At 43.5% G+C, this 71,732-nt stretch overlaps 3 protein-coding genes and 1 pseudogene across 4 annotated transcripts; all 4 read right to left on the bottom strand.

Moving 5' to 3' along the window:
- Window positions 1–11,958: 11,958 nt before the first annotated feature.
- LOC107385857 (red-sensitive opsin-like) lies at window positions 11,959–14,486 on the bottom strand. The gene is made up of 6 exons (XM_015960001.3): window positions 14,294–14,486; window positions 13,863–14,159; window positions 13,575–13,743; window positions 12,617–12,782; window positions 12,294–12,533; window positions 11,959–12,204 (listed from the first exon to the last, which is right to left on the bottom strand). The coding sequence occupies exons 1-6, from the start codon at window positions 14,394–14,396 to the stop codon at window positions 12,106–12,108; spliced, it is 1,074 nt and encodes a 357-aa protein (XP_015815487.3). The 5' UTR covers window positions 14,397–14,486; the 3' UTR covers window positions 11,959–12,105.
- A 20,313-nt stretch (window positions 14,487–34,799) lies between these two features.
- On the bottom strand, window positions 34,800–36,931 carry opn1lw1 (opsin 1 (cone pigments), long-wave-sensitive, 1). The gene is made up of 6 exons (XM_015960000.3): window positions 36,565–36,931; window positions 36,068–36,364; window positions 35,800–35,968; window positions 35,508–35,673; window positions 35,183–35,422; window positions 34,800–35,093 (listed from the first exon to the last, which is right to left on the bottom strand). Exons 1-6 carry the CDS (start codon window positions 36,665–36,667, stop codon window positions 34,995–34,997), a joined length of 1,074 nt encoding a protein of 357 aa, XP_015815486.1. The 5' UTR covers window positions 36,668–36,931; the 3' UTR covers window positions 34,800–34,994.
- Window positions 36,932–63,270: 26,339 nt separating this feature from the next.
- Window positions 63,271–65,822, bottom strand: opn1sw2 (opsin 1 (cone pigments), short-wave-sensitive 2). Of its 2 annotated transcripts, XM_015960002.3 has the most exons (5): window positions 65,284–65,822; window positions 64,957–65,125; window positions 64,705–64,870; window positions 64,375–64,614; window positions 63,274–63,842 (listed from the first exon to the last, which is right to left on the bottom strand). In XM_015960002.3, exons 1-5 carry the CDS (start codon window positions 65,660–65,662, stop codon window positions 63,735–63,737), a joined length of 1,062 nt encoding a protein of 353 aa, XP_015815488.1. In that variant the 5' UTR covers window positions 65,663–65,822; the 3' UTR covers window positions 63,274–63,734. The 2 variants fall into 2 exon arrangements, with proteins under 2 accessions (XP_070405937.1, XP_015815488.1); XM_070549836.1 differs by having other exon boundaries at window positions 63,271–63,842; window positions 64,375–64,870.
- A 2,814-nt stretch (window positions 65,823–68,636) lies between these two features.
- LOC107385860 (blue-sensitive opsin-like) lies at window positions 68,637–70,078 on the bottom strand (annotated as a pseudogene).
- Between the last annotated feature and the right edge of the window lie 1,654 nt (window positions 70,079–71,732).

Below are 71,732 nucleotides of genomic sequence, written 5' to 3'. Positions count from 1 at the left end.
CCTTTGAACTGTAGTTCTAAAAGATCTACCGACCGCAAAAACAGCGGAGTGCTCGCTGCTTGGCGGCCACATCAGTTATCGGTGTGTCACCGGAGGACAAGGTGATGCGCCCCGCTCCACAGCAGCGAAACGCATCAGGCACAAATAAAATACAGAAAACATTAAAGGAAATGAGCCGACATGAACAATCGCGTGTTAAATTAGTTTTTGAGTGGCGACACCCAGTGGCGGCTGGTGAAAAATATTTTTGGTGGGGCTGTGCTATTTTTTTTTAAACAAACTTGTGCTTTCTGAGCTTTGTGCACAACTTCACTATTTCCTGAATTAAGCACAGCTCTTTTATTTCCTGTCTTACATCATTGGACAAACTGATTAATCCAGGTGTGTCTGACTATTGGCACGCTGCCTTGCGGACCAAGGTTGAAAAATACTGCATTAAATTGCACATAAAATAACATGACCATAAATGGTAAATAGGCAATGCAAGAGGCAAGTAACAAAAACATTTAGTTTAATTTCAACATTTGAGTGAACACGAAAAATTATGAGCAGGTCACGGTTACAGTAATGGTAGTAAACACCACTTAGACAAAATGCCAGAAATTTACACTGTTAGGACTTATGGAAAGTGGAAACACTTTCATAGGAAATAATGTCATCAGTATCCTCTTACAAATGTCATATTTCCCACTTTTTGGGACAATAAAACATTTCTGGTTTTCAATTAGATGTTTTTACTTCAAATGTAAAAACATCTCATTGAGAATCAGAAATGTTTTATTGTCCCAAAATCTGGGAAATTTGTTTGCTGCAGCAGAAGTGTAACAAGTAAAATGGAATCAGATTGATGTATGTACAAATTTACTTGAAATACACATTTACATGATTAAATATGTATAATAGGTATGTGTGTTGAAATGAGTTTTTACAGTTATTGCACATTAAACAATGTACATGTTATTAAACAAATGTCCCGGTTTGTGGGACAACCAAGGATTTCTGATTCTGATTGTCTTGTTCACAGAAATGTAATGTAGAGCTTACCTCTGCACCCAGCTGCTGTTCTCCCTGTCCAAACGTCCTCCGTTTCTTTGTTGGCTGCTGCACTGCTGCGCTGCATTCCTCAGTCAGAGAATGAATGGAGTCCCTAATGAGACACAAGTTCCACATCCACCTTCTATGGATCCCAGCCGTTTTGAATAACAAACACGGAAAGCAAAATAACGCATTAGCGTGATTGCATCTAGCTAGCCAAGCCTTCCTGGTGTACCAATTTCGGGAGAAGCCTCGTGTGTACAGTTTACCCTTCTCCTTGTCCTGCTGGCTTATCTTTGCGTCGGGCTGATCTGGTCCAAGCTCTTTGACATTAAGTTTTTCCACCATAGCTCTCCTCTCGAACGGATACTGGAGAAGAGACCGAACTGAATTCAGTGGCTGCTGAGATCCGGTATCCTGGTTGTAGGCTCTGCGTCACGACCAAAAACGTGCTGGAGTAGTCGAGACTCTCCGAGTTCTACCGAACTCCAACGAAAGCCTTTGGCGGTAGCTCTATCGCCCATCATGCTTCTGAAACAACGTCGACGCTGATTGGATACATTCCCATTCCTACCCTTTGATTTTCTTGTCAGCAATTGGTCGGCTGGTGCCGTCCTGTTTGGGCGATTGAAACACAGCCCACAGCCTTTCTGTCGCCTCCACAGCTCGGCAGAGACCAATATATATATATATATATATATATATATGTGTGTATGATTTGTTTTTGTTACAAAACACACAATTAACTTAGAATATGTGATTATTGTTAATTTTATTTATTTATTTTTTAAAATAAAAATTAAAAACACTGGGGAAAACTGGGAGGGCGGTGCCCTATCGCCCTCTACTGGCCAGCCGCCACTGGCGAACCTGATTTGACACTGTTACTGTGGCCGTGCTCAGGACGCAGATGTCTGGAGCGCGTCAACAATCAGAGCTTTGCTTGCGCAAGCTGGTAAAAGGTTAGGATGGGGGTGAGGGGAAGGTTAAATTGCAAGAGGGAAAAGGTCACAATTTGGTTAAATGTCCGTTTTATGGCGGGTGTCAGTACCGACGCTCTGGCACAGCTCGTTGCCTCCCGACGCGCAGGAGCTTGTCACCTGCTGACAGCAGGTTGCTATCTTTTCCGAGGGCTGCATCTTGCCGGTCATTATCACGTGACAGCGACTAGTCGATGACAGGCATAAAAAGTCACTATAGTGAAGTCGACTAGTTCATACAACCCCTATTGCTCCCCAGTGTTCTGCAGCATAATCAGCACGTTCTCTTTGAACTTGATATCAAATTTTCGCCTCCTCTTCATCTCCGCACCTGCCAAATCGCGGTCTGTCACTGGCAAATCAAAAGTGAGACGGATGACACAACCCCCCAAACCCCCCCCCACCCCCCCACCCCCCGTGGTTCTTGCTTGTTACCACATTCCACTCGGCCACAATAAAATACCGGCCATTATTCACCTCCGCCGACTCCGACACCGGCCAAAATATGATACCCAGCCGTTAATTGAATACAGGCCAATATTAGAGGATTTACGGTAAATACAAAAAATATATATATTCTTATTTAGAGGATTTAGAGATTCCTCTTTGGTCCTTAAAGGGGAATATGTCATGGTCCGTGGTGAGCTGCCTGCCTGTAACCCTGTTTTCTCCTCTGAGCATTGTTTCACAGGTGGGCGTGTCTGAGAGCTTCCAGCTGCAGCTGATTTCATCATCAAGGCCCAGGGGATTTAAGGAGCAGTGTGACACTTCACCACGCCGGATGATTACTCAGTTTGGGTAGCTCTGGCCTCCAACCTGATTTTGATATTTGTATCCTGTTCTTATTAACCTGCCGCCTGAAATTCCTGAATGCCCTTCCATGCTCTCCTCCAGGTTCCTCTTCACCTCTCACCTCCTCCAGAACAAACCCGGATCTCAACATTCCTGACCACACTTCTTCATCCCCTGGCCGTCCGCTCTCAGCCGCTCACCTGCCATCATCCATTCCTGCTCCTATGCCTCTGGATAAACCAATTCCCTTACCATCTGGAACCCCTCAGCTCACCCGGACCTGACCTAACCCTCCCTGTACATTTTACCACTACCAAGAAACCGTAAGCCCAGCCACCAGATAAGTTCCCATTATTTCCACCTTATATTCACTCTGTCTCCCTCCTCAGAATCTCCTGGAATCCTGCTGCCAGTCCTGCACTTCGTCGGTTCCCGTCTCTCCCTTTGCTCGTCATTAAATAATAAAAACCTTTTTTACTTACTTTCCGGTTCCCCTGGTTGTGAGTCTGCAAGAAACTGCCACCCACCATGACAGAATAGGGAGAAGCTCAAGGCTTTTCATTGCCCTGTCCCTCAACATCTTTCCATTTCCAAAATCCAAATAAACATCTACACATACATAATAAACAAAATCAATGGGCAAAAAAAATGTTCACATTAGCAAGAAATCATATAAACACTTTTGCATCTTAAATAAAATCCCAAATCAAAATTCTAAATTAGACCTTATTGACTTTGCTTTACCAAGTCCTTAATGTCTATCATAATTCATTAGTAAATTAGTAATTTTCCAAAAGTTATCTTCTACATAATTTTTTGAATTGTACAACAGTTTTACATTTTTCTATGTTTTCCTCTACGCTTTTCCACCAAACCACTCCTCGGACTGAAATGGCCATACTTTTTTGTGTGGTACGTACACATGATTGTCTCGTGTTATTTTGGCCTCTGAGCATATAATCTCCTTCTCTCTCCCTAAAATGTTTTTAAGTTCAGTGGAAGAAGTTGATTTTTTGCTTCATACATTATTTGCACTGAGTTATATTTAACAATATCGTTGACCTTAAGCAGATTAGATTTTAAAAATAGATTACTGGTATGCTCATAGAATCCTACATTATGTATTATTCTTATTGCTTTTTTTTTTTTTTTTTGAAGATTAAATAACGGCTGTAAGGTGGTTTTATAAGTATTTCCCCATACCTCTATACAATAACTGAGGTATGGCAGAATAAGTGAACAGTACCATGTAAGCAACACTTTGCTTTTTAGGAGATATTTAACTTTAGACAGTATTCCTATACTTCTTAATTTTGCAGTAACCTGATAGATTTGTGGTTTCCAACATAGTTTGTGGTCAAGTATGACACCTAAAAATGTACATTCCCAAACTCTATCAATCATTGTATTATTAATCATTTTTGCACATGTTTTGATGCTTCGATTTCCATATATTATATATTTAGTTTTTTCTAAATGAATTGATAGTTTATTTTTGTCAAACCATTGCTTCAGTTTTGTCAGTTCCACCCTGACAACATTAGCAATTTTTCTATATTATCTCCTACACATAATATAGTAGTATCATCTGCAAAAATAAACATTTTCAATATGTTTGAGACCTTACTTATATCATTAATATATAAAATAAATCACTTTGGACCCAGAATTGACCCTTGTGGGACTCCACAAATTAAGTTGCTTATACTTGAACTGAATTCATTGATCTGCACAAACTGTTCACGTTTAGTCATATAACTTTTCACCCAGTCTAATGCAATACCTCGAACCCCATATTGTTCCAATTTCTGAAATAAAATATCGTGATCTATAGTGTCAAATGCTTTCCTTAAATCTAGAAATACTCCTACACCATCTTGTTTTCTGCCAATAGCACTAGTTATTTCTTCTACTAAGTCCAGTAAAGCTAAAGATGGGGATCTGCAATTTCTGGAGCATAGTTTATTTAGAGTTTCTTTTTTACATTAATGGTATATTTTTTTACAGCAAGATGCCCAAATTTTTATTTGAGACTCGCCGAACGGCATTGAATTCACAGATAAAAAAGATGTGGCTTCAACTTTCATTTTGGAACAATTTTTCAAGCAAGGGAAGGGAATGATCTGAGCATGCAGGAGGACTGACCCATCATAAACCTTTGTCGGCTGTTCTGAAGAGAAAGGTACAGAACCAAATTATTTAATCAGTTAGCTGCGCGTTCTCCAGTCCTCTGTCCTCCGGGCCACACACACACACACACACACACACACACACACACACACACACACACACACACACACACACACACACACACACACACACACACAGACACACACGGGACTGTCTCAGCTGTTATTTTCGTTAAGGAGTGTGCACGTACAGCATGCGTGCCTCGTGCATGAGCCTACTATTGAAGCTGCCGTTACGCTTTTGGCCTGAGGGGGCAATCGCGAGCATAAAAATTCAAAATTCCGTTAAGTCTCTTTAATGTTATTTTTACCTTTTTGTAGTATCTCGTCATAAAAGTTCTTTTTACAGCTTCTAAAAAAATTTGTCAGCATATTTTTATATTTTTTATACCTTGTTTCAGCTTCCACAGTTCTCTGACTCAAGAACTTTCTATATAAAGTATTTTTTTCCTGCAAGCATATAAAAGCCCCTTTGTCATCCAAGGCTTATCTTTTTTTAGTTTTGTTTTGTATTCCACTATTGGACAGTTTTTATCATATAAGTCCTTAAATATGCTAAGAAAATTATCATAAGCTGAGTTAACATTTTTATTATCAAGAACTATTTTCCAAACTTGTTCATCTAGTTCCTTTTTTAGTGCATTCAGGGCATCACTTGTCACAATGTCTTTTGTCTTCTTGCCACCATCAAAAATTGCAAAAATAGGAAGATGATCACTGATTTCATTTAATAGTAATCCATTGGTAATTTGTTTTTCCATGCAATTTGTAAATATATTATCAATTAATGGAGTGCAATACGTTGTTATTCTGCTAGGCTTTGTTATCAATGGGTAGCGACTCATATACTGAAACAAGAAATTCATCTGTCTTCTTATGCTCTCTGGGATTCAGCAAGTCGACATTAAAACTGCCACAAATAAAAATATTTTTTTTGCACACTTGCAAATAGTTCCTCCATAATATCTTTAAACTTGTGAATGTTAGAATTTGGTGCTCTGCATATGCAGCTCACTATTATATTCTTCATACTTTCCCTAATAATTTCAATAGTAACACATTCTATTACCGTATTTTCCGGACTACAAGCTGCTACTTTTTTCCCACGCTTTGACCCATGCAGCTTATAATGAGGTGTGGCTTTACTGAAGATTTTCCTTCACCTGCAGGGGGCGCTTTAGCAGAAAGTGAAACAGGTGGAAGTCAAAAGTGGATATTGAAGAAAGTGCTGATTTTTATTTAGCACATGCAAGCGGCCGGCATGATGAAGAATGTTTTTCAAGTCCATACCTCCTCATCATGGTAACTACACGTATGAGTTCATATGATGCAGCATGGAGGGAAACAGTGCTGCCGCACGTAAGCTTGGCATGAATGAATCCATGGTTCGGCGCTGGAGACGGCAGCGGGAAGAACTCATTCAAGTCAGCTTCACCCAGGGATGATGAGAGCAACACGGACAGCGACACCGACATCGCCACAGAAACGGTATGTGACGAAGCTCTTCTGAGGCTGTTCAACTCCGACACTGAAGAAGAGAACTTTAATGGCTTTAGTGCGCAAGAGAAAGATGAGAGCGAATGACTTCTTCTGGTAGGCAAGTGTGTTTTATTTACTAACCAGGCATGTTTTGTGTGCAGTTTTTATTTTCTAATCATCCAGGGCTTATTAATGCTGCGTCAGCGCTGTTCTTTTCTTCTAAACATGCAAATTACTGGTAAGAACGTGTCAGTTCTGTTTTTATTTTATAACCATCCAGAAATATGAATGATATCAGTGCTGCTTTCTTTTCTAAACTTGCAGGCACGTTCACCTGGGGATCGGTCGGTTGGTTCGCTGTTTTTGACAATTAAAATTGCGCCCATATTTTCAAAGTTAAACACATCTCTTTTAACAACGGTAGTTTCTGCATTTATACCGCTCTGCTTCAGCTCTCTCCCCCCTCCCCCTGCGCAGCGCGCCTGCAGCCTCTCAGAGTTCCTGCTGCTCTGAACATTAAAATAATTATTTCATTTTCTGTTCCTCACTTCTGATTACCTTCAATGGTGTCTGTTTGTTGCAACCACCAGGTACAAAAACTAGCTTGTTTTTATTTGACTATTTTTCTGTCCTGCCTGTTCATCATCTTCCTGCATCTCCTCTCAATCCTAAAGAGAAACTGCTACCTGGGTTCATATATATTCACCTTATGAGTTACCTTTGAACTGCAGTTCTAATTGATCTACCGACCGCTAAAACAGCGGAGTGCGCGCCGGCCGCATCAGTTATCGGTGCATCACCGGAGAACAAAACAGGCGATGCACCCCGCTCCACAGCAGCGAAAAGCATCAGGCACAAATAAAAGACAGAAAACATGAAAGGAAATGTGGCGACATGAATGATCGCATGTTAAATTTGTTTTTGAGGTGGCGACACCTAATTTGATAATGTTACTGTGGCCGTGCTCAGGACGCAGATGTCTGGAGCGCGTCAACGATCAGAGCTTTGCATGGGCAAGCTGGTTAAGGTTAGGATGGGGGTGAGGGGAAGGTTAAATTGCAAGAGGGTAAACGTCACAAGTTGGTTAAATGTCCGTTTTACCGCGGGTGTCAGTACCGACGCTCTGGCACAGCGCGTCACCTCCGCCTCCCGAAGCGCAGGAGCTCCTCACCTGCTGTCTTTTCCGAGGACTGCATTTTGTTGCTCATTATCACGTGACAGCGACTAGTTGATGACAGGCATAAAAAGTCACTACAGAGCAGTGAAGTCGACTAGTTCATACAACCCCTAGCCGGTACCAGCATTAGGCCAAAGCGTTTCCTGGACAAATTTTTCTCAGTTGCTAATATCATAGAGGCAATCTTTTAAATTTAGGATTCTCTTCAGTCAACTCGATTGAGATTAACACAGTTCGTCAACACGTTGATGAGCTTAACAGAGAATATCCGGCTCTGCGTAAGCAGGTACTGCAGCAGTGGCGAGCCCTGAGACAGCTGGGCACATCTGAAGAACAGACTATGGTGGTACTCAACACTCATAGCGACATTTTGCGTAAAACAACTTCCGCTGTGAATGAGTTGCGTTCCTTTGTGAATGTTGATTATGCTCATACACAGATGCTGACCACTTGCCTGTCCGACTATGGTCGGGACGTGAGCGCCTCGATCGATACCCTCTTCATGGGGAGGATCCCTCCATACCTTGTGTCCCTGGCCGTGGTCTGGTCTGCGATTGCTCGTGTGATCTCGAAGGACCCAGTGGCTCTTCAGACTCACTTGGCTTTCTCACTGGGCAGTGCCATCCCGTTAAGTGTCAATCCAGATGCTAGAGAGCTAGCCTTCATCATCAACTTACCTATTGTGTCTCCCAATGACATCTATGGATTAAGAGATGTGGTGAATGTAGGTAACTGGGTTGACGACACTCATGTCAGGTTACATACGCCTCCGGTCGTCGTGTACCATGAGGACACGCCACACGTCAGGTTAGTCCCGGACCTGCGCATGTGTTCTCTCACACGTGGCCTACACTTCTTGTGTCCAGGCACACCTTTTCTGCGTGGCAGAGCCAGTGGTGTGTGTGGCATTGATGAGTTGTCAGGTGATTCAAAATGTCTTATGACTGTGACTCCACGTTCACATGTTGAATTTCTAAATCAGTACATTTTGTGTCAAAGGGCCATGCAGCAATTATTCCTGTTAACAGAATATATGAAATGCATATATACACATGTAAATATGCCTAAAAATTACACATCAGCAGCTTTTCACTGTAAAGAAGCAATAAAAAATCATAAATAGTAACATAAATATTAACTACTCACTCGTATGAACTTAGACCCACTGTTAGTGCCTGTAATAACAAATGGTTGAAAGTTAAATGTTGCTGTAGGAGGCGTGCTCCCAAAAATGGAGGCTAGTGGGCTTAAGGGGTTAATTAAAATGATTACCACTAATTACTTTTTCAGATATTGTGCCTATTGTCCGGCAACTGGTTATTTGTTGGTGGTATCTGTGTTTTATAATCTCACTGGGGATGGCCATAAAGTGTGTATGCAAGAAAAAAAAATCCATACATTCATATTTAAACCTGGAGTCTTGTCTGTTTAATTACATTATTACTATTTCTGTATAAACGTATTCTTTCAATTGTGTTGTTCGCTGGGAGGGCCGCCGTTATTGAGCTCGGGGGTAGCTCAACAGGGGGGCGTGTTTGGAGAGGGTCCGCAGCTAGGTATTATTGCATTTTTGGGGAAGGAAAGACAGGAAATCGGACGCGGAAACGGAGTGAAGCTCCTGAGATTTTCAGAATAAAGAAACGTACTGCCTTCCAGTTGCTTTACTTTAAAAAAAGTTACCAACTGTGTGGTCCCGTGAGAAGTTATCACCTAGCTAGCGGTCTCCTTTGTTTTTCAGGTCCGTATTGGCGATTATAAAACGGACAGAACATAAAACACAAACCTTTTGGAGCCATGTTGTAGTTTTCTCCTGCTTGTTGTTGTGTTTACTGACGAAGTCACTCGTGTGACTTCGTGCTCGGTCGGTGACAGCTGCTCCCCTGCTGCTTCGTGTCTCGTGGGAAGGGCCAAGCAGCAGTTTACGCGAGCAAGACGTGCTGCTGCAGTAACGTGCTGCTGACGGCTCCGGTGGAAAGAAGGGGTAATGGAGCACACACTCTATTCTATACAATATTTAAATAGAAAAAAAGTTTGTTTAATTAATTCATTATTAGAGTTATCAGACCTCCAACGCAGTGCCTTTAAATGTTTAGTTTGGCAAAGTCCACCTACTTAAATCCAGTACTAATTTTCCATAAACTAACAGTGTTGTGAGTTTTCAGGAGCCCTCTGAATTTATTTAAAGAACAACTCACCCCCAAATCAACCTTTTTTTTGCTGAAAAACTATATAAATTAGTGTCTAATTGTGCTGTTGACATATGTAGTCAATAATTTGGCACTTTAGTGCATCTTAGTTAAAATTTAAATGTTCTGCCTTAAATTGTCAGTGTTGCGCCCCCTTCAGGTAAAAAAAACTCTGCACCACATTTGATTTTAAATCTGCCATTGCTATTGGCTAAAAGGTACCCTATGACATTTGATGGTACCATATGATGTCACAATGTGTGCCTGTGTGTGTATTTGTATGCCAGCCAACAGCATCAGCATTGTTACTTTTAGTTTTTGTGAGACAGAGACAGACAGAAACGTGAATTTTGAGCATAGTTTTTGTCTCATCTTGTCGAAAAACCTGCACGTATGTTATGCTTTTGTCCAAAAAGCTATTTTTAACCCATAAGCATCTCGTTTTGTCGTGAGAAAAAAGGGTGTCAACAAAATCTATTTGTCATAGTTATTGTTAACAAAAACAACACTGCCCGGAACTCTGTTAGCATGTGGCTAGTCAACATGCTAGAGCTAGAGTAGAGCCCTGCACTGAAGCCCTAGGTCCTAGGGTCGGCCCGGCCCAAGGGCCGGGCTTCGGGCCAACGACTGTGCAATTACCTCGGACACGGGCCGGGCGCCTTTATTTTTAATCGAAATCATTAAAAAAATTGAAACACTTAAACGCAGCAGTAGAGCCCTGCGCGGGACTGTTTTCTTCATCCCGCTCCTGCCCGCTCCCGCTGAATTTCTGACCATTACCGCCTGCAACTGCAACGTGTGTGTTACACTCCCGCCCGCACCTGCAGCGTACATGTCTCCTCCCGCCCGCAACCGCAAAACTCGGAGAAATTATTACCTCACAATAAAAGAGATGTATTGAGTTTGCGTCCTCAACATGTCATTTTATAGGTTATCCGCTTTCACCGCAGCGCTGCGCTCCGTTTCAGTCAGGCTGTACAGCAGGATTTCCCCTCGTAGCGATATTTTCTCTAACTCTGATTGCTTCGTGTTATAGATCGTTGGACAGCTGCTTTTATGTACTTTTAGGAACCGTTGGAATTATTTTAATCTGATCAGCCATTCAAAAGTTATAAAACGGAGCATTTTGGATGACAAACTCTGCACGTCTCTGAATCTGTGTTGCGATTCGTTGCGCTCAAGACAGGGAATCCCGAAGGATGCCGTAATGTATTGTATATGCACGGAAAGCCCCATTTTTAATCTTTTCAGCACTTTTGGAATTTTAATGATATCTTGAACTAGAGCAGGGATCGGCAACCCGCGGCTCTTCCATCCATCTGATGCGGCTCTCTGTGCTTGTAAAATAATGAATGGATATTAAAATAAAATGCTTTATATTTTACTGAATTGATTTTATATCTGTAAGTCAATTCTATGTGAAGATTGTCTGCGTAAACCTGAACAGTTCCAACCCAGTCTTACTGTGAGACCGTGTTGGGTCACGCTTGTGCGTAATCATATGCGCTCATGAGCTGAAGAGGATGTGAGATTCTGGGCTTCTCCTCAGACGGCTCCTGGATGTGTCGCACATTGGAGACAGGAACAAGCGCTATTCAGCCAAAGTTTCATAATCAGGGAACATTTTCTAAGTGACAAGTCTCTCTGAGAGACAGGGTTTGGAAAACACTCGCTTCAGTGGGAGGAACCTTCCCGCATGCGCTCTGGTTCTGCGTCGCTCGGATCCTGCACGTCTTTTAACACATTGGTCAGGATTGACGCACTTTGTTTTCATTTAGTTGGTTAAAAAAAAGTCGGGCTTGGGCTCGGGCTGGGCCAGAGAATCCTGAAAACCTTTTCGAGCCGGGTCGGGCTGGGGCTCCACCCCCTCGGGCCGGGCCGGACACGGGCTCAGATTTTAGGCCCGTGCAGGGCTCTAAGCTAGAGTGTGCTTCTAGATTGTTTCTGTATTCAACTAACCAAAGAAACTAGTTTGAGCCTACACCCCTCTCTTCCTTGATCTGCATCAACTTCATTTGTGAAATTGTAACATTACCATCGTTTAAAAACAAGCCCAAAAAATATCACACCAAATGTGTAGAATGCGTTATAATTTATATCAATTCAAAAACAACCAAAGATACATTCATAAATAATACATTCACTTAACGAACTTTTTTTTTCTTTTTTCCATTTGCCAGAAAACTATGTTCATCAAAAGAAGACAAATATATTATGGTTTCTGTACAGATCAGAGGACTGTTTTCCAAAAAGGAAAACATGAATGTTTATGCAGGAGCCACAGAGGAGACCTCTGTCTTTGATGTGGATACTTCAGAACCATCGTCCACCTGTTTGCCAAAGAGTTGCATGATGCATGTTCGAAACTGAAAGAATGAAAATGTGGTTAAAATATGAACAAAACACATTTGATAAGAGTAGCTGATACATTTAACAATGAGTCTGTTGTGCCCACCTGCCGATTCATGAAGACATAAATGATTGGGTTATAGATGGTGGCGCTCTTGGCAAAGTACGCAGGCATGGCAGCGGCCAGGGGATGGAAGGCATATCCAGGGTTGGCCGCAGCAAAGCAGGCAAAAAAGGTGTAAGGACCCCAGCACACACAATAAGCTACGATCATGACGACAACCATCCTGGAGACTTCCTTCTCAGCTTTCTGGGTGGACTCGGATTCCTTCTGCTGCATGGCAACCTGAGGTCCACACACCAAGACAGTCAGGTTGACCTTTGATAGTTTCCTAAGATTCATGTTACGTTAGACTGACCACAACTTACAGAATGGATGGCCAGCCACACAAAGAAGTAGCAGATGATGATGACTGCCAGAGGAAGGAAACAACATGTGATCATCAGAACAATCATGTAGGACAGGACTCCTGGGTCTTCACTTCCACTGAACACATCAGGTCCACAAGAGGTTTTCAGTCCATGGGGCCAAAACCTGAGACAAGAAAATATTTCCATATTGGTAAATGCACTCAGACTTTAGTATCTACTCAGTCCACACATTGGGGTGTAAAATTGGGGCAGCAGATGGTGGAATGGTAGAGGTAGGTTTTCCAGTAATCGAATGGCTGTAGGATCAATCTTGGCTCCTGGCAGAGAATGCTGCAGTTGTGTCCTTGGGCAAGACACCTTTTCCTCCTTGTCTGTTGGTGGTGATGGGAGAGACTGGTGGTGCCTGTGCTCAGCAGCCTCGCCACTGTCACTGTGCCCCAGGGCAGCTGTTGCTACACTGAAGCTCATCACCACTAGTGTTTGAATGTGTGTGTGAATGGATAAATGACACACTCTAGTGTAAAGCACTTTGGAGTCCTCTGACTACTAAAGGTACTGTACGAGTGCAGATCATACATTTAAATGGCACAGGAGTTGGGGCGACGGTGACACAGGGGTTAAGTGCTCGCCACGTAATCGGAAGGTTGCAGGTTCAAGCCCCGCTCAGACTGTTGCTGTCTTTGTGTCCTTGGGCAAGACACTTAACCCACGTTGCCTGCTGGTGGTAGTCGGAGGGACCGGTGGCGCCAGTGCTCGGCAGCCTCGCCTCTGTCAGTGCGCCCCAGGGCAGCTGTGGCTACATTGTAGCTCATCCCCACTAGTGTGCGAATGGGTGAATGACTGATTGTGTTGTAAAGCGCCTTGAAGGGTTCCAGGACTCTAGAAGGCGCTAAATCAAATAAAGGCCATTTACCATTTAAAAGGCTAAAAAATCTAACAAAAATCAACAGATTACCTGCTCCATCCAAAGATTGGAGGAGCACACCATGCAGCAGACCAAACCCAGGAGAACACAATTCCACCTGTGGCCCATTTGGCATCAAACTTGACATTTCCAAAAGGTTTGCACACGACTATCCATCTCTCCCAGGAGATGATGGTAAGGGACCAAAGAGCAGCAATACCTGTGGCAACAAACAAGATGCTCAGTTCATTAATCAGTCACACTTTCAAACTATCCAACCAAAAGATCTTGTTTAAAAACAAATACGCCTACACTTAAAATACGTTTGTGGCCACTTACCACAAGTGGACACGGTGAAGCCCTCAAAGACGCACATAGGGTGTCCTAGAATGAAATACCCAAAGAACTGGTTGCACACACTGATGGTGCTGGCAAAGACTGTTTCTCCAAGATCAGCAATTGCAAGATTGACCAAGATCCAGTTTAGAGGATGACGGAGCTTCTTGAACTTTGCTGTGGCCACCAAGACAAGACCATTGGTGAAGACTGATGCAACCACCACAAAACACATCCAGATGGTTGAAAGGTTGTAAACCCATCGAGGAGCGATGTGGTAGTTGGGTCCTTCAAATGGATCTGAAAGTTAAAACCGTAGATATCAAATTAGTCACAAATTAAAATTGGTAGCATTCAAATTTACAATTTTAACATGAACTAAATGCATCACATTTTTATGAAACTTTTTCAAAGATATAGCAATAGTACTGTACCTCGGGTGTTATTGCTGTTTGTGTAAGCAAAGGCAGACTCTCTTGTTGTATCTTCATAATTCCTCCTGGCTGCAAACACTGGTTTTCCCCATTCCTCTGCCATTCTGATCTCAGATAGAGGTTCTTAGATGTCTGATGTCCCTGTGACTTGTAACCTCCTGGGGTGGCAACTGCTTTACATCAGACTTCAGCTTTTATACCGAAGATTCAGTTACCTCTGATAGGATTACTGTACAGTAATGTTACGACTGTGGTGTGCCAGTTGGCAGTAATGCACAAAGTAAATACACCTGTTATGACCTGTAAATAATAGCAACACCCAAAGTGGATTTCCGTGGACTCACCTAGTATGAGGATTAGCTATGAGATCCTTGAATAACACGTTCACGGATATTTTAACTAATTATTTTTGAGCCCTTGTTGTTGTTCAGTTACTCGTTCTAACTTCACCAAGTCTACCGCAGTTAGGAACTGAACACCCAACATTGCTGCATTACCATCTTCATAGTTTTCAAGGTTTGAAGGGCATCGGATTCTTTCATTTCCTTTGAGTGCAAGAAGTCATCATTAAATATCCTGACATGTAAAACACACAAGGCAGGAAACATGTCTATGTTTTGCCTTTGTGTATTGACTTGTTTTATTTTTTCATATTCTCTAAGTGTATGTCCTGCCTTAACGAGTGAATTTCCTCACTGTGGAATTAATAAAGTCTGTTCTATTTTCAGTCTGTATACTACTGTGAATAGGTAAAAGTGTGGACTGGTCAGGACCAAAGGACAGGCTGGTCTTAAAACAGATTTAAAGGATAAGAGGAGATCCGCACTTCAATAGAAGCCATTACACTTTTTCACATGTTTGGTAACTAAGACATCATTAATCCCTCCGAAAGAAGATTTAACCCAGAGCAAAGGAGTTTTGATCCCCCTTAAAGACTGAGGCTAACGTCACTGTCCTTATGGCATAGATAAAGTGGAAGGGCCGCATCATGACCTTTGTCCGACCTTTTTCCAAATGGATTTGAGAAAAACTGGTATATGTAGAGACTGCACAGGGGATCCACCTGATATCTATCTCTATGCAGTTTGGGACTGCCCACCGATTAAAAAAGTTTTGTGAGAACCACAATGACTGGACTGTACCATCCCTGTCTCCCCTCACTCTGACTGCTTGGTGTCATCACAAATATTACCTTTAAAGCAAAGACATCTCACCTACTTCTCTCGGAAAACTGGAAACAAAGGAATAGCTAAAGTGTCAGACAGTTCAAAGAGCATCTGTTGGATCATGTCTCAGTGGAGAGAATGTCTGTCGACAGAACAAATTTCAAGTTAGAACACATTGCAGTCTGGGACCCCATGTGTCTTGGGTAAGTAAGTAAGTAAATTTTGTTTATGTAGTACTCATCACAGAAAGAGAATCACAAAGCGCTTCACATAGATCAAAAACAAAACAAATCATAAGGTCACCTTAACCCTAACCACAACCCTAAAATCAAAATGATCTGAAGTTAGTATGAGGATTGCTGTAAAGACTCTGACACTAGTCAGTGACTTGATGCAACCTGCTGGGTTCCTTATATAGGAAACTTTTTACTGATTGGCTTAATGAACTGACCTGGATTGGAATGTTTACTGTGTGAAGTGCCTTGAGACGACTTGTCGTTATTTGGCGCCTTACAAATAAACTTGAATTGAATTAATTAAAGTCAGGCAAACAAGTAATGAAATTATTAAATGATCATAAATATCATAAAACAAACTAAAGATTATTATAAATTTGAGTTAAAAAAGAAAAAAAGAAAAAGATTTAGGTAAAAGCATTCCTAAATAATAAAATGAGTTTCGGACCAGCGTTTTTGAGTGGTCTTCAAAAGGCATTGACTGGTCAAAAACAACAATCAAGTTTCTCAAGTTTGACTTGACAGCAGAAGCAAATTGACCAAGTTGTTGACTAATCAGAGGAACCATCGCTGATGTTGTTAGATCTACTTTAGGGGGACTTCAGGAAAAGGGAGAAGAGGCCTCTGGACTCCATGTGATGGTCCTAGAGGTTAGGTTATGAGAGGCTACCAGAGACAATGTTCTAAATCACCTCTCATGCACACTTGTGGAAATAGAGCTGTCTGGTTTGAAAGTAGGAGAGATTTATTAGGCGATTGTGGTCAAAACTTTATTCATTTGGAACATAGAAAACAAACCAGTGCATTCTTCAGAGCACCATGAGGTCTGATCAGATCTTTTCTCTGCTGTTCAGATGCTGATGACCATCCTGGAGGATGAAGGAATGACGAGGCTTTGAACTGAGCTCATTAAGCCAGGGACATCTGTTTTCGAGCCTTTCATCATCATTGTTGTTGTTTTTTCTACTTTTAGGTGTTTAGTGAAATAAAGTTTATTGCAAAAGTGACTCTTGTTAAGTTCCTAATGTTGCTAGTATGATGATGTCATGAATAAAAGTTTAACCCCAAATGGTAATATCAGAGTTGTAGCAGGGCTTGTTTTTTAAAGTGAACCAATAATAATTGATGCACAGATAACGACATGTCCCCGAGGCTGATGGCTACTGGCTGGAAGGATCTGCTGAAACTTTCTGCAGACCCAACAAAGACTTTTATTTAACACTCTGCTCTGCTGTGAACCTCACTGTGTTCTGTAGAGAGCGTAACCATTATGCTCTACAGCTTTAATAGTGGGGTGGGCAGTGCTGATCCTCAAGGGCTGCTGTCCTGAATGTTTTAGTTTCCCTGTTACAACACACTTAATTAAACAGATCTTCAACAACAATTTTGCCATCTCCAAAAAGAGCTGCAGCCACGCCCTCGCCGAACACCTGAACCAGATGCCATGAACTATCCTGATTCTGAGGAGCTGGAATGAAGCAACTAAGAAAAGCTGGTTAAGGATCTAAGGACCATCAGCTCTCCAGATCAGTGTCTTTCCTTCTCAGAACCCAGATTGGAAAAATTAACAGACACTGGTTATACAAACATTTCCTTATCACTTTTGAAAGAATTGCAGCATCATGTCATTGGCTGAAGACTGACTAGGTTTTTCTACCACTGCTCACCAGTAAAGTCATGAGTGCCTATGTGCAGATGGACATTGAGGAGATATGTGACTGAGTCTGTAAAGGGGCTATCCTCCAAAAATATGAAATCAACCCAGAGACTTGTCGTAAGTTGAAGTGGGACAGACTCCCAAAGAGCTATATGTAAGACTAAGGCCCTGTCCACACGTAGCTGGGGATCTGCCAAAACGTAGATATTCTTCTACGTTTTGGCCTGTCATCCACACAAAAACAGAGTTTTTTCACACGAAAAAGGATCTTTTTAAAAACTCCGGCCAAAGTGAAGATCTGCGTTTTCTCCGTTTTGGGTGTTTGCGTGTGGACAGACAAAACCGGAGTTTTAAGGTCTGCAACGTCACTTTCTGCGACAAAAAAATGCTGACATCATGTGTGCAACCTGTGTTTATACTAGCCAACAGCATGGATGCCCTCAGAGCTGCGCTCGCTTTATCAATTGTCCAAGCGCTTTGTGCTTGTTTGTTTTTGCAAGCGGAATTACTGCTCCTTGTGGAAGACCACGTATTTATCCGGGTACGTGTGAACAGAGTTTTTTTTAAACGAGGTGGTGTGGATGCAAGTTTCTGGAGGGGCGGATATTCGTTTAAAAAAAAACGGCTACGTGTGGACTAGGCCTAAAATACCAATACAAATGGATCCAAACCCGTTGCCATGGCTGAAGGCTGTTTCTCACGAGCAGCCTTCTGACTCATCCTGCACTCATGCAATTAGTGTGACTGGTTCCACCTGCAATTTTCATGTCCATGAAAGTTATGCTCACTTCTTTTCTTCATATGAAAATTGTGTTATTGGTGTTGTAGATATTGTTCAGGTGTTCCGTTAGTGTCTCTGCTTGTTTTGTTTTTTTTTTGGAATAATTTCCAATATGTTGTCCACGTATTGTTTTAAAAATGTTATTTTGCAGTTTGGGGGTGGAGTTGGTATGGCTTTTTGCTCTAGGTCCTCCATGAAGAACGCACAAAAGGTAGCTGATAGTGGTTCTCCCATGGTACGGCCTTCCAGTGCCTTTTTGGACACCCAAAGTCACTTTACAGGATAAAACGCAATAAAACAGTTGAGAAAAAACATAAAACCATAAAACCAATCAAATCAGTCAGAAGTTATAGGCAGTTTTGAAAAGATGTGTCTTGAGGCTGGAATTGAAAAGGGTGAAGCTGTCAATGTTTCTGAAGTCTGGGGGAAGTCTGTTTAAATCCACAAGTAACAACAAAAAAGAAAATATGAAACAAGAACCAAAACCAGTAATAACCCTTCCATACATCAAAAGCAAAACAGAAAAAATTATCACAACGATGAAAAAACACGATATGAACACACCAACAAAACCATACAGGACAGTAACAAAACGACCAGTACACCCAAAAGACCCAAAATGTGGAGTCGGACACAAAATACATTGCAAACTCTGCAATAAAATGAATGCATGAATGCATTAGTAGATACTAAGCAGTGTTTAGCGTCCTCGTCTTGTTGAAAGTCCAGCCCCGGTGCAGCTTCAGCTTTGTCACTGATTCCTGGAAATTGGTCTCCAGAATCTGCTGATATTGATTGGAATCCTTGCATTCCTTAACTTTAACAAGGTTCCCAGTCCCTGCACTGGCCACACAGCCCACTGCATGATGGAACCACCACCATGTTTTACTGTAGGTAGCAGGTATTGCTGTGTTCTTTTTCCTCCATGCATAACGCCCCTTGTTATGCTCAAATAACTCAGTTTTAGATTCAGCAGTCCACAGCACCTCATTCTAGATATAAGCTGGCTTGTCCAGATGTGCTTTAGCAGACCTCAAGATGCTCTGCTTGTGCTGTGGGTGGAAAAAAGGCTTCCTGTGCATCACTCTCACATACAGCATCTCTTTGTGTAAAGTGCACCGAATAGTTGGACAATGCACAGTGACTCCATCTGCAGCAAGATGAAGTTGTAGGTCTTTGGTGCTGGTCTGTGGGTTTATTGTTCTCACCATTATTTTCTTCTGTTTATCTAAATTTTTCCTTGGTCTGCCACTTCAAGCCTTCATTTGAACAGTACCTGTGGTCTTCAATTTCCTCAATATGTTCCTAGCAGACAGCTGTTTACAGACGTTACTTCTTATCTTTTCATGTTATTTTGAAATTGTCAGTGTTTTAATTTTTAATTTATATATACTTATATAAAGCTCTTTTGTTTCTTGAATTTCATTGTTTATCTTTATTATTGTATATTTTTTTTACATTTATATTGGCCTCACTCAAGAGAAATGCTTTCTAGTCATATTTGTCAGGTTTCTTTGGGCTTGTACAGCTTCAGGGATGTCCTTCCCTTGAATGTAATGATACTTTGATCCAAGGTAATCTGAGGGACTGAAGGACTTGTAAAATGTCCTTTCGGTAAGTAACATTAAACTTTCATTTCGTAACTTGCAGAAAAAAATCTATGCACAAGTTTCAAAGCACAACTCTTAAAACCCACATCTCAGTTTACAGTTACAAAATGTGTTACAAAACAAGAGTTACATGTTACAAAACTTGAAATACATGCTACAAAACAAATGTTGAATGTTACAAAGCATGAATTACATGCTACAAAATGGAAGTTACAGTTACAAAACTTGGTACAAGTTGCATGTAATATTGTTCCCATCCTAGCTCCATACGAAGTCTCCAAAAACAACAAAGCTCACGCCGGCCTTTGTTTTTCTTATTAAGGAGGACACCAGTGACTTTTATGTGCATTTTTGCGCTGCCTGTGTGCTCACTGATTTCTGTGTTCCTGAGAAGTCCTTGAATACTATACACTGTTTGTTAACTAAAAAGGCCCAAATAAGACCGAACCAACACAATCCATCCCGATTGTACTGACTCAGATGTGTAAGCACTTGCTTCTCGCACCAGACCATCTGTCAGGAATCTTGATGTGACCTTTGACCCAACTCTTACCCTGGATTCCCATGTCAGTTATCTTGTTTACTCTTCCTTCTTCCATCCAATAACCATTGCTAAGCTGAGTACCATTTCGTCAATGTCTGAACTTGAGATTGTTATCGAAATCTTTATTTCCTCATGCTTGGACTATGGCAAATCACTTTTCATTGGTTCTGGTTTTTAGGGCCTTAAATTGATAAGCGCCATCATACATTGGGGATCTTTTCAGTCCTTACACCCCCAGCAGGTTCCTGAGGTCAAATGATCAAAACCTGCCGGTTGTGCAGCGCACCAGGCTGTCATGGTCTGAAGTAAGTGGCTACTAATTGTCTCCTGAGCTTCTTGTTTCAGGTGGGAGTTCCCGAGAAGCAGGTACATCTGTGGCCGATCGTCCAATCATCCTGGTCAGGGATTTAAGGAGCTGGGGGACAATTACACTTCACCAGATTATCATGAAGTTGATAGTTTGAGTAGGACCCAAATGTGGTGAGGCGGTGATCAAAAATGCAGCCTGGATGGTTTCAAACAGCATAGTGTTTATTTTAAGCTTAGATTGGGAGCAGGAACAGGGGGTAAATACATGAAAATACAAACACAAGGAACCAAAAACCCATTTCACGTTAGAAGTGCTCCCATTTGGAATGAGCTTGCGGGTAAATCGCCACTATTTTGTTACATGCCGCTTTTGCAGCTGTTGGAAAGAAGGGGTGTGGGGGTGAGTGGAGACAAAGTGAACAGGTGCGCTCATGACTGACTGTAATGATGGGCAGGTGTGTAATCTGAAGGATGGAAGGTAATTCAAAAACACAAGAGGACTAAATCTGAAGCAGATTAAACAATAAGATACACTGACTAAAATAGGATGATAGATATTAGACATAAAGCTTGAGATAATTAAATCAAACGAGGGGAAGCTAGATGAAGATAACAAAATCTAAAGAAACTAAATAAAACTAAAGAACAAAAAGGAAACTAAACGTTGTTGACAGGGTAGTAAATAGAAGTAATGTGCAGAAATGTAAAGACATAAGGCTAAGGTGAGGTGTGAACTGAACATGAGAGTCGATGATGACAAAGATAACACAAGAAAAAAAACTGCTGAGAGATACACAGGAGTAAAGGGTCATGGACACAACAGGAGGCTGAACAAACAGGGTCAGGGACCAGACAATACACAGGCAACACAAAGAGAGAGAGAGGGAAAACTAAAGAGAAAATAAAAACTGAAAAGGAAATTAAGAGTTAATGATTAGCTACTTATTTATTAAATGGTCAATACGATGTGATGTTCTATATAAAATATGACATATCAGTCTAATTGGTCTTTGAAGAAATTAGTTTCTTTGACTTATTCAGGGAACTTACACACTTTAAGAGACAAGCATGTTTGATTGTTGTAGTATATAAAAATGATTTTAATTCTCTTTTCCTAAACTTAATAAAAATACATGACAAGCAGGCCCGGATTAATGCACAGGCTTGATATGGCTTAAGCCTAGGGGCCCTGTGTGTTCTGGGGCCCCCACTGGCCAGCTAAAAATATATAATGTTATTTAAATTTACATGCAAGAATATTCTTCAGCTGTATTGGCCGATAAAATCATAAGTGACACTGACTGGGTAAACATTGTGGTGGTCTTGAGTTAAGTAAAGTGTCACGTGATACGTCATATTCATGTATCATAGGCTGCTACACTTAACGAGGGAAAATGAAAAAAATGTCAAAAAGAAAATATGACAGCGGCGCTCAGAAAAGAAAAACGGAGAGAATCAAAGAACAAAAGCACAAAAATCTTCTGCAGAAAATCCCAAAATTGACAGGATATTTTAAACCTGCTGCTGGACCTAACAGCAGGTTAGAAAAGCAAGACGTTCATGATGAAGGTGTAACGTGATGAAGGAGCTATTCCTCCGCAGGTTATTTAACCTCTCTCCACAGATGCCTCTGACACAGTACTAAGTGCATGAGACTGCCTCAAGGTCATGCACTTGCTTCTAAAACTGTTTTCTTTCCAGCTCAAGAGAAGATTGAAGATAAAGGACTCTTTCCTTTTAATACATCAAAGAACTCTATTTTTAATAAAAGCTAATCAAACAAAGTGTTAGTCAATAATGTAATGTTGACCAATCTGTGAAATGACAATGTTATGATTAGTATGCTTTAATAAGTAATATGACTTTAGTCTAGTGCACTAGACATGCTGACTACACAATAATGTAAAGGCATGGCACATTGCTGTTACTGATCCAATCAGAACCTTCCTTTCTGAAGTGTGACATAGTCTCTGTGGTGTTTATAAATCTGCCAACTTTGATTCGACCAGAAATCAAAACATCCAGATTAATTAACCAGTTCCAACGCCATCTTAGTTCAGTTTTCTGGAGCTCTCTGGAGTTCACCGCATGCTAAGCCAAGTGTCGGACCGGCCACCCGGACTTCCTTTTTAAGCCGAGAACCAACAAGCTGGATAAAATCTGTTGCATTTTACCAACCAAGCAACGGTTCCTTTCAGAATAAAAGCTGAACTCACTGACCCAAGGAGGTCCATCTGACGCTGTGAACCAACTGTCGCTTTTTACCTGGAGACAATCCAAAGACTAGTTTGTCGTACTGCTGACGCTGTTTCACTGGCTCCTGCACCGAAAGGGGGGTCCGAGGACCTGGCATTCTGGATCTGTACGGAGGTCTCATTCTAAGGGTATGTGTGGAGCGACAAAATGGCGTCTCATGTGTTTACGAAACTCCGATCAAACTCTGATCATAGCTAGAAGCAAAACATCACAACATCATTCAGACTTGCTTCTCCGGATACGAGAGTTCTGGTTAAACATCACTCACACATACACCATTCATCTCGAGTCTCATTACACCAGATCCATCCATCAGTTAGAGTTAGAGTTAGTCTTGTTTAAAATTGTTTAGAAATAAATCATCTTAGACGTTTTAAAGGACTCTCTCTTCTCTTGTCTCTCAGTTAATACAAAGTGTTACAAAATCCCTGCAATAAAAAGTTCCAATCTTCTGGTTAAATAACTCAGCGGTCCGTAAGATTGATTTCATATCCACTATGGAATCTTATGTCTCACGGGTCCTTAATTAAATGTAAATTAACTTCTTTCACAAAGGCAACAGAGCTATGCTAGCTAGAGCAGCAGCAGTTCATGATGCTAGCTTAAAAGAGGGAACGAGCGGTCACAGAGAAGCTGATATTGTCCACTTGGGGGCAGAGGCAGACCTGCTTCAAGTAGTTTCTGAAGGGAGCCCGGCAGAAGGTCCTAGCCAGGTGACGCTGATGGTGGATGCCAACTTAAATTCGGATCCTGGTTGCTGGAGTGAAATGGATGAAAATACCAGAAAATATTGGATTAAAATGGGGCCGGACGTTTGCTGCAATAAAGACGCTGATGTTGCTGCATCGGAGAGACAACACAAACATCAAAAATGGTACTTTTGTAAGTCTATGTTTATTAGAAAATTAGCCAACGGAGAAAGTGTGAAACATGAATGGCTGCTCTACTCTCCATCCAAAGGAACCGTCTTTTGTTTTGCGTGCAAGTCATTTGGAACTGGGAGTCATGTTTAACTAAACGCATTAGTCTCTGGATACAGCGACTGGAAAAATGCTGGTGTACATTTGTCAGAACATGAACGGTCAAAATGCCGCAGGAATGCAATGATGCGGTGTCCTGCTGATTCAATTCAATTCAAGTTTATTTATATAGCGCCAAATCACGACAAGAGTCGTCTCAAGGCACTTCACATAATAAACATTCCAATTCACAGTTCATTAAGCCAATCAGAAATAATGTTTCCTATATAAGGAACCCAGCAAATTGCATCAAGTCACTGACTAGTGTCAGTGACTATACAGCAATCCTCATACTAAGCAAGCATGCAGCGACAGTGGAGAGGAAAACTCCCTTTTAACAGGAAGAAACCTCCAGAGAATCCTGGCTCAGTATAAGCAGCCATCCTCCACGACTCACTGGGGATCGAGAAGACAGAGCAGGCAGACACACACACACACACACACACACACACACACACACACACACACACACACACACACACACACACACACACACACACACACACACACACACGCACACACGCACACACGCACACACACACACACACACACACACACACACACACACACACACACACACACACACACACACACACACACACACAGGTAATGTGTCTATAGTTATATTGTGATGTCTTAGTAAATATTGTATTTGGTGAAAGATAAACTTTATTGTATTTATCCTAGTGGATCTATAATTAAACGGGTAAACTAGTATTAGCACATCAAAAGTCAATGAAAACAAAAAGTTATTATCAGGAGAGAGAGAATGTATTAGTGGTTAGCAGCAGTGTGCTAGTTGATGGCCCCCTCCATGAGGCCACCACAGCTCAGCAGAACGTCATTGTAGCTTCTTCTGGGGAGAAAAACACTTACAGAGAAAATAAATTTAACAGCTGAAATTGCACAAAATAGTACAGTTAAAGAGCAGACTGTAGAAGAAAGCAGTAGAGTGTGAAAAGTGGTCAGTGTGTCCTCCAGCAGTCTAAGCCTATAGCAGCATAACTACAGAGTTAACTCTGGATAACCTATCCTATTTAGATGTAGGCATGTTGGAGGCAGGACAAGGGAGAGCCGTCTTTACCGACTGTACACTCCACCTCCCTGTAATCCCCCACTTGTCCAGATTTAGGCTAACATCAGATTTTAACTATAAGCCCTATCAAATAAAAATGTTTTAAGCCTATTCTTAAAAGTAGACAAAGTGTCTGCCTCACGGACTAAAGCTGGGAGCTGGTTCCACAGGAGAGGAGCCTGATAACTAAAAGATCTGCCTCCCATCCTAAGTTTAGATATTCTTGGAACCACCAGTAGACCTGCAGTCTGAGAGCGAAGTGCTCGGTTAGGAACATATGGAACAATCAGATTACTGATGTATGATGGACCTTGATTATTAAGAGCTTTATATGTGAGAAGAAGGATCTTAAAATCTATTCTGAATGTAACAGGTAGCCAATGTAGGGAAGCTAAGACAGGAGAGATATGATCTCTCTTTTTAATTCTCATCAGAACTCTAGCTGCAGCATTTTGGACAAGCTGAAGACTTTTAACTACATTCTGTGGACTTCCTGAGAGTAATGAATTACAGTAATCCAGTCTTGATGTAATAAATGCATGAACTAGTTTTTCAGCATCACTCCTGGAAAGTATGCTTCTAATCTTAGCAATATTCCGAAGGTGGAAAAAGGAAATCCGACAAACTTGTGAAACCTGGGATTTGAATGACATGTCCTGGTCAAAGATAACACCAAGGTTCCTTGCTTTGTTCTCGGAGATTAATGTAATGCCATTAAGGTCAGGCGATTGGCTAAGCAATTTCCTTTTCTGGATTTCTGGTCCAAAGATGAGAACTTCCGTCTTGTCTTGATTTAAAAGCAAGAAGTTAAGAGTCATCCAATTTTTTATGTCCTCAAGACAAGCCTGTAATCTACCCAACCGATTAGGTTCATCAGGGTTAATGGATAAATATAACTGAGTATCGTCAGCATAACAGTGGAAGTTTATCCCATGCTGTCTAATGATTTTACCAATTGGGAGCATATATACAGTAAAAAGAATTGGTCCAAGCACTGAACCCTGTGGTACTCCGCAAGTAACCCTGGAGTATGAAGAAGATTTGTCATGTACATTTACAAAATGAAATCTGTCAGACAGGTAGGATTTAAACCAGCCTAACGCTGTTCCTTTGATCCCTACAACATGTTCAAGTCTTTCTAAAAGAACATTGTGATCAACTGTGTCAAAGGCAGCACTGAGATCTAACAAGACTAGAACAGTCACAAGATTCTTATCTGAGGCCATAAGAATATCATTTGTAACTCTCACTAATGCAGTTTCAGTGCTGTGATACTCTCTAAAACCAGACTGAAATTCCTCAAACAGAGCATTAGTGTTTAAATGCTGACATACTTGGATGGCCACTATTTTCTCCAGGACTTTGGATAAAAATGGAAGGTTAGATATTGGTCTGTGATTCATTGGGTCATCTGGATCCAGAGAAGGCTTCTTAAGTGAAGGTTTGATTACAGCAACCTTAAAATCTTGTGGTACATACCCATTTACTAAGGATAGATTGATTATATCTAGAATGGGGGCAGTAACCAAAGGAAATGCATCTTTAAATAATTTGGTTGGGATTGGATCCAAAATGCAAGTTGAAGGTTTAGATGAAGCTAATATTTTAGATAACTCTGAAAGCTCAACTGGATCAAAACGGTTCAAGCACAGATGAGGTTCTGGAGTCACCTCTGAAGCTGCCTCACTCACTGAGGAAGAAGAAATCGCATTAGGGAGGATGCTAAAGATTTGTTTCTAATAGAATTAATTTTACTTGTAAAAAATCCCATGAAGTCATTGCTGCTGAGGGCTAAGGGAATAGATGGTTCAGAGCTATGATTCTGTGTAAGTTTAGCAACTGTACTGAAAAGAAATTTAGGATTATGCTTATTCTCCTCAATTAATGCTGAAAAATAAGCAGTTCTAGTTTGTTGAAGCTTATTTTTATAAAGCACAAGACTATTTTTCCAGGACAGGTAGGCCTCCTCATGGTGCGTAGAGCACCATGTTCTCTCCAATTTCCTAGAGTTTTGTTTTAAGGCTCGTAGATGAGAGTTAAACCAGGGAGCCAAATTCCTGTCCCTAATTACCTTCTTTTTTAAAGGGGCAACATCATCTAATGCCACACATAAAGAGGAATTCACATGATGAACTAAGGCATCAATTTGTGAGGGGCTAGAACTGAAAATATTGCCCTCTGCTACATGCCTCTGAGATGCTGAGGACAGTAAAGATGGAACAGTTGATTTAAAAGACGCAACAGCGTTGTCAGATAGAGACCGACTATAATGAAATTTACTTTCATGTCTCGAGAACTCAGTTATAAAAAACTCAAAGGTTATCAGAAAGTGGTCCGAGAGGACTGGATTATGTGGAAAGATTGTTATTTCCTCACACTCAATGCCATAAGTCAGAACAAGGTCCAATGTATGATGGCAGGAGTGGGTGGAGCTATGTATTCTTTGAGTAAAACCAATTGAGTCTAAGATATTACTAAAGGCTACATTGAGGCAATCATTTTCGATGTCCACATGAATGTTGAAATCCCCCACTATAATGACCTTATCAGTATTTAACACCAAATCAGATAAAAAATCAGAGATCTGATCCAAAAACTCAGAGTAAGGGCCTGGTGGACGATATAAAACTACAAGCAAGAGTGGTTTTACAGTTTTGCAATCTGGATTAGGAAAACTAAGAATAAGATGTTCAAACGAACTGTAGCTATTAATCTGTAAGGGACTGATTAATAAGTTCGAATGAAAAATGGGTGCTGGGTGTATCGATCAGGCACTCAAACAACAGTTTGACAGCAAGCGTGCTTATTGGAGAGAGGTGCTGCAGAGAGTGATTGCTGTGGTGAGACACCTGTCAGAACAAGGTTTAGCATTCAGAGGTAATACAGAACTTGTACTTTTTCCAGTCATATTTCATTAATCATGATTTAATCATGGTTAATTCACAAATACCCTATGATTGATTAGATTAACATTTTTAGTTGTTTACAGCCCTAATTAAAATAAGTATCTGTAGATACTTATGAATATTTCGCTTGGACCAAGCATTTTTGGTCCCGAACAAGTGTAGCCCATGGGTATGAATGAAATGATGATTATACAGATAATAGATGATGAATGAAGTGATGGATCGGAAGCTAGATGTTTTGGCCATTGATTGATGCAAAGATTATTCAAACACTTTGGATTCTAAACATCTTGTATGAACAACACATTTGATTATATCAACCTATAAAGTTGTAAAGTCATTTATGAATCAAGGGAGTTGAACTTTATTCAGAATGAAAGTGCAGAAAATCTGGCTTCCACATGACTTTTGTTCACGACAAGATAAGCGAGCAAGGAATTATTATGGCTCCTTTATCCGGTGACAAGGACTTGTGCAGTGCTTTTCTTGTTTGGAGGCCAAGCAGATGGGATGTTTGTGTCTGCAAATTAAAGTTAATTTCTGTTCATTTTGATGAAAATACTTGACCTTTGGGTATGCTACAGTGGAAAGATCTGAACACAAAACTAGAGAGTAAGAATTGAAATTGAGACGTAACCAGAATCTAAAGCAACATAAGGACACCTGGGAGGAGGGAGAAAACATGGAATGGACAAAGACAAGGGGCAGAGAACACGACACGGATGATAACTCACGTTGGGAAGCTCTAGCCAAGTCTTCTGTGAACTTTGATTTCTCTACTGTTTCTGTCACACCCTGTCCTGTCTCCCTGTTTGGTTCTGCCTTGTGTCTCCGTTAATCACTCCCACCTGCCTCTCGTTTCCGAATCACCTTAGCTCCCGGCCCTCGTGTATTTAAACCCCTTCTGTTCTATGTCTTGTGTCGGATCATTGTTTCTTTGTCCAGTGAGTCTCACAATAAATAAGTGTCAGAATTCCTACCTGTCTGCCTGTTTCCTCCCCGCGTCTGGATCCTCGCCTCACCTCGGCTTCATTCACCGGCACGTGTGACAGAATGATCCGACCCGAACCCGTTAAGGGATCCAGCGGTGAGATTCTACCCTGGGAGTGCCTGCTCCGGTTCGTCTCCTCCGATCACTGGCCGGCCTCTCTTCCTCCAGCTTCGCCTCGCCAAAGACGCTGTCGCCGAACTTCGGCTGTGGCGTTCCTCCCGCCCTCACGGAGCCGGAGGCGAGTTTGGACCGGGATCCGCTTCCAGATCGCTCCAGTTTCGTGGGCACGAGCCTGGCTGTCTGTTCCCCCGGAGTTGGTCCACTGCGTGGGGAAGAACGCCGAGCTCCACCGCAGCCCTGTGTTCCGGGATGGAGCTGCAGACTCGCTGCTGCCCCTGCCTGATGCAGCAGCGTGGACCCGCCCCCGGCCAGACCAGCAGTCCCGTCTCCGGCCCGATCTGCGCCTCCGTCATCTGCAGGCGGAGGAGCAATGCCTGCAGCCCAGCTGACTGAGCTTGTCAGTCTCCAGGCGGAACTTGGCCGGATCCGCCAGCTCGTCAGCCACCAGGAGTCCCACCTGGACACTGTCATCCTCGAACCGCCAGGAGAGGGCCTCGGTCCAGCCGGCAGCTCCCTCATCTCAGAGCCAGAGGAGCGAGCCGTAGGTCCACCCAGCGGAGCTCGACGGTCTCCGGGCTGAGCTGTCCCAGCTCCATCGGACCCTCACCCTCCAGGAGCTTCAGCTAGATGGTCTGTCCTCCCTGTTCTCCCGGTTTCCAGCTCCACCAGTTCAGATCCAGCCTGTCCAGGCAGCCCCTCCTGCTGCGGCTCCGTCTCCACTCCAGAAGCAGAAGGTTCGGGCCCAGAAGCAGATGGTTCCGGTTCCGGCCCAGAAACAGACGGTTCTGGCCCAGAAGCAGACGGTTCCGGCCCAGAAGCAGAAGGTTCCGGCCCAGAAGCAGACAGTTCTGGTCCAGAAGCAGACGATTCAGAAGTCAACGCCCCCGGACCAGAAGTTGACGCCCCCGGACCAGAAGTCGACACCCCCGGACCAGAAGTTGACGGTCCAGAAGTCGACGGTCCAGAAGTCGAGGGTCCAGAAGTCGACGGTCCAGAAGTCGACGGTCCAGAAGTCGAGGGTCCAGAAGACGACGGACCAGAAGTCGACGCCTCCGGACCAGGAATCGACGCCCCCGGACCAGAAGTTGACGGTCCAGAAGTCGACGGTCCAGAAGTCGAGGGTCCAGAAGTCGACGGACCAGAAGTCGACGCCTCCGGACCAGGAATCGACACCCCCCGGACCAGAAGTTGACGGTCCAGAAGTCGACGGTCCAGAAGTCGAGGGTCCAGAAGTCGAGGGTCCAGAAGTCGAGGGTCCAGAAGTCGACGGACCAGAAGTCGACGCCTTCGGACCAGGAATCGACGCCCCCTGACCAGAAGTCGATGGAGGTCGACGCCTCTTTGTGTCCTGAGGTCGACGCCTCTTCGTGTCCTGAAGTCGACGCCTCTTCGTGTCCTGAAGTCGATGCCTCTTTGTGTTCTGAAGTCGACGCCTCTCGTGTTCTGAAGTCGACGCCTCTTCGTGTTCTGAAGTCAACGCCTCTTCGTGTTCTGAAGTCGACACCTCTTCCAGTCCAAGGATCGACACCTCTTCCAGTCCAAGGGTCGACGCCTCTTCCAGTCCAAGGGTCGACGCCTTTTCCAGTCCAAGGGTCGACGCCTCTTCCAGTCCAAGGGTCGATGCCTCTTCCAGTCCAAGGTTCAACGCCTCTTCCAGTCCAACGGTCGACGCCTCTTCCAGTCCAAGGTTCAACACCTCATCTGAAGTCGACGCCTCATCTGAAGTCGGCGCTCTTTCCACTCCAGAGGTCGACGCTCTTTCCGCTCCAGAGGTCGACGCTCTTTCCACTCCAGAAGTCGACGTCCCCTCCACTCCAGAGGTCGACGTCCCCTCCACTCCAGAGGTCGACGTCCCCTCCACTCCAGAGGTCGACGTCCCTTCTCGTCCGGCGTCTCAGCCGTCTCCAGTTCCAGTTGTGGTTCCGGAGGTTGCACCATATCCAGTCCAGCCCTTCCACGAGACTCTGGTCCAGCGTGTCCAAGAGGCTTTGTCCCAGGTCCAGCCTGCAGAGACTTTGTCCCTGGCCCAGCCTGCAGAGACTTTGTCCCCGGTCCAGCCTGCAGAGACTTTGTCCCCGGTCCAGCCTGCAGAGCTCCTCTGCCGTAAACGCCGGCCCCCTAGAGCCCGTCGCCTCCTCCACTGCCGCAGACGCAGGCCTCAAAGAGCCCGTCGCCTCCTCCTCTGCCGCAGACGCAGGCCTCCAAGAGCCCATCGCCTCCTCCTCTGCCGCAGATGCAGGCCTCCAAGAGCCCGTCGCCTCCTCCTCTGCTGCAGACGCAGGCCTCCAAGGGCCTGTCGCCTCCTCCTCTGCCGCAGACGCAGGCCTCCAAGGGCCTGTCGCCTCCTCCTCTGCCGCAGACGCAGGCCTCCAAGAGCCCGTCGTCTCCTCCTCCTCTGCCCCAGGCGCAGGCCCCCGGACTCTGCTGGTCCCTGCCTCCTCTCCGTTTGGTCCCTCGGTTCCTCTTGGCCCTGCCTCCAGGTTCCCTTCCTCCCGCCCTGCTCCTTGTTCCTGTGGGCGTCTGGGATCCGCCCTTTGACGGGGGGGGGGGGGGGGGGGGTACTGTCACACCCTGTCCTGTCTCCCCGTTTGGTCCTGCCTTGTGTCTCCGTTAATCGCTCCCACCTGGCTCTCGTTTCCCAATCACCTTAGCTCCCGGCCCTCGTGTATTTAAACCCCTTCTGTTCTGTGTCTTGTGTCGGATCATTGTTTCTTTGTCCAGCGTGTCTCACAATAAATGTCAGAATTCTTACCCGTCTGCCTGTTTCCTCCCCGCGTCTGGATCCTCGCCTCACCTCGGCTTCATTCACCGGCATGTGTTTCTTGTGACTTATCCTGAATTAACTTCTTTTGTACAACTTTTCAGGTTCTCTCGTCATCACATCCTGTGCCTTACCATGTCCCACCTCAAGCTCCTCCTAGCTGCCCGCTCTCTGCCGCTCACCTGAGTTCCCCACCTCATTGGGTTCCCTTGCTCTCTGCCACTCACCCAGACCTGACCACCCTTCCCTTCTAGATACAGCCATCTCCTGGAACAGTAAGCCTCCCTAAACATTCCTGTATTCTCAATTCTCCCAAACAACCATTAATTTCCCTCTGCTACCAGACCATTCTCTGTAGATTCTGACCAGCTCCTCTTCGTTTGAAGAGATGACGGTGGTTACCAGTCTGGGGGGGATGCTGGATGTGGAGATCCGATTGGACAACCAGGTCAATGGAACTGTCGGATCTTGCTACTTCCATCTCAGGAGAAAGGCCAGGATTAAGTCGTTTCTCTCCCACAAACATCTGGAAATGCCATTCACACCTTCATCACCACCAGGCTGGACTATTGTCTCACTGTATGTGGGCATTATGCAGGCCTCCACTGAGAAACTTCTGATGGTCCAGAATGCAGCAACCAGGTCTCTGACTGGTACCAGTAGGACTGAGCACATCACGCCCATCTTCCCCTCACTGACTCCTGATTTCTTTTAGGATTTCCTTTAAGGTCTTGTATTTTTTTTAATGTTTGAATGGTTCGGCTCTGCGTTATTTGTCAGATTTGATTTACCCTTATGGGCCATTCCCATCTGTACCGGGTCGGCCCGGGCCGGGTAGCATAGGTTGTTTACATATCTGGGTGGCCTGGTATTTTTCCAGGCCAACCAAGGCTCATTCTCAGCCCTCTTCTCGAGGGGGTCTGCTTCAGGCCGACCAGGGCCAACACACCCACTGCTGACAGCAAATTCACACCTTCCATTAGAGCAAGCCTCTGATTGGTGGGTAGAATCAGCCCACATGGGCTTAAGGCAAGGATGTGTGGAATCAACCGGGCCAGGCTGAGGCCGACTGGGGCTACCCGGTGTTTGGTAGTGCCCAGGGAGTCATGCCTTTTCAGTACTGGGGCCAAAGCTCTGGAATGAGCTGCCTGCAACTGTGAAGCAGGCTCCCTTGCTCAGCAGCTTGCTTTTAAGAGCAGTCTAAAAACATTATTTTATTCACTAGCTTTACTCAAAAAGAGCAGCGGTAAGGGTCGGTTGCTTACCTAAATTCTAGGGTTTTGCTTGTTCTCTTTTAAATGTTCTGTTTGTTTTATTTCAATGTTTTTTACATCAGATTTTTCTAATTTGTGGTTTTCAGTGCCTTGGGTTAAGTGAAAATGCTTGATAAATAAACTTGAACTTTGTTTACACCTGCTCTTATCATTTAATAAATCATTGTTTTTTGTTTTCTTACCTTTTGTGTGGTAAGTCTGATTCAGCATGCTGTGGGTCAGAAAACTGTCACCCACCATGACACAGGCTAAAGACCAAAGGTTTGCTGCTGTGGCCCCCAGACTCTGGAACTCTCTCCCCCTCAGCCTGAGATCAGTGGACTTAGTGGTCTCCTTTAAAAAGCAGCTGAAAACTCACCTGTTCAAGCTGGCTTTGGTGTGACCTTCTGTTGATTCTTCCTCTCTACCTTCTCTTCATGCTGCAGTTTCTGTCATTTCTGTCTTTCTCAGGATCCCCTGATTACTTTTTTCTTCATTTTTTCTGCTTTTTCACATTTTTTATCTAGATTAGATCATTAATAATTAATCGTAATAATAAGATAGTTAGGGGCTGTACAGTGGTGCAGCGGTTAGAGCTGTTGCCTTGCAGCGAGAAGGTCCTGGGTTCGATTCCCGGCCTGGGATCTTTCTGCATGGAGTTAGCATGTTCTCCCTGTGCATGCGTGGGTTCTCTCCGGGTACTCCGGCTTCCTCCCGCAGTCCAAAAACATGACTGTTAGGTTAATTGGTCCATCTAAATTGTCCTTAGGTGTGTGTGTGTGTGTGTGTGTGAGAGAGAGAGGTTGCTTGTCCTGTGTGTCTCTGTGTTGCCCTGCGATGGACTGGCTCTCTATCCAGGGTGTACCCCGCCTGATTGCCCATTTACCGCTGGAGATAGGCACCAGCCCCCCGCGACCCTACATGGACAAAGCAGGTTCAGACAATGGATGGATGGAATAAGATAATTAAAGATTAATCAAGATTTCTCCCCATTTTGATTATGATTTGTATTTTAATATTTTTTATTTGTATTTTTTGTTCTTAGGAAGTGCCTCATTTTTATTTCAAGAGGCGCTATAAAAATGATCTATAAAAATATTTATAAATAAATAAAACATTGTTTCATCTTCTTCCACCCTTCAGTGCAGTTGCTGCAGTGTCCTGGGATGGTGAATCTACTGTCAAGCAAATTCAGGTAAAGATAATCATCTATTCTCTCTGAGGTACTGCTGAAGGGACTGTTGTCATGTGCCATCCTGCCTGCTCCGATTGTGCCACCTAAACCCAGCTCCTGATTCCCACTTTTTCCCATTTCAGCACCTCCTTGGTCATGAGTGCTTCCATAGCTTGAAACAGGCCTGAACAGAGTTTATGCATGTGACTGCCGTGATGTAAGCCCTAGGAGACTATCTGCAACCAAAAAACCAGTTTGTCTACACTCCACTATACCTGGATCTACCCCCGCCTCTATAAACTAAACTTTCGACCTTCTAATTATTTTTGCTGCTTGGAGTCATCTGCTAACTCCATTACATTGTGAGTTTTCTCCGCTTTTTAGTTAAAATTTCCTATTTTTTGCAAGTAAGTCCAATTTCCTGTGTCTCACACCTCTAGCTATTATCCTCCAGGCTGTGCTACGATTTTTATAGAAAAAGCAGATGATGATGTTTGACTTTGAGGACATTCACTCTGTTCTAAAATGTACCTATAATGTGTTTTACATTGACCTTGATAAGATACCAAATATAATTTTTTTGTTGGCGAATGTGAAATAACATTGTTCAAATAAAACAAACAAAAAAAAAACAAAGAAGAAAACAAATGTATAGAATGCGTTATAATTTATATTCAGTTCAAAAAACACCAAAGATACATTTATAAATAATACATTGACTTAACGAACTTTTTTTTTCTTTTTTCCATTTGCCAGAAAACTATGTTCATCAAAAGAAGACAAATATATTATGGTTTCTGTACAGATCAGAGGACTGTTTTCCAAAAAGGAAAACATGAATGTTTATGCAGGAGCCACAGAGGAGACCTCTGTCTTTGATGTGGATACTTCAGAACCATCGTCCACCTGTTTGCCAAAGAGTTGCATGATGCATGTTCGAAACTGAAAGAATGAAAATGTGGTTAAAATATGAACAAAACACATTTGATAAGAGTAGCTGATACATTTAACAATGAGTCTGTTGTGCCCACCTGCCGATTCATGAAGACATAAATGATTGGGTTATAGATGGTGGCGCTCTTGGCAAAGTACGCAGGCATGGCAGCGGCCAGGGGATGGAAGGCATATCCAGGGTTGGCCGCAGCAAAGCAGGCAAAAAAGGTGTAAGGACCCCAGCACACAATATAAGCTATGATCATGACGACAACCATCCTGGAGACTTCCTTCTCAGCTTTCTGGGTGGACTCGGATTCCTTCTGCTGCATGGCAACCTGAGGTCCACACACACCAAGACAGTCAGGTTGACCTTTGATAGTTTCCTATGATTCATGTTACGTTAGACTGACCACAACTTACAGAATGGATGGCCAGCCACACAAAGAAGTAGCAGATGATGATGATAGCCAGAGGAAAGATACAACATGTGAGCATCAGAACAATCATGTAGGACTGGACACCTGGGTCTTCACTTCCACTGAACACATCAGGTCCACAAGAGGTTTTCAGTCCATGGGGCCAATACCTGAGACAATGAAATGTTTTCAGCTTGGTTAATTTTCCAACACTCAGACTTGATTGCATGTACTCATTTTACACACAGTCACCATGGGGTATAATGGTTTAACAATGTGGAAATCCATTAGATTACCTGCTCCATCCAAAGATTGGAGGAGCACACCATGCAGCAGACCAAACCCAGGAGAACACAATTCCACCTGTGGCCCATTTGGCATCAAACTTGACATTTCCAAATGGTTTGCACACGACTATCCATCTCTCCCAGGAGATTATGGTAAGGGACCAAAGAGCAGCAATACCTGTGGAAACAAACAAGACACTCAGTTCATTAATCAGTCACACTTTCAAACTATCCAACCAAAAGGTCTTGTTTACAAACATCCAGTGTGGCCACTTACCACAAACGGACACGGTGTAGCCCTCAAAGACGCACATAGGGTGTCCTAGAATGAAATACCCAAAGAACTGGTTGCACACACTGATGGTGCTGGCAAAGACTGTTTCTCCAAGATCAGCAATTGCAAGATTGACCAAGATCCAGTTTAGAGGATGGCGGAGCTTCTTGAACTTTGCTGTGGCCACCAAGACAAGACCATTGGTGAAGACTGATGCAACCACCACAAAACACATCCAGAGGGTTGAAATGTTGTAAACCCATCGAGGAGCGATGTGGTAGTTGGGTCCTTCAAATGGATCTGAAAATAAAAAAAACACAGATATCAATTGAAAGTTTTACAATTTTGAAATAAGTTTTTTATGTTCTAACTGCAATATTTATGACTTGGATTGTTGTGCAAACTGTACATGCATGTTCTAATTGAGTCCAAATACATTCTTAAATATCTTATCTTATCAAGTTTTTGTACATTTTAAAGACAAAGCAATAGTACTGTACCTCGGGTGTTATTGCTGTTAGTGTATGCAAAGGCAGAGTCTCTTGTTGTATCTTCATGATACCTCCTGGCTGCAAACACTGGTTTTCCCCATTCCTCTGCCATTCTGATCTCAGATAGAGGTTCTTAGACGTCTGATGTCCCTGTGACTTGTAACCTCCTGGGGTGGCAACTGCTTTACATCCGACTTCAGCTTTTATATGGCAGCTTCAGTGACCTCTGACGTGGTCCACAACTTAGCAGTGGTGTACAAAGGTGAAGGAAACTTTTTTTTAAACTGTAGTTAACACAGCTAATGAGGTTAAGACCCTGAGTGGATTTCCGTGAACTCCCTCAATATGAGGATTAGCTTTGCAACCTTTCTCTAACACATAAATGCACATTATGAGTAATTTTTGATTATTTAATAGTATACTTCCCAAAACAGCTGCTGTGCCAAAGTTAAAACACAGTAATGCATCGTAGGACATTCTGCATATTGCATCTCAGTTCCAGCTTCGAAACAAGAGTGTTCTCTTACTGATACATTTTAGGGCAAGAAAACATCCTGCACCCCAACTGTAACATTGGTTATGTTGAATTTTATACCAGAAAGGAACTATTTTAACAACATTGTTTGATGCTTTGTTTTTCTTGGTCTTGCTCTGAAAGACAGGCCAGTCTTGAACCAGATTTAGAGGACAAGGGGAGATCTGCAGTACCTTAGCTGCGACAGATTGCTGACATGCGAGGCGAGTAAGACCCTTCTAATCCTGCTGGAAAGAGGTTTCACCCCAGAACATTGTTTTTTTTAACACACCTTTGAGCCTGCAGCTCACGTCAGACACATAATTGCATTGCACGCATGCGGCCCTCTCTAGGAAAGTGCCAAACTTGACACTCTGCCTTCTACCTTTGTAAAACTTTCCTGTGACACTTTTACATTGGTCCTTGTGTTGTTGTATTTCCAATACAGGTGCTGGTTTTTGTGTCCGGAGTTTTGTTTTAAAGCTCAGCTGCACTATATTAAATCACTGCTTCAGAACGTGGTGACTGGACATTTGGGTAAATATTTTTCAATGCAGATAGAATTTTTGACATAAATAAGGCTCAATAAAAAAATCAGATGTCCAGAAACACGTTCAAAGTTCCTCTTTGGGGATATAAAAAGCTGTTGTGTTTCCTGTTGGGTGTCCCCTCTCCCTGCATTTTTATGTTATAGTTTATGGGAGTATTTGGATATTTTGAAGTCCTGTAATAAATAAAAGTAATAAAAATTTATTGTATACTGTGTTTATGAAAATGCATCAGACCTTAATGACACATTATGCATCTCCTCAAGACTTTCATGTATGTTGCCATTAAAAAAATAGCCTTTTGAAACCACAAACTGTGAATTGTTTGTTTACACACCATTTGCACATTATTGCATCCTTTTATATTTATATATTTTATTTTGACTTTTCTTTTTAACTTTATGTGTTTCTTTTATTAGTTGCGCTAATCTGCTTAGTGCTTTCCAGTTCGTGCAGTCACAACTTTTTTTTTTCTGATATCTGATTCTGACAATTTGTACAAACCTTTTTAGAGATCATCACAAATCTCCAACGCTGCCTTCTGCTAAGCATTATTTTGAGAATTTTGATTGTATCTGGAAAACAAAATTAAGGCGCAATCTTTCAAACGTGAGGTTGGTTACTGTTGTTGTAACCAAGGGGCCATTTTGGTCTGAATTTTAAAGAGCAAGTCACATCAAAATCAACTATTTTTTAGCTGATAACTAGTATAAATGAGTGTCTAATAGTGATGTACACATGTGTAGTCATTATTTTTGCATTTTGATGCATTTTCTTTGAAAACTTTAAATTCTGTCTAAAACATCAGTCTAGCGCCATGTTCAGCTCAAAAGTATAGAACACGTTTATTTTGAGTTGGTTTTAGCCAATGGCTAACGAGGACGATGCTACATAGCTAAGAAAAGTACTACATAGCAGCTCTGTGGCTGTAGGTTATAAAAGCACCGCGGTCTCATCCAGCCTTGTAGCAGTCGGGGCTCGGATTAGCCGCAAGTGAGTTGTGCTGTAGTTAGCATTAGCATTGAGTCAGAATACCAGCAAAGCTTCTAGTATTATAGTTATCTAGTTCCAGTAGCTTGGCTGTTACATTGTAGTTTAGTGTTTTTTTTACATGTGACTCTTTCACCAACTTGATGGAGTTTGAATATGGGGTTAGACCCATGCCAAAACCCGTGCCACGGGTCCACATCACGCGTGTGAACGGGACTCGCGAGTGGAAATATACATGGCGAGAGGTCATTTGTGCACTGAGAGGGTCCAAACTGTGTCTGTGAGCGCACAAGGATGTGCGCAAGTGACAAACCTGCGTGCGCGCGTTGCCAACGAGCACACGGCAGAGGAAAACGTGCGTGCGCGGCAGCCTCTCTGCGCTCGGTTTCTGACTCCGCTCGCTCGGCTGTAAGGGGTTTTGGCACTCTGGAGGCGTGGCCTGTGGCAGATCTTCTCTGTCCACTGATTGGTTAGTTTTGCCCGCACTTTACCCTCTACCTCATTGGCCCATTGGCTTCCTGTCGGACCAAAATGATGGCAGCTATATAAAAAAATCTGATATTCAGTAGTTGTTGTAATAGCTCAGCTGGTAGATCGGGTGACTCTCCCCCTGGAGGATCCAGGTTTGAGTCCGGGCAGGGAAAATAGAGTAGATGTTATGTTATTTTTTCCTAATTCCTGTGATATTATTTTACAGTTGTGACCGTTCAACTGTCATTAAACGTCCGAATGTTTGCTGGGCAGTGTTTTAAAAAGTGCACATAAGCTAGATGGTTTTAACCATATAAAATTATATTTTTTGTGATACTGGAAAAATACATACTGAAATAAAACCACTGATTGAAAACTTTATGACTGTGGTTGTACAATATATGAGTCACTAATACTTTGCAAAGGCCCTTAGAGTGGGGCTTCCAGAGAGAGAGAGAGAGAGAGAGAGAGAGAGAGAGAGAGAGAGAGAGAGAGAGAGAGAGAGAGAGAGAGAGAGAGAGAGAGAGAGAGAGAGAGAGAGAGAGAGAGAGAGAGAGAGAGAGAGAGAGAGAGAGAGAGAGAGAGAGAGAATTTGTATTCTGTCAAAGTTGTAATATTACTTCAGCCACTCTTGAGAGGAGACTCCAGGTAAATATAGACTTGTGGGTGTAGGTATGTTCAAGTTAAAAAAGTTCTTGCCTCATTAATGTATTGTTTTTTTTTCAGCATTTAATTGACAAATTATCCTTTCAAATAATTAATCGATGAGTTACATAATTATCCATTTAGAATTGTTGAATGGACTGAGTCAAGTTTGGTGCACTTTATATATTTCAAAACATATTTTTTTTATTTTAATGATGCATATAAATAATTTAAATGTTAATTTAATGAAATATTTCTATTTTTTCATTACCTCACCCTTGTTTTGACAAAAACGGGACCTTGCTGGATAATATCATGGAGAAACTATTTGTTCACAGTACTTGGCTCAGTGAGGATCTGTATACCAAAGGAGGAGATACTCAGAAATCTGTCTGCAGATTGTTACAACCCAGACTGGAAGTGGTGGGCTGTAATAAGAAAGGAGACCAAACAGAGGAGTGGGGGGTTCAACAACTGATTTATTTAACCAAAGTAAGGATTTACTAAAGCAAGTTAGTGAACAGAAAATGGCCAGTGAGGACTCTCCACCACACAGGAGAGACCCAGTGAAAGCAGAAAAACAGTAGGCTTTGTAGGCAGCACCACACCCTGAGCCCAGGTGCCTCCAAGGCTGTTTAACGAGCTGCCTACAACAGAAGAAAAACACAATTAAACACAAATGAAAACCCAATGAGACGGTGGGGGCATCACAACACGTTCAGGACTACCCAAACACCAGTAATTCTTGACTGCACTGATCTGAGGTGTCAATGGCCATATTCCCCTCTCTTCCAGAGTATTTTCCTCAAGTTCAACTGCACTCTGAAGAGGCTCATTTGGATTGTGCCACATAGGCCAGTGACCTTTGTCTCAGCACTGTATGCTGGAACTATCAGCGACCAACCTGGGAATCTGGTGTGTTGAAAATGCTACAACTAGAGATGGTCATCATGGTAGACAGGGGTTTCTTCATTGATGACATTGTGCCCTGCAAAGTGTACAGGCCAGCGTTCCTTTCTGGCAAACCTCAAATGTCTGCATGTGAAGTTATAGAAACAGAAGCCATAACATGTCTGAGAGTGCATGTGGAGCGCTCCATTTATCTGGTCCAAGAACACAAGCTTTTTGATTGTTATTCCCCTCCTTGCATGTGTAAACAATCAGCTATATGCTGTGGTTTTTCTCCTTACCAACTTTTAAAATAGCCCACTAGTGAAGGCCTGGGCAAAGAAGCCTGATGTCTGAGAACCTCAACATATGTACGGCAACCACACTGTATATTTACACACTTTCATAATGAAGCTGCATATCAAGCTTTCATTCAGATGACCTTCAACAGTGCTGCACCCTGCTGAGGGATATCCGAGTAAAACCTTGAGATGCATAACTTTTACAAAACCTTTGTAGTAAAGTTAGTAATTTGTTAATTTTTCAAATAAATGTAAAATTTTAAACCACTCTGTGAATCTTAACTTTATTGTGAAATGTAAAGTTAAAATATAATTTTGAAGAATTATTGTAATTTAAAAAATGAATTTGAAATCGTTTTAATTTGAGGTTAAATGTATTTTGGTGTTAAAAAAGTTATCCACTTTAGTTTAGTTTAGTATAGTTATTCATGTATTTTGTATATAGAAACAAGCCATTTAAAAACACCAAAATGCTTTGCAGAGTTATTTATTAGTCATCTAACAATACATCACAAACAACCAACAAAGCAGAAATATATAATTTCCTCCACAGTAACTCTTAACGTTTACACTGTTACAAATGAGACAGGCTAACTATGGTAAACCCATTTATTACACCTGAAAGGTTTGTAAAATTGTTAATAACGATGATAATAATAATCATAATATTAATACTGTGAAACACTAATGCCTCAGTGTAACAAACCTTGCCATGCTCTGTTCTACTGTCTTACTCTGCTGCTGAACTCTGTCACGAACTCCTCCAGCTGACTGCATTCCAATCATTCCTGCCACCAACCTGGTGGCTGATGTCATCACGCCGACACTACTTAAGGAAGTGCCGGCGTTTCATTCATTGCTCAGTCATCGTTCTCACCAGACTTTGTATCGAGTCTCCAGGCTTACCAGCCCTCAAAACCTTCTAACTACACCTTCAGGAGATAACCACGCCAGTTATCTCCGTCACTCCGCGTCTGGGCAACAGAAACTCTCAGTCATGCTTCAGATCTGCCAACGAACCTGACAGGATGACTGAGCCCCAAGTTGACACAGCGGAGTTCGCGCGTCTGCGTGTCGAAGTGGCTCAACAGCGCGCAACCTTGGATCAGCATACGGCAGAAATGAACCAGCTCCGTGCCGTAGCTGATCGCCAAGCCACCAAGATCGAGTCACTCACCGAGCTAGTACTCCAGCTGACCACCGCTCTGCAAAGTCAGACCGCAGCTGTTTCTGACAGGATGGAACCACGCCTCAGCCTTCCAGAGAAGTGGGACGGAACCAGGGGATCCCCGGAGGGCATGTTGGCGACCCTGGCCATGACTTTTGAGTGCCAGCCGGCCCGTTACCCCACATCCTGCTCTCGTGTCGCCCTGCTTACCTCACTGCTGACAGGTCGAGCAGGTGAATGGGTGGCGGCTCTTTACAATCAGAAATCTCCTGCCTGCAATGACTATGAGACTTTTGTAAAGGAGATGAAAAAGACTTTTGTGCACCCCAGCAGCGAGGTTTCGGACGAGACTCGGCTGCTTCAGCTTCGCCAGGGCTCCCAGACGGCGGCTCAGTACACCTCTCGCTTCCGGACGACAGCAGCTCGGTTGAGGTGGGATGACGCCGCCCTAAAGGCCGTTTACCTGGAGGGACTGTCACCGAGAATCCGGGAGGGCATGATCGGGCATGAGGTCCCAACCTCCCTGGACCTGGCAGTGGATCTGGCTCTCCAACTGGACCGCTGCATCCTGAACCGGCCGAGCACCATGTCAGCCCCCGTACACACCAGGACGTCACCCCGCCGGCCGGCTCACCAACCGACGGAGGAGCCGATGCAGCTCAGACATCTACACCCTGAGGAACGGGCACGGCGCTACCAGGAGGGAAGATGCGCTTACTGTGGGGATTTGGGTCACCACCGTGGCACGTGCCCAAAACGACCGGGAAAAGGTCCCTCCGGGTCGGAGTAGGAGCTGTCCCGCCCGGAGTCTCCACTTTTCCGGCTCCACACCGAACCACTCTCCCGGTCTCCCTCCACCTGGACCAAGGCCCGACCCGACTGGAGGCACTTTTAGACACTGGGGCTGTGGAGTGTTTTATCGATCACGGACTGGTTACTCGGCTCAAGATACCCCTCACCGCCGTCGACCGACCCATTCCCGTGACCTCTGTGGACGGCCGGCCCATCATACCATACCCTCTCACCCACCGAACTCAGGGTCTCCACATGACTATTGACCAACACCGGGAGACCCTCCACTTCCTGGTCATCCAGGCCCCGGCTACGCCTCTCATCCTGGGTCATTCCTGGTTCTGCCGCCATGAGCCTCACATCTCCTGGTCCACCAGTAAAGTCCTGGCCTGGGGCACGGGTTGCCATAACCACCGGGGCTCCCCTGCACCTCGGACTGGAGCAGCCCCTGCCACAGACGTAGACCTGACGCTCATCCCTCCTCAATACCACGACCTCGCTCAGGTCTTCGCTAAAGAACCCACTACCAGGTTACCTCCTCACCGACCCTACGACCTGGAGATCAGGCTCCAGCCCCCCCCCCCCCCCCCCGCCCCCCCCCTGGGGTCGCCTGTTCTCCCTCTCTCCGGCGGAGACCCGGGCTATGGACAATTATATAACTGATGCCCTCCAGAAGGGATTCATCCGTCCCTCAACATCCCCCGGGGCCGCGGGGTTTTTCTTTGTAAAGAAGAAGGAGGGGGATCTCCGGCCCTGCATAGACTATCGAGGGTTAAATAAAATAACGATCAGGGACCGTCACCCTCTCCCTCTCATGGGCACCGCCCTGGACGCCATCACACAAGCCTCAGTGTTTACTAAACTGGATCTGCCCAGCGCCTATAACCTCATCCGTATTAAGGAAGGTGAGGAGTGGAAGACCGCTTTTATCACGCCCACTGGCCACAATGAATATCTGGTGATGCCTTTTGGCCTCTGCAACAGCCCTGCCTTCTTCCAGCGGTTCATTACAGATGTGCTGAGAGACATGTTGGGCCGCTGGGTCTTTGTCTATCTAGATGACATCCTCATCTACTCCCGCACGGCCGAAGAGCACATCCGTCATGTTCGAGCGGTTCTGTCCCGCCTCCTGGACCATGGACTTTACTGCAAACTGGAGAAGTGTGCGTTTCACCAGCAGTCCACCTCCTTCCTGGGTTTTACCATCTCCTCCCGGGGCCTGAAGATGGACCCCCAGAAGGTTCAGGCAGTAGCTCAGTGGCCTCTACCCACGGCCCTGAAGCAGCTGCAAAGCTTCCTGGGTTTCTCGAACTTTTATCGGAGGTTTATACGCAACTTCAGTTCCCTCGCAGCGCCACTGACCTCACTCACCAAAACCACCAATCAGCCTCGCCCTTTTCGCCTTACTCCAGAGGCTGTCCGTGCTTTCCATGAGCTGGTCGGACGTTTCACTAAGGAACCCATCCTCCTCCACCCGGACCAGACCCGGCCCTTCGTCGTGGAGGTGGACACCTCTGATGTGGGAGCGGGAGCCGTTCTCTCGCAACGGGGTCCAGACTCTAAGCTCCACCCATGTGCCTACTTCTCCCGGAAGTTTTCCCCCACACAGCAGAACTATGGGGTCGGCGACAGAGAGCTGCTGGCTATAAAATGGGCTCTGGAGGAATGGAGGCAGTGGCTCCTGGGGACCACCGATCCCTTTCTGATCTGGACCGACCACCAGAATCTTATTCGTCTACAGTCTGCCTGCCAACTCAACGCTCGTCAAGCTCGGTGGGCCCTCTTTTTCGAGCCGTACCACTTCCATATCGCCTACCGGCCCGGCTCCAAGAACCTCAAGGCAGACGCTCTCTCTCGGCGTTTCGCACCAGATGCCGGCCCCCCGGAGCCTCGGACCGTTCTACCGACCCAACACTTCCTGGCCTCCCTCCAATGGCAGTTGGAGCAGTCCATACGGGCAGCACTTCCTGGCGATCCGGCGCCGCCGGAGACTCCACCGAACCGTCTCTACGTTCCCGCCTCCTGCCGACAAGAGGCGCTCACGTGGGGGCATTGTTCACGGCTCGCGGGACATCAAGGACAAGCCCGTACCCTCCAGTTCCTCCGTCGGGCTCTCTGGTGGCCGTCCATGAGGAAGGACGTCCGCGAGTTCACAGCTGCGTGTGATGTGTGTGCTCGCTCCAAGTCCTCCAACCGACCCGGCACTGGAGAGTTACAGCCTCTCCCTATGCCCAAGCGGCCGTGGTCACACATCGGGCTGGACTTTGTCACGGGACTGCCGGCGGTCGACCACCTGGACACCATATTGACTATCACGGACCATTTCTCCAAGGCCGTGCACTTAGTGGCCCTAGCCAGCCTCCCCACAGCCAAGAGGACGGCCGAACTGCTCCTGGAACAGGTGGTGCGGCTCCATGGTTTCCCTCAGGACGTGGTTTCCGACCGAGGACCCCAGTTCATCTCACGCTTCCGGAAAGCGTTCTGTCGCCTGGTCGGTGCTTCCACCAGTCTGTCCTCTGGATACCATCCGCAGACAAACGGTCAGACAGAGAGAGCTAACCAGCAGCTTGGACGCTACCTGCGCTGCTTTGCTTCGTCCCAGCCTACCACCTGGCCCCACTTTCTCCTGTGGGCGGAGCTGTCACACAACCTCCAGACCTCCTCTGCCACGAGTCTGTCTCCCTTCGAGACCTGTTATGGTTATCAGCCTCCTCTGTTTGACCATCAGGTGCCCGAGGTGGAGGTCCCTGCTGCCCAGACGCTGGTCCGCCGCTGTCGGCTCGCCTGGATCCGGGCCCGTGCGGCCATCGCCTGGGCCAACAAGGAGTATGCCCGTCAGCATCGCCGCCGCCACCGGCCTGGCCCCGTCTTCCGGTCTGGCGACCAGGTGTGGCTCTCCTCCGCTAACCTGAGGATGCTGGCTGGCTCCCGGAAGCTCACTCCTCGCTTCCTGGGTCCGTTCCCTGTCCTCGAGGTCATCAATCCAATCACCTACCGTCTGCGCCTCCCGGCTACTCTCCGGATTCACCCGGTCTTTCACGTCTCCCAGCTTAAGCCAGTGATCTCCTCTCCTCTCCACCCTCCACCGGTCCGGGTGCCTGCACCCCGCGGGGTTGAGGCGGATCGCACCTACACGGTCCGCAGGATTCTGGACGCTCGCCGCCGGGGACGCGGTTGGCAGTACCTCGTGGACTGGGAGGGGTACGGGCCTGAGGAACGTTCTTGGGAGCCCACAAGCTCGTTTGTCGACCCTGCCCTGCTAACTGACTTCTGGGCCCGCCGTCCTGGGACTTCGGGAGCCGTCCCTAGAGGGGGGGGGTCCTGTCACGAACTCCTCCAGTTGACTGCATTCCAATCATTCCTGCCACCATCGTGGTGGCTGACGTCATCACGCCGACACTACTTAAGGAAGTGCCGACGTTTCATTCATTGCTCAGTCATCGTTCTCACCAGACTTTGTATCGAGTCTCCAGGCTTACCAGCCCTCAAAACCTTCTAACTACACCTTCAGGAGATAACCACGCCGGTTATCTCCGTCACTCCGCGTCTGGGCAACAGAAACTCTCAGTCACGCTTCAGATCTGCCAACGAACCTGACAAACTCCTTGTCCTCCTGTTTCCCTGGTCTGCAGATTGTTATTATTTCAGACAGAGCAAAATCAAACTCTCAATTGTTAAATACAACATATGCTTTATGTTATAACTTCGCAGGCAAAATCAAAATAAAAGCAACAGTTCTCACTGGCTCTAGATGATGTTGGGTCAGAAAGGGCATTCTGCAACAGGGACACCACACGCCGAGCAGCTTCCTGCAATTCTCCCTGTCACTGTGGGCCCACATGACAAAGTAATATTATCACAAAGGTTTCCCTGCTAAAATTGTAATGAAGGCAAAACTGAAGAGATTTATAAGATAAAACGATATATGAGGAGACAATATGTTACGTTAATGGCGGTGAAAAAAGAACAAATTTGTGATAGCACATATAAGGCACTTTTGACAACAATGTTTAAGATAGAACCGAGCTGCCGTGGTGAATTTTAGGTTTAACCTGGACACTTTTGTAAGTCATTTTTTACTTTACCTCTGAATCCTTCGACATCTTGCTTTCTCCTGGCTGAGCTTCTGCCTGAGCTAAAAGGCACGGAGAAAGGTACAAAATATGACCAATCAGAGGACAGAGAAGATCGGCCAATGAGGTAGAGGGTAAAGTGCGGGCAAAACTAACCAATCAGAGGATAGAGAAGATCTGCCACAGGCCACGCCTCCAGAGTGACAAATCCCCTTAACAGCCGAGCGAGCGGAGTCAGAAACCGAGCGCGCAGAGAGGCTGCCGCGCGCGCACATTTTCCTCTGCCGTGTGCTCGTTGGCAACGCGCGCACGCAGGTTTGTCACTTGTGCACATCCTTGTACGCTCACAGACACAGTTTGCTCCCTCTCAGTGCACAAATTACCTCTCGCCATGTATATTTTCACTCGCGAGTCCCGTTCACACGCGCGATGTGGACCCGTGCATTCCGCGTGCACGGATTTTGGCACGGGTCTAACCCCATATTTGAAGCCAACATGGAAGTGGCAAACATTGCAGTTCCACCCTCATCCACTAGGGGCTTGCACCAGAAGTGAGCAAATCCTCATTCGCCATTTTTACAAGACACACCATGCTGGCAAATCGGCGTAATATTACCGCAACGATGTGTCATAAATGTGCCATGATGGTGGCTTTGCGTGGATTTTGCAGTATTCGTTCAGCCTCGCTTGGTAGTAGTACTATGGTGATGGTCTGTCTTATAAACAGCAATTGCACCATGGCGCAACAGTGGGAGGTGTCATGATGATGTGGGGAGTTAATGCTGAGCTCCGGCTGTCAAATATATTGAAAATGAAAGTAAACACCGGCAATAAGTTTTACTTTTTGAACAAAATCATCTGAGATGGCACACTGGAGCGCCGCATTGCTCCATGAGCATCTCTCTGTTAGAGCTGAAGCTCAGATCATCAGAGACTGCACAGGGACTGATGGAAACAGAGGCAGCTTGTTAAAAAACTTAATGATCGTGGCTTCAATCGCAATTAAAAGCAAGTTATGTCAGAGAAAAACGGAAGTCCGCAGCATCGTAGAGACTGCCCCCATACCTCGTTTATGCCACCATCACCTAATGTTTTATAAAAAGGACACAACTGTGCCACATTACCATGTCATGTTAATCATGTAATCATTTGAGGGCAAGCTGTGGGTCATGGACTGCACTAACAGATCATCCAAGCAGTTTCGGCTTCTTTTTATCAGTAAGTAAAATAATTCTGTAGGCTTACTTTATTTTGCTGGTTGAATGAGGGAAATGCTGTCATTTAACTGCTTGGTCAAACATGCTATTGGGGCTGTATAAGAACCTTGAGCGGGAGCCTGGCTTCTCCTGCCTGGGGCAGGCGGCTGGCTGCTTCTGTTTCCAGGGGCAGCTAGGAAGCAAGGACCAACTCCGATGCAAGGCTGTAGTCATGCTGGTCACTTGTAGATCTCTGAGGGAGACCACAGAAACACCACAGCTCTGCTTCACTTTTGAGTCGCTCAACTGCAATTTTCTCGCTGATAGTTTGCTGGTTGAATGGGGGACTCTGGCCAGCGAAGCCCGATATCCTCGGTCAGCTTACCCAGTTATGATTTTGTTACTAAGCAGGCCAGTGGTGCCTTCACTTTGGAGTCACTCCACCACGTTTTTCTAGCTTAAGACGCCCAGAAAAACTCTTTTAGCTTCTGGTTAGCATGTAGCTAATGTCCGTGGAGCACATCGACTTAGAAATCTATGGACAATGTCTTTCCATAGGCTCCAATAACACATTTTTGAGGGGAAATTGGAGATGGTCACCAGTGCCATTTTGACCGTGTCACAGGTTCTGTCACGCCCAGACAATTCCACAAAAGTGAAGAGAGGTGAAGCTGTAAGGCTGGGATCAAATGACGACACCCGGTCGAACTAGCTACAAATTGGTATTTTTAACATGGGAGTCAATGAGGATTTGCTCACTTCTGACACCAGCCCCCAGCGGATGAGGGTGGAACAACAATTTATTTCACTTCCGCATTTGCCTCAATTTTATACCCACATTGTGGGGGCTTGGTGGAGCATGAGCTGATGTAAGAGGCACCCTGCTACGATCGCAGTGGTCTGGCTCTGATTGTATTTTAACAGCACCAGTCCATATTAGATCTCCACAGGCGACCAGCATCGCTACAGACTCGCGCATGCGGCTGGGCTGCCGTGGTCCCCGGAGCTCCTTATTAGCTTCCTGGGTTAGCTAACTTAGCTAGTATCTACACTGGTTAATTTGTTCCAAACCTCTTCCAATCATAACAGCCCCACCCTCAGCTCCACCTCTTTCCCCATTTTTGGGTTGTCTGGGCATGACAATATGTGTGACCCAGCCAAAATGTCAGTGGTGGGAACCTCCCATTTGGCCTCCAACCTGCCCCCCACAGAGCAATAGGTGGGCTACATCCATCCTTTTTATATGTTGATGTTTGTAACGTATGTGCAGCACTAAAGCACAAAAGCACAAGGCGAAATGAATTTGCCCCAACAATGGTTTATTAAAGTACCAAAACCACAATGCCACATGTCAATCTCTGCAGCTCCGTTGGCTCTCACAATTCTCTAAACATTCAATGCTTTTGTCTTAATAGTCACAAAACCATCAATTATTTTAAAGGTGTGGTTCACTCATTTAGTCAGTACATCTGCACTGGTCTCTAGTAGAAATGAATACCTTGTAAGTTGTACTCTGGATGCAAAAAGCCAGTTTCAGGACCTAGAAGATTGACAGACCAGAGGTGACCTTCAGACGGCAGGATTTGGAGTCCTTTTTCCTGATATTCAGACATCTCACCTCTGATTAGCAAACAGCAATCCAACTCTACCATTGACTCAGTTTGCTTTACAGCACTGATGTTTTATCTCTACAAATAACACAAGCCTTAAAGAGTTTTGCTATGTGGTGGATTAGCTAAAATAGCTTCTACTAGCTGAGACGTTCTCTGCTGTTTCCTGGATGCTAAATGAAACAGCTTTTCCCGTCATGAGTCAAGATGGGTGAGTCCATGAATGTTAAATTTTGCAGTGCACCAGGCTAAAGACCAAAGGTGACAGATCATCTGCTGCTGTGGCCCCCAGACTCTGGACCTCTCTCCCCCTGAGCCTGAGATCAGTGGACTCAGTGGTCTCCTTTAAAAAGCAGCTGAAGACTCACTTGTTCAAGCTTTGGTGGGACCTTCATCTCCACCCTCTCCTTATTCTGCTCTCTCTACCAATTCCGCATTTCCAGGGATCCACTGATTACCTTCATTAATAATTTTCTCTTTCCTTTTCCTCACATTTATTTATCACATTTTTTTTAAACCTTTTTCCATTTTATATATTTTTCAAAAGACCTTTTTCATTTTTTTTTTTGTTTTTTTTGTTTTTGGTCCTGTGAAGCACCTCGTGGTTTTTATCTTGAGAGGCGCTAAAAGAAAGTTTCTAAGTCTTCTTCTTAAGTGACAATGTGACATTGATCTGCTGGACTTTTCAAATCTATTTCGTATCATCTATTTTCTACCAGAAGCTAATGCTGGAGACAGGTGTAATAATAATCAGTAAAAAAATGTTTTTTTCAGTGAACCACACCATTAACCCTCTATAGAGCAAACGTCTATATTTAGACACTTCCAGCAACATCATAAATGATGTTGATGTGCCCTTTCTCAGACTCTTACTCCGACAGCACACTAGAAGCTTTCAGTGGCGCGGAGCGGCTGCGGAAAGCTTTATTCATGACAATCGCTGCACTCCAGTGCACACTAGGAGAGTCTTAGTCACGAAGAGTCTGAGTCGCTCGACTCACGAGATCACAAAATCTCTCGAGTCTTCTGCCATCCTCCTCGCTTAACCTGCAAGATCACTAAATCCCTTGAGTTTATGCCATCTGCCATTAAACCCAAAATAAAGAAATCACGTTTGATATCGCTGTTTGATGTCATATATGATGTTGCTCATCTCCATTGCCAGAATTAAAGCCAAGAAAAACCCACCGATCCACTTCTGGAACGATGCTGGGAGTCAATAAGCCGTTAGGTCACAAGTAGTGATGTAATCCTCATATATATGAAATGACATATCTGCAATAGACTTTTATTTTGAAAATTTCTGAAGAATTTCCGCTGAAATAGTGTGTGATTTCCTGTCTAGCCCTATGCTAACTGTAGGAATTGTTGTGTCTCAGAAGCAGCTTGCGGCAAAAATAGAACCCAACCCAACTTTAGTGGCACGGCACAGCGTGCCGCTTCTGGGACATGCCTGAAAATTGCTGCGTCATGGCGGGTTTGAATCACCCCCAGAGACTCTAATGGATTTGAAGCAGTGATGTTCCGCTGCCGTTTCGCTCTGCTAGTGCTTCCAGTGTGCAGTAGGCTTTAGAATTACGGGATTTCACCCAACCAATCATCAGAGATCAAGCTAGTCATAGTTCACACCATGGCACCGTTCCACCAATCAGTGCAGAGTTCTAACACGCCAAATATGGGTGTCTGCAGAACCAAAAAACTGCTCGGTCTCCTCTCATGCTTACTGTCAAATCTCTAAAACTAACAATGCTAAGTTTATGAAACTCTCACATCACAAGGATGACTAGTGGTGCTAAATTAGGATCAATGTGTTGTTTACGTTAAATTCAATAACGTTGGTGAAATCACGGCAAAAATATCAGAGCTGCCATATTTTAAGATGCCCCTGAACAAATAAAATTACTTTTCTATATTTTTAGGTAAAATCTGTTGTTTTATTAGATGTAATCTTAATATTCATGGTAACAGTAATAACATTTATAATAATAAATATATTTTGCAGTTTTAAGCTAAGATTTCTATGAAAACAGAGGAGGACAGTTGGTGTGCCAACCAATCTCACCATCAGTGATGATGGTGAAGAGGAGGAAGATGACACTGAGGCAGATCCTCAAATTTGTATGTCTAAAATAATCTTCTAATAATTTATATTTTATCAGAAATTGTATCTATTGTTCAATAATTTTTCACAAATATTCTACAGTAGTCTGTTTTTATAAAAAATACACTTAATTGTTTAATAAATGTGTTATATTCTGTATTATTCTACAGTGATTTAATGTTCTAAAATGAGCTAGATTATTCTAATGTGTTTTATAATTATCAATACTATTAAAAAATAATGTCTATTTAACTTGTTCATGTTTTTTTGTTTTTTTATCAGAACAGGGACAGCGTCCATATTTGATCACTTGGTTTTTTTCGTTGGGTTAGGGTCAGGGTGATATCACAATCACACCATGGAGTATAATTTAAAAAAATGTAAACACGTTGGCATCATTAGAATATTTATAATACTTTCAGATGTTTTCTGGTGTTTTATAATCATTCCTAACAGTTTTCTAATGAATTCGGTCAGCTTGTTATATATTTTATGGGCAGCGAGTGTCCAAACTTCTGAGTAGAAAATGTTTTTGGTTTTCCTTTTTAGGCCCGAGCAGCGAAAGCGCTGCCAAGGCCTATTGTATCTGCTCTGTTAATTTTTCTTCTGCCAAGTAAATTGGCTTTTTGGAGGCCTTAACATACCCGAAAACTCAGGAATTTTTGCACACTTGTCAGGCGTGGTGTAAAATTTTGTATTTTGAAGGTCCAAAAAAAATCGCAATAAAACTAGCTCCACAGCGCCCCCTAGAATGTGAAAAATACCCCCCTCCATAAACCTTAGTTTGTCAGTTATGAAATGTTGTACACTTGTAGTAACATGACATCCAACTGTACATCTCCTTTAAGCCCCATGAGATGTCTAAGCTGCAGCTGTTACACACAGGCTTAGACTCTATCAAAACCTGGATGGTGGGAACTTTCTACAGCTGAATGAAGATAAGACTGACATCCTCATCTGTGCCCCAGACAAGCTGGTTCCCAAAGTCAGAGACTCTCTTGGTCAGCTTGCTTCTCACACCAAACCTTCTGTCAAGAATCTTGGTGTGACCTTTGACCCAGCTCTCATCCTGGATTCTCATGTCAGTTCTCTTGTTCGCTCTTCCTTCTTCCATCTCAGGAACATTGCTAAGTTGAGTCCCATTCTGTCCCGCTCTGAACTTGAGACAGTTCTCCACACCTTCATCTCCTCACGCTTAGACTACTGTAACTCTCTTTTCACGTGTCTGAACAGAACCTCCCTGAACCGTCTACAGGTGGTTCAGAACGCCTGTGCTCGGCTTCTGACCAAGTCCTCCAAACACACCCACATCACCCCGCTTCTCCTCCAGCTTCACTGGCTGCCAGTCAACTTCAGGGTTCATTTCAAGATCCTGGTTCTGGTCTATAGGGCCTTACATGGACAAGCACCATCTTACATTGGTGATCTTCTTAGTCCCTACACCCCCAGCAGGTCCCTGAGGTCCAGTGATCAAAGCCTACTGGTTGTGCAGCACCAGGCTAAAGACCAAAGGTGACAGATCATTTGCTGCTGTGGCCCCCAGACTCTTGAACTCTCTCCCCCTGAGTCTGAGATCAGTGGACTCAGTGGTCTCCTTTAAAAACAGCTGAAGACTCACTTGTTCAAGCTGGCTTTTGTATGACCTTCTTCACCACTCTCTCTTTATTCTGCTCTCCCCACCTATTCCACCTTCCTCAGGATCCACTGATTTCCCTCTTTCCTATTCACTCTCTCTTTCTTAACATTTTTAATCACAATTGTCCATTTTTTGCTCATTTTAATTATATTTTTAAATATTTTCTAAATTCTTTTTTATATTTTCACATTTTTTGTTTTTGTGAAGCGCCTCGTGATTTTTATCGTGAGAGGCGCTATAGAAATGATCTTTTCTTCTTCTTCTTCTTCTTCTAGCACTCAACAGTCCGCACAGAAAAGCCTCTTGCAACCACGGTCAACATCAAACAAGAAGTCGGCCATTTTGGTTTGAAGTGGTGATTTTGACCCCGTTTTGGCCGTTTCTAGGGTCCGCTTCTGATTGATTTACTCGATCAATTTTCGCACGATCGTCTCAAAATTTTTTGGAAATTTCTCAGAAGGGAAGAGCGATCAAATAGAAAAAATAAAACTAACTTTTCGTATATGCTGAGGGGGCGTGGCCAGGCCTCAAAGTTCGACCACTTTCCAAAAAAATATAAATAGCTATAACTTCATACTCAAATAGAGTAGAGTTACAAAGATTTCTGTGGTCAGTCGACATCCAGCCACAAACTAAACTGAATGCTCGGCTGATGACATCACACAAGCCCCGCCCCCTCAGGACCAAAAAGGTCAAGTTTTATTGTGATTGGTCCCAAATCGCCCCATTTCACTTAATCACCACAAATTTGAAGCTGGTAACTCAAGATAAGTGGGGGTTAATTGGCGTCACTTTATGGAAGTTTTCAAAAGAGGGCGGGGCTGTGGCGCCACGAAACTTCTGGTGAGTGATCCTAGTCTGGTCCCCCAAAAAATCTGATGTGAAAATCCTGTGGGCGTGGCCTATTTCCTGAAAAAGCGCCCCCTAGGACCTTTAAAATTGTCAGCCCCAAGCCATGCTTTGACTGAGGATTACGAAATTTGGTACACTAATGTGGTGTCTCAGGACCTACATTCTCTTGGAGCCAAGCACAAAATCGCACAGGAGGTCGGCCATTTTGGTCCAAGTACTCGATTTTGTGGTTTTTGCACACGTTGTTTGGAGAATGATGCCCCGTCGCCCTTTTCACCAATCACCTTCAAACTTCTGCTATATATTCTTAAGCTATAGGGGGGAAAAATCATTCATTGGATTTTTCAAAAGTTGAAAGGTGTGGGCGTGACTAAGCCTCAAACTCTGACCTGTCGCCACGCCACTTTTTTTCACAGCTCCCTACTGGACTCCTTTCACCAAATCACCAGCAATCTCTGGCAAATAGCAGTAGACAAGTTGAGGTCACTTGGTATCCAGTATTGGCAGGTTTCAAAAAAGGCGGGGCTTTGGGAGCATGGCAAAATTCGCCATCATGCCATGTAAACATGTTTGCCTCTCATTTCCTCAGTTATCATGATATCGCCACAAAATCTCTGGTGAGTGATTCTAGTCGGACCACCAATAGAACTGGATGTGATAGGTTTGTGGGCGTGGCCTATTTTCTGAAATAGCGCCCGCTAGGACCATTAAAACTGTCAGCCCCAAGCCATGCTTTGACTGAGGATTGCGAAATTTGGTACACTAAATGTGGTGTTTCAGGACCTACAAAAATGTCTCTTGGAGCCAAGCGCAAAGTCGCACAAGAGGTCGGCCATTTTGGTCTAAGTACTCGATTTAGTGGTTTTCACACACATTGTTTGGAGAGTGATGCCTCATCGCCCTTTTCACCAATCGCCTTCAAACTTCTGCTATATACTCTTAAGACATAGGGGGAAAATTCATCTGTCGGATTTTTCAAAAGTTGAAAGGTGTGGGCGCGGCTAAGCCTCAAACTTTGACCTTTCACCATTACATTACTTGACGTAATAACTCCCATGTGCATGATCAGATCTATGTCAAACTTTGTCTGTGTGATCACTGACCACATCTCAAGACAGTGACAATGTGGACAGCTGACATCACCTAAGCCCCACCCCCAGACAACAGGAAGTTGATTGTTTTATGGTGAAATGCCCATATTTGTCCCCTCTAATTTAGTCAACAAGACACTAAGATCATGCAGTGACTTCATGATGCTGTAATGACCATTCAGTTCTGATAGCTTTCCAGAAAAGGAGGGGCTTTGATGCCATGGCGAATTCTGGCGTGACGCCGTGCCCTTATGTTTGACTGTAACTTCCGCAAACAGCCTCCGATCTGCACGAGACTGAACATGGCAATCAACAATCATGCCCTTTAGCCAATGAGGCACAAACGGTTGGTGAACATACCTTTAAAACTGTAATAACATACAGACGAGGTCACAACTGCACCAAACTTGCTATGTGTCATCACACAAAGGCACCCGACACAATCCTGTGGTAATTGGTTGATATTGCTTTAGCTCCGCCCCCTGACAAATATTAGGCCCTGAATAACACATGCATGATGCAATTCACACCAAACTGCACACAAATGATTGTTGTCAACCTACAAACTTCCTCATGGAATATTTCCTAAATTTGGGACAGCACCCTCTAGATACAATAAAACCTTTATAACTTCTGCAAAAAAGCTCCAAACTATATCAAACATGGTGGGAGTCATCACACAACTGCAGTTAACACATGTATGTGCTCACTCGTTCAAATCATTTTAACTCCGCCCACTTACAGCGTTTTGCCTCTAGATGACCCATGCAACATTTGCCAAATTAACAGAAAACTATCTTTGATGACCAAAGATGACCTCTATGGGATTTAGTTGTAAATGGTCACAGCGCCCCCTAGATGGGTTCAAACTTTATCAACTTCTAAAGACAAGGTCAGAATGGCTTCATACTTGGCGTGTGTCATCACGTGACTGCACCAAACACATTGATGTGGTTGTTGGTTCAAATCACATTAGCTCCGCCCCCTTTCAGCTCTTTGGCTCTAGAAAGAACACACAACATCTGAATGATGCCAAACTACCACAAAACCATCTTTGCCAACCACAGCTGACCTCAATGGGATTTTTCTGTAGTTGGTCACAGCGACCCCTAGATAACATTAACCTTCAATGACTTCAAAATACGTGGTCAGAATAGCATTAAACTCGGTCTGTGTCATCACACCACCAGTGTGGTAAAGATAGAGTAGTGGTTAGCTGTGTAATTTAATGGTGAGCTCAGAGAAGATGCTGAGTCAGGGTGAGGTGCAGACGAGGAGACCGTTCGCGATTTCTGGTGTCGGGGTGGTCGATGTTTATGTTCAGCGGACGTGCCCGGGTGCACCAGACTGCCGGCCAGGCCGGAGCGGTGCGGAGCTGCGAGGGCCGAACAATGCTGCTTGCAGCTTTAATTTTTTTTCTTCTTTCAAATCATTCCAACAGATCATTGTAGCAATATTTTTTATTTTATTTTGCATGAAAAAGCTGTTGTTCCATACTGGGGCAAAAGGAAAAAAAATCAAACAGTAACAGTGTTGTAGCCGCAGGGAGCTACAAGAAAAGAGAATGCAGGAGAAGCTGAGGAGGATGTGGAGCCTAGAGCTGCAGCTGTCATGGTTCCAGAGTCTGGAGAGGACATCTGTCATTCTGATGACGCAGATGGGGAGCGCTGAACAGGACTTGAGTGTCTCTCTCATGTAAAGCTTCACAATAACTCCCAAAAGTTTGAAATGTAATCTGATTACAGAAAGTCATTGCTAATGAAAGCAGCTTGAGGTCACACTTGTAACCTATCGATAAAATTCTTATCTATCATGATTAAAGTATGTAAGATATGCTAATGAAAGAGGTTACCACGATACCCACTATAAAAGTCTGCAGCATGAGAGGACTTATCTGTTTCAGCCTTCCTGAGACATCCCACATCTCTCAGCTGGGCGTGCGTAGCTCTAAAGGTCTCATGAATACTGTTTGTACTGGCTTTGCTTTTTAATGTTAAACTAATCTGTAGGCTTCAGGTGTTTGGAGGCATTTTTGAGACTTAATGAATGACTGAAAGACTTAATAGGGTCATGCTGTGAATGTAGAACGTGGACAGTAGGGCTTATGCCAGTTTTTCATTTGGAACGTAAAAAACCCAGAATTCTCAGTTAAAATCATAATAAAAACTAAAAAAAACAGTCAGCTACTGTTATTCTGGAAACATATTTGCCGTTGATCTTGACCCTGTTCTTGTGTTTTCTCTCTGACATGGCACTAATGCTCTGTTGTAGCACGTAAAGACTAACTAAAGACTTTAAGGTTTTGAAATTGTAAAATGGTTTTTGATTATTTGTAAAATAATTTCAGTTTCATCTGCTGTCAGGTTGTCTTAAACACGTATTTTCAACTGTCTGCCACTAAATTAGAGCATGCTGGTGGAGATGAGCTTGTGGGTTGCAGCTAGCAGCCGAGTGGCTGTAAGCTCTAGGTTTGACCCAGTGATACACAAGTGAAGACACCTCCGGTCTCAGCGGCCAAAGCAGATTATACGGACAACTCAGGTTGCTCCGCAAAACTGCTTAACCCAGAGTAATCACTTTTGGCGTGCTCATTTTGTAAGACCTTAATCTCTCCGGAACGACAGGTCACTTTCGGAGAAGGCTGAGGGTAGTTAAAGCTTCTTTTTTTTTTTTTTTTTTTTTTGGAGTGGGGTCCATTTCTTGCACAGGTAGCAGGCTCACAGATTTAGAAAGAACTCCATGAGGGACAAAGACCTCAAATCAAGAAGATGATGGAGCTGAAGAAATCTGTAATTTTTCATTTATTAAATTCCCAAGATGGTTGTTTTAATGTGAGTATATACATTTATAGAACTTTTAAAGATGGTAATTTTTGTTCGTTTTAGACTTTAAAACTCTTACTTCCTGTTTCTGAATGATGCTGAGATTTTCGAGAGTAGGTCTGGAATTCCGCTAGTTCTGAACTATTCATGTTTGGTAAAAGTTCACTACTAGCAGAACTCGGATTTGCTCCCGACTACCGACGGGATCCTCTGTAACCACGGTGACCAGAGGCTGAAGGTCTGTTGAGTCTGCCTGTGTGAGTTGCAGTTAATGAACAATTACTCTGATGTGAAGTGAACCAAATTCACATTTCTTGTTGTGATGATCTTGAGTTCACTCGATATCAGGTAATTTATATTTTCATCTTTTAGGTTTTTTCTTTTTTTATTGACTGTATTTTTCTTTATCTTCCTGCTGCAGCACGCCTCATCGGAGAAGATGCAAACATGTCTGATGAGGAACATATTCAGATAACCTTTGACCTTATGTTTTACTTTTTAGGTTTTTTTGTTTGTAGTCTGCATGTATTGGATGTTTTTAGATGATTAATATCCACATAAGATGCATGTTACATTTCTGATAAATACAACCAGAATGTTTATTAAAAATCATGGTGTCTCTATATATAGATAGTATTTTTCTGGTAATCCTACTGAGCAAACCATCTTAACTTAATGTTGTTGATGTAGCAGAAAAGCCTGTGAGCATCACATCACTGGAACCTCTGAAGGTGAATGGTAATCCTGCATTTGCATAATTCTACCACATGTCCCACTAACCCAATCAAAGAAACAAATTGTGTGTTTTAGTTTATTTTTAATGTGTTAATATTTGGATCTGCGGTCAGTTTATCATTTCTTTGTAAAAGTGCCTTTTGCCTGTTTTGTTTTAATCCAGCATTTCATTCTTTTTTGGCTGATAAAGCTCTCTGGTAGTTTTCACAAACTGCCGGAGTCAAAAGGATGCCGTTGTGAGTCTGTGGATCTTTAGTGTCCTGATGGAAGAGATAGTCATGGACATGGTGCATTGGTCATGGCCTTAGAACGTGTACAAAAAGGAAAACTACCTTGTGATTGCTACCCTGGTTAAGGATATGTCAGGATGTGTTTTTTTCCAGAGAAACTAAATGACATTTCAAGCATCATTAATTCTGTCGCCTGCTACTTTCATGAGCAGCAGGCTTGCTGACGTAGGGTGGCCCCACCTGTAGGCCACCTGTTTAAGTAGCACACACAGGGCTTGAGTGGCTCTGACTTTGGAGAGACGATAATTTGCTCCAGTTTAACCCTCTCAGGCTCAAAATAAGTTTTGATAAAAGGACGAACAACGAAGTCCTTCAGGGGTACTTCTGAGTTAAAAAATGCTCATGAAACACGTACGTGGAGTAACCAGGTAGGTAGGTTTTAACGTTGCTAATCTGCAACTCCTGCCTCCAGAGGGTTAATAAAAGGTTGAGGCGGATGAAGTTTCAACATTTCCTAAACCCAAAACCAGCACCCAACTGTTTGACACACTTCCTACATTTAGTTATTTATTTAACATTTATTTAACCCCCATAGGATTTGCCATCTCGTTTTCACAAGGGTCCTCTTTACATGAAGTCAAGTCAAGTTAACCTTTATTTATATATTGCATTTAAACGGCAATGTTGTTACCCCAAAGTGCTGCACAACAGCAAATAATAATGAAAATGAATAAAATACATTTTAAAAGACAACAAAACATCATAAAACAATTAAAACCACAGGAACTAAAAACAGAACATGTAACACAAGTTTAAGGTAAGGTATCACTGATAAAAATGAAGTGGCAAACTTGAGCTTTTGTTGTTTTTTAAGCTAATTAACCAACTTCAGCAAGAGAAAATCAGCAGACATCACCACAACATTGCTGGTGAAGCAGAATGAAGCAAAAAGAAGATAAGCAGCGTTGGTGCAGCTTTAAAATCACTGTTTCTAAACTCCAAATTCTGAAAATGCAGCGAAAATACTGACCCAATGTTACTTTTTACTTCACAGAGCCACTGTCCCTGTCCAATGATTGGCATTAAATGCAGCATACATTAGCAGAGTAAAGTGTCTAAAATGTTATTAATGTCCATTTGTGTCTTTTGATGCAGATGATCTGTGACATCACACACTGCTGAAACAGTCACAATATGCTGATATCCTAGCAAGGTCCTCAAAGGGCTAATTTAGCATAAGGACACAAAGGCAGAGCGGACTGAGCCTCCAGGTTTTCCCTGTCACCTTTTCCTCTCCTATAAATTTACTCCTAGTAGGAACAAAGCTGATGGATCAATGAGTGCGTTTACATGCAGCCAGTAACCCTTTTAAAACCCAAATATTCACAATAACCCGGTTCCGCACGGCCATGTAAACACCGCCAAAAACCCAGATATGCTCACTACACCTGGGGTAACCCTTTTCTAACCCGAATGTTTGGTCGTGTAAACGCATACCGGGATATCCCCATCAAAGCGTGTGTTCTGCGCATGCTCTGTTCGCAAGGAATCTTGGTCTTTTGAGTAGCGAGACGTCTTGTATGCGCCAGAACTCCGGAAGTAAACAACAAGTTGGGAGCAACATGGCGAGTCGCGGCACAGCACCACACGTTTGGAGTGACGAGGAAACCTCCGTCTTCATCGGTCTGGTGAAAAGTATGAACATTATGTCTTTTGTTGACGGCCGAAAGTACAGAGACAGCGAAATATACAAGAAGGTAACCGAAAAGTTACGCGAAGCAGGGTTTGTAAGGACACCAGACCAAGTCTTTCTATTTATGCTTGTAAACGGGTTATTCTGATCAACTCAGAAACCCGAATATCGACCTTAACCCGATCATAACCCGGATATTGGCTGCATGTAAACGTGGTCACTAAGATCCACCACAAGGAAGAAAATCAGAACAAGTAGTCCTCTATGATGGTTGTTGTTAAAACACTTTGCAGTTAAGTGGTGTCATGTATTCTTGTTAAGCTGAGGATGTTTCCAGCTACCCTAAAAGCAACAGCAACTCTTGATCTCCTGATAGAGAAAGTGGATGAAAGTCTCTGGTACACACCTGTCTGACTCCATTATGCAGAAGTGAAGGTTCAGACTCTTGATGTCAAAGTGGTCAGACCGCCATGGTAAACTGACAGTAGGAGCAGGTACTTGTGTTGCTCTCCTTACCTTGAAGGACCACATCAACCATGCTGTGGTTCTGTCTAAACCCTCACTGGGATCCAGGAAGTATTATGTATGTGAAATTGTTGATAAGCCTCCAAAGCATCAGCTTAGTCAGAACCTTATCTTCAACAGTGAAGAATAATATACAGTATATCTCTGTAAGTTGCACAGATTACTTTGCACCATCCTGGCATCAAGGTTTGCCTATCTACCTGTTGTAGCCAGGCAAGCATCCTCTTCAGCGAACAGCAGTCTGGATTCTAGCCTATATGCTCTTTTAGGACAAGTAAGGTTGAAGGGTTGAAGTTAAAGGCAAAACCAAATGAGTGCCCTCCAGTGGCTGATTCCAGTACAAGTCCTGCACCTTCCAACAAACAAATGAGACATTTTCCTGAATAATACATGAGAGTGGAGACCACACACGCATGCATACACGCCTACACATGCACACATGCCTATACACTTACGCATGCACACACACACACACACACATATGCACACACGCACACACACATGCACACACACACACACACACACACACACACACACACAAACATACATACACGCCTACACATGCACACATGCCTATACACGCACGCATGCACACACACACACTCACACACACACAAATGCACACACGCACACACACACACACACACACATACACACACACGCACACATGAACAGGCACACACGAACATACATACATGCCTACACACACACACTCATGCACACACACACCTACACATGCCCGCACAGGCCTATGCATGCGCACGCACACACACACGCACGCATGCATGCATGCACACATGCCTATGCACGCACACATGCGCACACGCCTACGCATGCACACATGCCTATACGAGCACGCACACATGCACACACACACACACACACACAAACATGCACGCACACATGCACACACACAAACATGCACACACACACGCACATGCACACTCACAAACACACACATACACACAAACACACACATGCACACACACACACACACTTGCACACACACATACACACCTACACATACATGCATGCGCACACGCCTACACACGCACACACACTCACTCACTCATGCACACACACCTACGCATGCACGGACAGGCCTATGCTCGCACACACACATGCATGTATTCAACATGCACTAATACACGTGAGTGAGCGTGCACACACACACACACACACACACACACACATGCATGTATTCAACATGCACTAATGCACGTGAGTGTGTGCACACACACACACACAAACACACAGTGACCATAGAGTCACAAGTTAACCATGCATGTTTGTGGCCTGTGGGGGAACTGGAGTACCCAGAGGAACCCAAACACGCATGGGGTGGGATCATTGCTAACTCCACACAGAAAGGCCACAGCCTGTGGTTTGCCTGCAACAGTGCAGCCAACTGCACCAACATGCAGCCCATCCATCCATCCATCAACCCATTATCTGAACCCGCTTTGTCCATGTAGGGTTGCGGGGGGGCTGGTGCTTAACTCCAGCGGTCAATGGGCAATCAGGCGGGGTACACCCTGGGGAGAGAGCCAGTCCATCGCAGGGCCCATCATGCAGAATTGTCTTCATGATAAATTTACATGAATCACAAATCAGGTCCTTCCTTATTTTTCCTGCTTTAACGGTGAAGAAACCATCTACTGAAAAAAGCTTTTTTGACTTATTTGTTTCAGTTCTAAAATGAATATCACATATTAAATTTGTGAAAACATAACATGGATCAAGACAAACATACAATATAATGTACAAAACAATACCAGTGTTTAGACTAGAAAGCACTGTTTTATAGGAACATCATTTCCAAACACCAAGCTGTGCATTATTCAGACAAGACCCCAATCCCTTAGAAAGCAATCCAAATTTTAACCTCTTTGGTGTTTTTTGTTACAATAATGTGTTTCTCAAGTGGATTTGAGCTTCAAAGTTGCGATCTCTTTATTAGTTTTTGTTTACTACTTATATACAAGCAAATATTTATGAGTCATGACATGTAGGACAACTTATTGACAGATGTGTCAGGTGCTCTACAAGCATTTATGGGTTTCATTGACCTCATTTGTCTGCTTGACAAGAAAAACACATATTTTTAGGTCTGACTAAACATATGTGTTTTATGTTCATGGTTCTGTACAGAGATTATCTCATCATATGATTTTTTTCTTTTTTTTAAACATTTTTCTGTGCAAAATCCTATCTCTAAGAACTGTAAAAATACATTTGTAGCATAAATCATCCGTGCTTCTATTTCCATTTGCACTGATTCAAGATAGGCTAACGGCCTAGGATGGTCCGACTTTGGAGACTTCAGTGACAGATTGAGACTGAGTAGTTGACTCCTCTTCGTCGCCTCCACTCATTCCCAACATTTTCCTCATGCATGAACGGAACTGAAAGACAGGATGGAAAGGGATCCGTTTAGATGACTTCATTTATTTATTCAGTCTTGTTCAACTCTTATTCTAGTTCTCCATCTTTTAGAGGAAAAGAAACAGGAAAACGATGGCTACATTTGGCTGAAACTGGTGCAACATTTAAACGGTAACTATCATGTTTCCAGAGAACAGTAGATACATGAATACAGTCTGCATCAATTAGGGGGGCTTCACTTCTTTCCACTAAACAGATTATTATTGCAGTTTAGTCATTTTGAGGATTCATAAGTAAACGGTTGAGTAACAGACCTTTGATGTGACTTTAAAATCTGGGGATTTGAGCCTAATCATTTAATTATTGAAATGTCGAACAGTTGCTTCTGGAAACAACTAGCAGATGGCATTGGTGCTTTTTTATTGGTTGATTCAAATTAAGGACAAAAGTCTGCATTTTTGGTCTCTTGTTTACCTTTAAATACAGTTTTTAACATAAATCATTGTCAACATTCTTCCTGTCAAAATACTCCAAGGATGTGCTTTGGCTCACCTGCTTATTCAGGAGGACATAAATGACAGGATTGTAGACAGTGGAGGCCTTTGAGAAAACGGATGGTATGGTGGCGAATCTCAAATCGAACGTCTGTCCACGATTGTTGACGACCCAAAGAGCAAAGGAGGTATATGGCACATAGCACACCAGGAAGCCCAGCACCATGACGACCACCATCCTGGTCACCTCCTTCTCTGCCTTCTGGGTGGAGGCAGACTCAGCCTGGGCCTTTGCTGCCTGATGACATTTGTGAGAATCAGCACTAAAATGCCAACAAATACTGATATTACATTTGCCGAGGCTGAGTCCTTGTAGCAAATCTCTTACTGATTTTAATGTGAAGAGCAGCTGTGAATAGCAGAAGACGATGATGGAGAGAGGGACGGCAAAGCAGAAGCAGAAGAGGAACAGCACATAGGACTCAGTGTTGTACTTGTTGCCTGTTGTATACCAGTCTGGTCCACAGGAACATTGCATGCCCTCTGGGATATACCTGGCAAACCAGTAATGTGTTCATTGATCAAATTCTTTACTTTTAAATGAAGAAAAATGAAGAAAACTGGTTGTTTGTGTACTCACCTGCTCCATCCGACCAAAGGAGGAACTGCAGCGCACAAAGCAAAGAACCAAGTAAGAGCACAGAAGAACAAAGCATGCTCCGACTTGAAGGCAAAGTTCCCGAGTGGTTTGCAGATAACCAGCCATCTTTCAAATGCAATCACAGCAAGAGACCAAAGGCTCACCATTCCTGAGAAAAGAGTAATTAAAAAGACCAATAATCAGAATCAAGCTGCTGTTAATCAGTCAATATCTTCTTTTAAAGCAAAAGAGGATAGGCTTAAACGGCTGAAGCTGAGATATTGTGTGACATCTGTTCTCATACTGACATTTTGTTGCAGTCCTTACCACCAAGAGTAGCAGAAAATCCTTCAATCTTGCAGCCCAAAACACCAAGAGCCATGTATCTGTTGGCAAAACAGTAGAAGCAGGTGAAAGAGCCCGCAGAAGAAACAATGAGGTTTGCCACGGCCATGTTGACCAGGATGTAGTTCAGGTGAGAGCGGAGCTTCTTGTATTGAATAGTACATGCAATGGTGAGGACATTGATGGTCGTACCACACACAAACAACACGAACATGAACGCTGACAATGAATAATAAAGCGCCTTGCTTCCTAAATGGTCCTGTGGGACCAAATACGGACTGAGGGCTGTGATGTTATTGGTGTCCAGAGGGACAGGAATCCAGAAGTCGTCTGGGACATCATCATGACGCATTCCCCTCATTTTCTTTCTTTTGTGTTTGTCAAATAAAAATTTGAGCTTGGTTTAAAGATAGATTAAATTATGGTTTGTAAATGAGAGTAAATAATTAAAATCTAATGTTGCACAGCAGTGAGATAATTCATGATGTTCCTGTCTTCCAATGGAGGGCTGTCTCACTCTCTGTGTGTGCCTCTGAGGCGAGCTACTGAAAAGCTGCTTTTATAGGAGGTTTGAACAGCTCTACAGCTCAACTTAATTGGCTCAAGGACAGGATTTAGAGCTTTGCATCAATTCCCATGACAACTTACAGCACCTTTTAGCTAATGCTGAGATTAGTGTCTTAGTGACAGAGTTCAGAGTTTGACAGTATCTTCTCAATGCTTACCAACGTCTGAGCCTGGAGAAGTAGCTAATCTGTTTGCCTGCAGTGAAAAGATTAGGTAGCTCTCTTGCACGCATTTCACCTGATCACCTTTAGCTTTTTTCTTTGTCTCCAGGCATTTGAGTGTTGTCGAAGAGACTGACTCTCTGTTTCCTCAATATTATCTAAATTTATCACAAGAAATAAAACATTTGAGTACTTAATGACATAAAAACATCTGTGGTTAAAGTTGTTGACGCTGTATTTTACATGTATATTCTTGCATTTCATGAATATTCCGGACTAATGAGTACTATTAAATTTTATTTTTCCATACACACTTATACCTTTGCACCTCAATCACTGCTTGTACATATGTTGTTTTTTTGTGTACAGTACAGTACTAGATGTATTTGTGTTGAACATAACAGTCAATGGAGCAACTCAGGGTTACATTTTCCTGCAAGTTGTACTCGTACGACTGAGCAGGTGACGAATAAAACTTTTCAGTCTTGGATCTTTATCATTTCAGGTGTAGCGTTATGAATGTTCTGTTTGTGACCTAAAGGTCATGATCTGCTGCGTCTGCTCGAGCAGAGACATAAAGTCTCTGACAGGCTAATCTACATGAGATAGTGGCCAAGGTCTTTCATGCGCTCTGCTCATCTGAACTGCTTCACCTTTGTTACCAAGCGAAGACAAGAACTATTCTGAAATACATAATCAACAACTTTATTAATTACCAATAATAATGTGAGCCCAATGTTCAATCACTCTGTGAAATGACAATGTTATTACTTGATATTACAATCCTGTGATCAGTAGTATTTTACAAGTAATTATAATCTTGGACATTTGCACTAGACACTAAAGACACGTAATGTTAAAAGTCACATGACACATTCCCTTTTGTCTGATCCAATCAGAACCTTTGTTTCTGAGGCGAGGCGTGGTTATCTGTGGTGTTTGTATAAACCCTCTTTTGCATGTCAAATTCTGATTCGCCGGTAAACCAAAATATGACAATTATAAAAACAATCCCACGCCACCTTTTCTTTAGTTCAAGCGTTCTAGAGAAGTCTCGGACAGACCATCCGGACTTCCTCTTCAGCCAAAAGAACCTCGACAAGCTGGATAAAATCTGTTGCACGTTACACCTGACTGCAACGGTTCCTTCAGAATAAAAGCTGAACCTCACGACCCCTTCAGGGTCTCGGAGACGCCAGTGATAACCTGGAAGCATTCCAAGACTAGATTGGTCGGCACCGCTGCTTTTCTACTGGCTTCGGTACCAAAGAGGGTCCAAGGGGACCTTGACATTCTGGATCTGATGGAGGCTTCTCCTGGGGTACGTAGACCTACAGATGGCGTTTCATTATAAATCTCCAACTAAAATTTAGAGCGAAACATTCACTCCCACTCAGAACTAAATGCTTCTCTGGATCCACTGGTTCGGAATAACATTCCACACACATACAGTATTCATCATTCATCTCACTTCTCACTCCACCCTAGTCCATCAGTACACAGAGTGTTTCAGTTAGTCTTGTTTAAATTGTGTAGAAATTGATTTCTTAACTATTTGAACCCTGACTCTCTTTCTTTCCTTGGAGTTAATACGAAGCGTCGCTTAATCCCTACAATAAAAAGTTCTGATCTTCTGGTTAAAATAGTCGAAGATCCATCAGATTGATATTTCATATTTCTATGGAATCTCATATGTTATGGTTCATAAAGAAGATGTAAACAACTCATTTCTTTACACAGGTATGAAAATAACAATGAATGGTTGATTTCTCAGAGCAAATAGGGTTTGCAGCCCTAAGTCATAAGTAACTAGTAGCACCTTTTATGATGCACCAGCTGGTGAGCAGTTTTTATTGTGTTAGGATAAAAATGTATGCTTTTTGGCAAATGTTCTGTGCTATTTTGGGGTCTTGTAGCATCCTTGCCTGCTCCGGTAGGGTAAATCACAGCATGCTGTGTATTTCAGTCACGTTCTCACCAAACCTTCTTCTGTTATTTATTTATTTATTTATTTATTTAGCGTTGTAGTGATGTTTGGAGATTTCTTATTGATTTTACCATTTCAGTGACCATCACGATAGTGCAACACCCATGTTTTTTACAGCTTTTTCTACAGCCTGGTTTTGCTGACTGGTGTCCAAACGTTGCCTTTTAACTTCACTCTGGGTGAAATTTGACCAAAAATTTTTTGAAATAATTTTTTGTGAGTAGTTTTGTTGAAAGGACCTTAAATGAAGCTCACATCTGTACAACCCAAGTGAAAGCAATTTTCTTATTTCTTCTTTTGTTGGCGCTCTCCTCTTATTTCAGTTAAGCTTTTCATATCTCAAACTCTGATTGGTGTAAAGCTAATTTTACAGTCTGTTTCAACCCAGAGCCAACTCTTTTGTATTTTTGACACGACAGAAGCTAAAAAAAGTGCATAAAGCTCTGACCAAGAGGACGTCCAGTGTCATCCACATAACCGATCCAGTAAAGACATTTTCATTTTTTATTATCTTGCAACGTAGCAGAAAAGCAAACTAATTTACTTGGATTGTGACACTTTTGCATATGGCTAAAGATGCATCACTTAATTGTTTAAAATGAACAAATCACGCTGGAGGTCTAAGCAGGCCCAACTTTGTAGACTTTGGTCACTGATTGTGTTGTAGAGGTTTCCTCCACCCATCCCCATCATTGATAACAGACACACAAGGAACTGAGGGAGAAAATCAAGAATGAGATAAAACTACACATTGTACAAGACTAAAGGTTGATATTCATCCGACTTGTTTTTACTGATGAGCTCACCTGCTTATTCAGGAGGGTGTAGATGAGACAGTGGAGGCCTTGGAGAAGCAGGATGGGATGGTTGCAAATCTCAAATCAAACATCTGTCCACGACGGTTGACGACCCAAAGAGCAAAGGAGGCGTATGGCACACCATGTCAGCACCATGACGACGACCATCCTGGTGACCTCCTTCTCTGCTTTCTGGGTGGAGGTAGACTCAGCCTGGGCCTTTGCTGCCTGGTGACCAGAGCGAAGAGGCAATTACAACACAAACAAAACTGGTATGGTAGTACTGAATTAACTGTCTTAGTCAGAATATTTTGATCTTATTTTTAAAAGGGTGGTGACTAAATAATCGGTCATACTGTTGGAGCCCCACCATTTTAAGTGTAATGAGTAGCTGAGTGTAGCAGAAGACGATCATGGTGAAGGGAACCACAAAGCAGAAGCAGAAAGGCAAAATCATGTGGGACTCATTGTTGTATTTGGTGTTGGTGGTGTACCAGTCCGGTCCACAGAAACACTGCAAACCTTCTGGGATGTACCTGAAGAAACAACAGTGTCACCATGTAAATGTGTCAGCACACGCTGCTTAGGCTGACCAAGAGTTATTTTAACATCACCTGCTTCATCCTACGAGGGGAGGAACTGAAGCTATCAGTGCAAACGCCCAGGTGAACATGCAGCAAGCTGTTGCATGCTCGGGCTTGGAAGCAAAGTTACCTAGAGGCTTGCAGATAAACGGGTCAGCCATCATTTAAACGCTTTCCCAGCAAGGGACCACAGACTTACCATGCCTGGAAATAAGGAAGAGAGTATTTAATCTGCTTTTGCTTAAATGTGTTGAAGTCAAGTGAAATGAGGAAACTTATTTATTACTTGTAACCTAATTCTTATCACCAAGTGTTGCCAAAAACCCTTCAATTTTGCATGCTAGTGGTCCAAAGATGAAGTATCTTGATGGAAAAGGAGAACTAGACAGTAGAAGAACCCACGGCAGAGACCAGAAGATTTGCCACGGTCAGTCTCAGGATGTAGCTGAAGTGGGATCGGAGCTTCTTGTATGAAACGGTACATTCAATGGTCAGAGTATTAATGGACGTGCCGGCCACACATACAAAAAACATAAATCCTGCCATCGCGTAAAAGGTGCTCAAACTCCCCAAGTGGTCCCGAGGAACCTGGAACGAGCTTAGGGACGTGATGTTGTTGGTGTCCAAAGCTACTTGTATCCAGAAGTCGTCGGGCAGCTCCGAACTACGAACAAACCTCATTGTGTTTTGTCTGATTTTTCCATCACCTGTGTGAAAACTAAAGATAATGACTGCGCAGGAAGCGAATGTTCCTCATCACCCCAGTTTCAGGATTCATGAACACCTCCGGAATGGCACTGCACCCCATAATAAATAGATTTGATAACTGAATAATTGATTGTTTGGTTATTTTTCATTTACTGATCTAAAACAGCAGGTGATTCTGCAGGTTGGAGAGTGCAGCTGGCGTGGACCAAACAAGAAGTCATTCGGCTCCTTCATAAAGTAAGTAAACTAAACGATGCCATTTAAAAAAAACTGTCACAGGGAAAAATAAACGACAAATGTGTTCATTCCTGTCTAACTGTTACTCAATGAGGTGGTTTAGAAAAGGAAATCATTACAGCCATGCAGAAGAGCGGATGTATTTATGAAACAAGGTTTGAGTAAATATGTGTTTGATCGTGGTTAAACAGGTTAATCCAACTTTCTGAAGGAAGGGCTCGGTCGGTCATTGCCTGCTAATCTGGTTTCCTATAACATCATGTCTCATAATCCCATGCAAAGTACAGGATAATCTCTTCCACTGCTTTACCTGTTTGTGTTAACTCTTTGGCACTTAGCCTTTGTCAGAGATTAACAGATTTCACCTGGCGGTGTAATCATAGAGTTCTTGGTCCAACAACACGGTGGAGGAGACACCATGTGTTATTGTTTAGAGGAGGTGGCTTTTCTGTGTAAAAGCAGGAAGTTAAAGGCAGCAGCACTGCTGCTCTTTCAAAACATAAATAAGTCTCTTTAGGTGTAAAACACGATGAGCTGTCCCGGTCATATGTGCGTTTTTATAATAAACAAATCACCAGTCAGGTTCTGCGTGCAGGGGTTACCTTCAACAACATAACCAGTCTACGCAGCATGAACTTTATCATCATCTGTCCACAAAGCTGACTGCCAGCAAATCATCAGTCAACAAAACATCCTTCCTTTGTTTGCTCTGACCTCATCACCTTTAGCATGCAGGATCTGGACTCAACTACAGAACAGGATTAGGATTATCCACTAACAACAAGTCTGAAGCATGTGTGTCCATTTCTATTTATATTTGGCCTGTATCTGTGCATTTTGGGATGTTTATAAGAATCGGCCTGCCTAGTGCATGTTTTTGTGTGACAAGCTAGATTCACGTAGTTTTGTGCTCCTAGCAACAACTCCAGTGGGTTTGACCGGAGTGTGTGTTTATGGTTCGATCCTGGAGACACCAAGTTCAGATAAAAGGAGCCCGCTCAGGGATAGTTCTTGTTTAGAGCTCACAATGAAAATATTCCAAACAGAACATGTTCTCATTTGTTTTTCAGTCATCGTGAATCAATGATAGAATCTGCAAGTTGGATTTTTATTCATTTTTTACTAAATAGCTTTTGATAAACCTAGCTTGGGCTAAAGCTAGAAAATCAGGGTCTTCCACTGACTGGCTCCTCTTCAGACAACTAAGAAACAAATGTACAAAAGAAACCTAAATCAGAATTTGACTTGTCTGTCACCACTGAGAACTGAAACAATCCACAAAAGTTTTGGAAAATTATTAAGTCTCTTTCAGTGAGTAAAAGTTAGTGTCCTACCCATCTTCACAAACAAGGATTCTGTTCATGTCCATGATAAAATGGAGATTGTGAAT

The sequence above is a fragment of the Nothobranchius furzeri genome, chromosome 3 (genome assembly GCF_043380555.1).
Source record: "Nothobranchius furzeri strain GRZ-AD chromosome 3, NfurGRZ-RIMD1, whole genome shotgun sequence".
Taxonomy (NCBI): Eukaryota; Metazoa; Chordata; class Actinopteri; order Cyprinodontiformes; family Nothobranchiidae; genus Nothobranchius; species Nothobranchius furzeri.
The sequence above is the reverse complement of the archived record's forward strand: the minus strand, read 5'-3'. Positions and strand labels throughout refer to the sequence as shown.

Coding starts and splice junctions, on each gene's coding strand:
- LOC107385857 (XM_015960001.3), bottom strand. CDS start 14,396: ATGGCAGAGGAATGGGGAAAACCAGTGTTTGCAGCCAGGAGGAATTAT. Junction 14,160..14,293: donor AAACAGCAATAACACCCGAG/GTACAGTACTAT, acceptor TTTAACTTTCAG/ATCCATTTGAAGGACCCAAC. Junction 13,744..13,862: donor CTTCACCGTGTCCACTTGTG/GTAAGTGGCCAC, acceptor TTGTTGCCACAG/GTATTGCTGCTCTTTGGTCC.
- opn1lw1 (XM_015960000.3), bottom strand. CDS start 36,667: ATGGCAGAGGAATGGGGAAAACCAGTGTTTGCAGCCAGGAGGTATCAT. Junction 36,365..36,564: donor TAACAGCAATAACACCCGAG/GTACAGTACTAT, acceptor TTTTATTTTCAG/ATCCATTTGAAGGACCCAAC. Junction 35,674..35,799: donor CCAATCTTTGGATGGAGCAG/GTAATCTAATGG, acceptor TCATTGTCTCAG/GTATTGGCCCCATGGACTGA.
- opn1sw2 (XM_070549836.1), bottom strand. CDS start 65,662: ATGAGGGGAATGCGTCATGATGATGTCCCAGACGACTTCTGGATTCCT. Junction 65,126..65,283: donor ATTTTCTGCTACTCTTGGTG/GTAAGGACTGCA, acceptor CTCTTTTCTCAG/GAATGGTGAGCCTTTGGTCT. Junction 64,871..64,956: donor CCTTTGGTCGGATGGAGCAG/GTGAGTACACAA, acceptor CTGGTTTGCCAG/GTATATCCCAGAGGGCATGC.